Below are 72089 nucleotides of genomic sequence, written 5' to 3' on the forward strand. Positions count from 1 at the left end.
GGCAGAACTGCGTGTAGCACTTGTGGAGGAGTGGAACGCATTGCCTCAGAACAACATCATGAGGCTAGTGAGGAGCATGAGACGTCGCTGTCAAGCTGTCATTGCGGCAAATGATGGAACATTGTCAATTTTTGTTATTTGGGGCTATATGAAAATGGTGTTTCTTCTCATTCATTATTAGTAATATCAAAGGGAACTTTTACTTATTTCATTAAAATTCAGACCAAATAGGAAAAGTATGCTAGTGCATACTTTCCATTTCTGTTTCTAAGTAGTGCCCAAATTCTTTCCAAGAATGAGGGACTCGTGCAATAAATCTTCACTGTTTTATGTGAAAATGTTTAGCCACTGCATCTGACCATTAACAACATAATACAAGTCAAAGAATTGTCATGTATTGCTGTATTGAGTTGAATATACACAGAACATATGCAAAACCGTTACAATGTTATATCTCTATAAATGCTTAAAAAGCATACAAAATGTTGTGTGTTTCATTTCGGGTGCCCATATTTTATTTCACAAATAAATTGTCAAAAGAACCATATCAACAGAACAAAAGCCTTTTTAAAAAACTGCACTCATACTAACTCAGTTGAGAACACACACACACACACACACACACACACACACACACACAGTTGGATTTCTTTAGTTTTCTCTCAGTTCATCAACAGATAAGGCAGCATCCAACTGTGTTGCATATTTTAATACTGGTGGTTCTCTCAAAGCACCGTCTCCCTAAAGACTCCAATCAGACTGTGAGGCCGTTCAGGGTGATCTGGGCGGGATCCTGTCCTTGACCCTGCCCTTGATCCGACTTTTCTACTGCTTCCTTGATGTTCCAAAGATTCGAGTGCAGTGCAGGTGAAGGAGCTGAGGTCCCCACAGCTCCGTAGGTGCAGCAAACCAGGTCTTCTCCTGGGGGGTCGAGGGAAAGTCTGGGAGGAACTGCCTGCTGGCTGTTGCTGGGGAGGTTTTGGCTGACTGGGACCAACCACGGAGTCAGTGAACACCTGAAAGCAAACAGGAAACTATTGTTCATGAGACCTGAAATATAGACGTTGTATGGGACAACAACATCATGTATTAATTTGTACTGATTCATTATCTTGGAATTTACATTTGGCAGTTTATTATGTCCACCAGGCACCTGACAAAAATGTTCAGCGTTTCTGTTATTTCAGGCACCCAATTTACGTGTATAAAAGGTCATGGCCGGGACATTGGTTTGACTTTCACTTTGAACTGATCTTGGAACTACGACTGGATGTCTTGGTTGACTGTGTTCGGCCATGCCCAGAGATGGTGAATCAAATTTGCGTCCTGGAATCAAGTCACACATCAGTTGCACACTGCACACAGTCCTGACTTGGGAAGAAGATTAAAGACTCGAAGACTGCCTATTCTTTGTGGAGTTTTCACAATACCGAAATGTACCTTGAAAAATATTGATATCCAATACCACATCAGGAAAAATGGATGTATGGGGCACATCATTTACGATTTTTCTGAAGGTTAACTGTGTGTTAAACACAACAGCATCAAAGGTAACTTAATTCTTGAGTATGTTGGTGGGGGTATGTGGGCACAACAGTGGTGACACGCACCGCATAAAAATAATAACAAATAGCTGGTATTGATAATTGGAATATCAATACTGCAAAAAATGAAAACACGCTAATTCATAGTCAATGTGCTGCAGTTTATCAGGGATAGGGATAACTGGCCTGGGAGATTATTAATGGCAATATTAATAGATATTTTACAATTCACATCTCTGCAGCACTACAGTACTTCATTAAATTTCTGTTTTATTTTACCCTTGTTAAAAAATGTCAGCTTCTGAGATCTGGATTTTGCACATGGCCATGTTGGGCAGCCCTACTGTGGATGTATGAACTCCTACCTGTTCTATGTAACTGGCACAGCGCACAGCCTCCTCCATGTGCTCCTGATCTGACAGAAGCACATTACGTATGCTGTCCACCAGCTCCTGTACCTCTGGGGCCAGGCCCTGGGCTGCTGGCTGCTCCAGGATTTTCCTGACCAGCTGCTGTGTGTGGCGGTAGCTCTGGTAGTCCACCATTGAGGAGGGCCTGGGCCGGCGGGGCACCCTACTATTGTTGGCGCCTCGTCGCATTGTGACTTGGCCTTGGGTATGAGCAGCCAGTGTGGGCTGCGATGTCTGGGTGGAAGAATCTGTGGTCTGTGGAGAGGAAGCGAGGGAGGCGTCGCAGCTGCTCTGCACTACAGCAGACATCACAGTGGAAGAACATTGAAAATGACGACATTTTGTCATATACATATACATATTGTATATGAATCATTTGAGACCCTGAACGAACAGTGTGAAACAGAGCTGTAGTGAAAAAAAGTAAAAATTACGAAAAGAAAAGAATTAATTTGATTAAAATGTGCAGACCCACTTTTCAATAACAAAAAGGTTTGAACAGAAACATTATTTAATGTGGTTAAAGCAGGAATGTCTGCACTGATCTAAATTTTATGAGTGATTCTTACAGTATATGTTGTCCACAGCTGCTTTTTACAGTATGAAAAGTCTGACTGCAACAGGACACACATGCTAAAAAATCCAGCTGCTTCATTACACACAATGGTAGACTGACTTTAAATCACATGCAAATGACACCTGTCTGCTACATGAAACGGCTTCACCTGAATATATTTTTATCATTTGTTACGATATTCATTGCACTCAGCTGCAGATTAGATGCACATTTTAGCAGCAGATTTGCTGAAAACAGAAAGAGGATCTCCAAGTGAAGTACCCTCAATTTAGTCTTGTCATTGTGCCCTACTTCACTGTGATTGGCTCCGATGCTTCAGAGCCATGAGACCAGTGATGTGATTGGCTGATTGTCTTGATTGGCTGATAATTATGAACTAACCACTTTGGCACCTCATAGTTGTATGCCTCTGCGCACCAGTCAAGTTGCTATTGTTAAGTTGATATGCTTTCATTTGCTGGATAGCTTTAAGATCCTCTGTTGAATAAATCGGGAAGAATGACCACACAATGTGAATCGATCACTGTCACTGAGATTATTAATTGAGCCTGACCCATACTCAACAGGTGGTCTGCTTTTTACATCCAAACACTAGCACTTAACAGGCCATATAGCCCCAACACAGACAGCTGGGACATATCTCACTTATTTTAACACTACATTTATTTGTTTTATTGCTTTTATTTTCACTAACAGAACAAACTTAATGTCTAAAAGTCTGACCGAAACCAGACATCATCTCTTAAGTTATGTCTGAACCCAGCCTGTAGAGTTTGAGTCAGGTATCCATGCTCTGTGCTCTATCCATTCCACTGAATTAAAAGGCTTATTCATGTGCTGATTGTGTATGTAGTCTGGATTTGTGTGTCACAGTGGACTCATCTAACATTGGTGTTCCAATTTCCAAAGACTGCATGGCACCACATCAGGGGGAAAAAGCCAACCTTTAGCAGCGATGTCCATCAGAACTGGGTCACTGTTGGAGCGGTGGATCCTTGCTCTCCTCCAGGGAATCGGTGCTGGAGCATGCTGCTGCTGCTGAGGAGGGGGCTGCAGCTGTGGTTGGGGCTTGGCCTGTGGAAGGACGTCTGGTGATGCCGGTACGGTCTGAGGACTCATGCCTAAGTGTGAATATAGACATATGGACACACATGCTTTTAGAACTATTAGCTATTAGAAGCACACATTACCATGATTAATATTTTTTTGTACAACACAAATTTTCTAAAAAGCTTCACAGAGCAAAACCACCAGCATAAGGTACAATTTCACCATATGCTGCAACTCTGCGTTTGTGTTTAAATCTTAAACCTTTGCCCTGCGATGAGCTGGCGACTCATCCAGGGTGTACCCTGCCCTCGCCCATAGAGATAACTGGGTTTTGCATGCTTTAAACAGTAGCCCCCGCGACCCCTTGAAGGGGGATAAAAGCTCTAGTACATGTCTTTTAATAGAGTTTGTCTACTGCAACAGTTACTGAAACCAGAAGCACAGAGAGTCAGAGTTTGGTAGGTACATTTCTGTACAGAGTGAAGTTTTGTTTGACTGTGTGCGGCTATGTGGGACATGAAAGAAATTTGGGGGGCCGCAAACAACCCCATGACCCCTCTACATTCAGGCCTGCCATGCCCGGTGTTTGGACACGTTTCCTACCTCGCAGAGAAGCTCCTGGTGGAGACATAGTCTGGTTCATAGACACCTCTGTCAGAGCAATCTCAGAGTCCTGAAATAAATAGAGACCATTACACTAGTATTGTTATCTGAACTGGGGAAACAATCTGCATTGTTGGTAATTCTAGTGTATTGACAAATTAAGTTATCTATACACATTTTAATACTTGGATATCCACAATAAAAAAAACAAGATGTAGGTTAGCCATCACAGTGACCACTTAGTCACCTTATTATTATTATTTGTGTGCTTGTTTGCCTGCTTATGTCATGTGGTGATGCAGGTGTGTGGTTATGCATTCATGTTCTGTTTGCTGTAAAGCCCTGCACTGATGATCCACAAGAGACTAAAGTTAATTATTTAATGAAATAAATAGTTGGTCCTTGACCCCCATTGATTCCAGACTGATTAGTGACATAGTTTGAATGGAGAAAAGGTTCCATCATAACTCAGTTGTCTATTCTCATGTTATGATGTGTTGTAGCCCAGTTTCCTTGTAATGAGCTCTCTGGTTGGCAGAATCTTAAAAATGCATCCTGTAACTTAAAAATGTTTTAGGCCAATCTAAATTCAGTTTTCTTTTATCAAATCATCAAAAATCTTTATTGCAAGTATTCACATCAAAGACAAGATGCAAGAATATTTGAAGCTAAGTAGTGCAAATCCACAATTTTCAGCTGGGGACTGAAAGGCTCAACAATGTGTGTAAAAGATGAACCCTACTATGCTTTTGGCAGAATTTTATAACTCAATATCAGCCTCAAAAATCCATCAACAATGGGTCTATTAGCCAATGGAATGCTAATAGGAATTCTACCCGTGTGACTGCATTGGTGGAGCTTCCAGCAACAGCCTCATATGGAGGTGGGGGGTCTAATGGACAGAAGATCTCCACCCCTTTCATCCGAGCCCCGTAGATATGAGGGAGAGGAATCACACTGTCCCCGAGCATCCTGAAACACACATGTCGAACAAACTGGTGAGCCAGTCATCATGGTCATCAAGACAAAAAATGTGTGTGCGTGTGTGTGCGTGTGTGCGCGTGTGTTTGCGGCGCGGGGGGCTGTTACCGCCGGGCCAAGCGGGGTGTGTATGAGTAGAAAGTGGAGAAGTAGGAGGGGGGAGGGGCTGGAGCCACAAACTCGTCTGGGTCTGGGGCCTGAGCAGACTCCTCCCTCTCTTCCATTGTGGCCCTGGCCTCGTCCTATCACAGAGCAGGGACACATGACATCACACATCATGTTATTAAGTTATCATATGAGATGCATTTCAGTAGGCACATGCAGGGTAACTGTCTGGTTACAGGGCAAGTCGACATACGTACATAAGGTGTCGCTGAGGGACTAATAACATCTGCATGGTCTTTACAGCTAAGGGTTAAGGCTTTTCTCAGGTTTTACACAACTAGTGCTTAAAAAATGTAAATCTGGTGAGGCTGCCTTGTGCATTACAGGTCATTAAAGGAACAGTTCAACTTCTTGGAAAATGTGCTTATTTGTTTGTTTGTTTTTTCCAGAGAGTGAAACGAAAAGATCACAAGACATAACCCACTATAAACCACAACCGGCCATCTTTATATTTCTGTTTGTTCACAGATTATTAAGACCATGAAGGCTAGCATCCAGTGACCAAATTGAAATAAACAATGAACAGCCAACAATGAACAATACAATATGGTAATAAGTGAGCCTCAGGCCTTGTTCAGACCAAATCAGGCGTGCGACGATCAGTGCTAGTGCTGGGTCTTTGGGCGGTGTGGGGGGACACAACTAGGGGAGTACCAACGCTTGGCCGGTCAACTATACTGTCTTAGTGAGCAGTTTTCGGCTCCAGGGTTTACTTTCTCTGGCTTTTTGCCTCCATCACATGTAGCTGTGCAGCAGATGAATATATCAACAGCCAAACTGTTGATGGGAAATATGTCAAATAAATAGTTATAGACAGGATGTTAAATACCCATATATTATGTGACCTAAGTGATTTTGCCAAGACGAAGGGCACAGCACTATATTCAAAAGCTGTGCACTCCAGCAACTGCAGGCACTTTGGCTTGATAAAGGCTATGACAATTTACCTCCCTGTCTCCTGAGAAGAGGAAGAGGGACTGAGAAGCACTCCCTTTCACATTGCATAGTCCCTGGCTCTCTCGTCCACAAGAGGGCTCTCTCTCTCTCTCTTTCTCTCTTTCTCTCTACAAAGTATGGTTAAATTTTCTTTACTTAATTATCTGCTGACTGTAGTGTGATCCTACCATGCAGGGTGTTCTTGCAGTGAAGATCTGCAGGTATCTGAGAGCAGCTGCCATGAGACACACAGCTGTGGTCAGAGCATTCAGAGCACACAGTGCAAACAGCACTTTCTGTGAGAGTCAAACACACACAATCAGATCATTTAAAAAACTTAGCAGGCACACATCTACAGCCACAATCTGTTGTCAGTATTCAAAGCAGATTGTGAACTGACAGTAGACCTCACAGAGCTCTCATCTCACCTTTTTCTGGCTTCTTACAATATCTTAAAGCTGCCTCATAGTGTATAAAAAGCTACTCCTGCAGCCCCCTGAAGGCAGCATGACACGTTGATAAATCTGCCGGCTCTGATGTGAAAAGTGCTGTGTCAGAGCACAGTGTGATCACACATGGCTATCCACTGTGTTCACCTTGACTCAATCAATTGCAAAGGACACTGGCCTGCTACCAGCTCAGCAGACACACCTACATACATCGGACTCGTCAGTTATGCTGCAATATACTGCATTTTTATATGTGACTATCTAAACGTGCATTCCTACCTACAGCTCAATGTATATACCTGGCAGTGTTGTGTGTATGTGTGTGTGTGTGTAGAGGTGCACCTTGAGCAGGATCCTCATAGTGCCGCAAGAGTGAGCAGGGTGGAGCTCCAGCATCTTCTCCTCAGGACACTGGGTAGTGGGGGAGAGAGAGCAGCAGTAACACACATCTCCAGCCTCACTCTGATGCAAGACACACACACAAACACACACACACACACACACACACACACACACACACACACACACACACAAACACAAAGAGGGTTTATTTCAATATGATTAGAAACATTTCTTATTTCAAAATTCCCAAGACAGATGAGTATGAATCTTGTGGTGGATGTTTATCTTCCCCGTAAGGTTGCATCTTTTTCTGGAGACCCCTTGACCTTGACCTGGAGGCAAAATCAAATATCACAATATCTTACACCTTGATATCCATACTGAGACAATAATGTACAGATGACTATTAGTACTTTAACAAAATATAAACACAATGCGATTTTAGTTAAATAATGGTGGCTCAAAGTAGATAATAATGATAAATAATTATAATATAATAATATTATATAATTATATTATCAATAATTAATAGTGGATATAATGAGTGTGAATAAGTGGGTAAGCGCAAGTATTAAAACTAGGGCTGTCAAAGTTAATGTGATAATAACGCATTAAATCAAATTCCTTCTCCTTTTTTTTTTTACACATGATTAACACACGCACAGTATGACCCTCGGCTCGCCCCGTAGTTTGGGATAGCCATGCAGCACATTGTGGATGACATCAGAAACAAACCTCCTTGAGCAGAAATGGATAAAGAAAACAGTCTTTTGAATGGCAGGTTCAGCTTTAAAGACCAAAGAACACAAAGAACAAAGTTATTTGCATTTACTGTTGATGTGAACTCAGTTACCATCGGAGTACATCCAGTCTCAAATATCACCAAGCAAACAACTGATGCAGAGAGCCCTCCTCCCCCTCCCCAAAACAGGCCATGCTGATAGTTTGCAACAGAATCCCCTGGACAACTCTACATGAGACAAAATGCAACAGCGTTAGCAACTTTCAGGCCGAATAACATTTAGTAACCTTTACCAATGTGAAGTTGGACACTTCATTGCATTAGCATTACTAAGGAATGCTAAATGCTATTACGGGAGCGGTCTCCAATCTGCCTCTGATCTGGGGCTAAAATCCTGCATTGTGAATTTGGCATCAGCAGCACAACACGTCAGACATTACGTATTAAAGAGATCATATTCTGCTTTTTGGTTTTTGCCCTTCCTTTACTGTGTTATGAAGCATTTTTGTGCATGTGAAAGGTCTGCAAAGTGAAAAGGCCAAAGTCCATGCAAAGTGCATGAGCAACTTTCATCAAAGATTGAACAGAGGCAAGATCTCTCACTCAAAACACAGCATGTAAAGGGGTGCTGCAGCAATGCGCCCTATGAGAAAAAGAATGTGTTTTTTGAAACACAAACTACTATAGAAGTATGAACCTGAAAATTTGCTTAATATGACCCCTTTAAACAATAAATAATAACCACTGTACTCCTAGACAATGAAGAGAAAAACAAAGCAGTATGTAATTCAGAAGATATGTGTGTGATATATATATATATATATATATATATATATATGCTTTTTGGTAATACAAAATGAAATATATATATATATATATATATATATATATATATATATATATATATATATATTTTCATTTTGTATTACGTTTCTACAGCACTACAGATTCTTGTCATGTCAGGGATTTATCACTTCAAAAGGTAAGTAAGGCTATCCCCCATCCGACCAATTGAGAGCTTTGCATTCCATTTCACATTAAACTAGTATGGCACTCAGTAGAGTGCATACCTCCACCATCACATCCACATCACATTGTGCTCACTCACACTCACACCTGATTGTTTACATTATGATCCATCCATTATTCCCTGAGAAATTAACAAACATGTTGTAAAATGTCTCACATATCTCACAATGTGAAAGAAAGTGAGAGAACTGTACCAAAAGTTTAATGGGGTATATTCTGGGATGAGACCCATCCTCAATCCAAGTTTTGTAGAAATCCATGTAATCCTGCTGCCAAATCAGCCAAATAACAGACAGACAAAGGGACACAGGAGAAAACCTCCTTGGTAGAGATGGTTATATTAATAATAATAATAATAATAATAATAATAATAATAATAAAACTATGCCCCCAAAGTTATTTCTGTACATGCATTGAAATTTCAATTGCTGAAAAAATACTGTATCTGTTTACATATGACGCCAGATGAAAAAGCTACTTTGGGAGTACTGCACTTGATCTGCACCAGCATAAAAATAGGGCCCCAACACTCACACTAGCCACTATTTATAGAGCACAGTGCAAACCAATGCATAACCTAATCTATTCCTACACATTCAAACACCTTGACGGTACAGATGGACACCAACACAGTTGAAAAACAGAGCGAGACGAAAGACGCGTTGGATAGGAAACCCAGCTCAGAGAGGAAGGAAAGACAACACAACAGCCGGAAAGGTCAAAGGGTCACACAGAGGAGCTCTGGCTGCAACAAGACTCATCACATTTCCTGCAACCAAATCAGCCTTCTCTGGGTGACGCACCGAGTGAAGTCCTGTGGAGCTGTACAATGCCCCCATGACAGCCTGCAAACATATTAATACACACATCCAGTACAGTGTGTGTGATCAAATAATCATAATCATAATAACAACTAGGGTTTCATACACAGCAGGCCTATAATCATTATTATAATCATTATTATCGTTACTATCATCAATATCATTATTATTTTTATTACAGCAGTTCAGAGTGGAGCACGTGGATGTGGAGGTAGTGTTGATATTGATGTTAATGCTGAGGTAAATGCAGCTCAGAGTTTAGTTCAGATTTGCAGCAATTTAACAGTTCATCTATGGTCAGGTTCAAATCCAAGTTGGATGAGCTCAAAACAAAACATCATGCCAAAGATGTGTTTGTGTCACATATATAATATTAGTCATTTTTTTATACACAAGTCTACATTTTAATGCTTGTTTCTTTTCATGTTGTTTATACCTAGTCTTCAGAGGCAAAGAACTTTCCCAGCTAAATTGCAAAATATTAGTAAATCCAGCAGAATACATAACGGTCCTCTGTTCACATGTGTCTTGATTATTTTGCACAATTCTCCCTGAAGTATGGAGCCCTGGAGGTGACATGGATGTTTTGGGGTTTTTGTTATCTCGCGCACGTGTCTTACTATCTCGCATGCGCACCTTACTGTATCTCATGTGTGCGAGATTGTAATTCATGCGTGTAAGAGATAGTAATTTATGCGCCTTTTGACATAATTAAACAGTGCAGTCGGTTAAATGCAAGCTTATTAAAATGGATGAAGACCATCTTAGAATTGTTGAATTGATTGATTAATTGATTAATGAATTAATAGTTAAGTAAAAAGTGTTTCTAATTATTGTCATTGTGTAACGGTAACAGGTACATGTAATAGGTATTTTGATGATCCACGATGAGTGTCAAGGCTATTATGGTAGCCATGATGATGGAGGAGTTGTCAAGGTACTAGTAGTTTGGTTATAATTAATTTATGAAATGACGTTGCAGCAGTGACAGCAGTGACGTTGCATCAGTGACAAATAAACGATTAACAATGGATTCAGGTGCATATAGCATCATATTCATGTGAAAGTTGTGACAGAAAACCTTAACTTACTAAAATACCTTAAATTTTCCACGAAATTCTCACACAGACCACATTCTCTCGGCTTTCACAGTAACACTAAACAAATTTGTTGTATTCTGTGTAGGCAAATTATATCTCCCACACGCGAGAAAAAAAAAAAGACACGTAAGATGCAGTGGCACTCTGGCTCAAATGATTGAATGAAGTGAATGTTGTGGTGTTAACTTAAGCCGAGGTCCGCAATGAGCACTGAAGTGCTCAGATAACGTTAAAGCACACCCTCGAGGGTAAAATTGTGATTATACAACTAATACCAACAAAAATAAAATGTATAATTAAAATATATACATGTTGATGGACAATTTGCTCTCAAATTTTAAAGGTTTTTGCGAGTGTGCGTCGCGTTTCCATGGACACACATGGGGTCTGACTAATAACTGAAACAAAATCAGTCACGTCAGTAGACTCATATGTGTAATGGAACGTAGTTTACCACTCCAGCAAATAATCCAACCCTTAGTAACGACCTAGCAACAGAAAGGATGTTCTAGTCCCAGATGAGTGAACTCTGAGCTGACGTTAATGTTTTATCGCGGTCTCGGAATTTCCGAAATACTTAAATCAATACTGCACAGATAAACAGAAAATGCTTATTTTTATCGCCCAAGTTATAACAAAGATGTTGATTTTTTTTTCTTTTCTATTTTTTATAAAACGTATTCACCGCGGTCACAATAGTGTCTCTCACACCGAAGGGAAAATAAATAATACCCGGGGCGTTTATTTGGGACCAGGCGACATTTGGGACAGGCGTTTAATTCCTTCCTCTCAAAAATCCGGGATGAAAATGTCACAAACTTCTCCAGCTTCTCTGTGAATTCTCTGGCATCCTGCTGGGCAACAGTTGTCTTCTGAAAGTGAAGTTGTTGCGGCGGAGGAAATGATTCAGCCGACCAGCACTCGCTGCAAACTCCTCATCTCTGCTGTCACTCATGGTGGCGTACATTTGTTTCGCCATCGCCCACATCATTTTGCGGGACACTCTCTCGAGGCGTGCCCGTTTGCTGATAACTCACCCCCGCATGTTTATCTCAGGCTCCTCGCTAGTCTTCTTCCTCCCTCCACCAGGCAGCCTGGCCCTGTTGCTGTCCTCCTCGGACAGCTCTGTTTTATTTTATCGCCAATCTCTTACTCTCTTGGGGTCGACAGAGAAACGTGTAGCGGCTGCTTCTCCCGACTTTTCCTCTGCATGTTTTACGGCAGAAAGTTTGAATTTCAAGCCGTACTTTTTATTTTTTTTGCTCCAGCTCTGACAGTTACTATGTTGCCATAGAGACGGATACACTTGGCGGAGTAATATTTTGAGTAATGAGTCAGGCGTGCTGTCATGCTGATTTGAGCACAGTCTCAATCTCTTGTTGACCAATCAGATTGCTTGGTCGGAACTACTTGTTGTATAATCAACAATGATGGGACGCTGGAATCATGAACAAGTGCCGTTTACTTCAACAACTTATATTGTAACATTGTTCTCAGTAGCACCGTCATATCATACGTAGTCGGCATCTTGTTACACTCTGACCTCTCTACGTACAGTGCCCCCTTGTGGTATAAAGAGCAATAGTATTGTAGCGACCCTATAAATGTGATTTGCCATATGTGTTAAGTGTTCTATTAAAAGTTCTGAATGTTGATGCAGCTGGGTAGGAGCAGGAAGTGACATCAGGAGGTTGACGTGTTTTGGTTCCGGTTGAGAAGTGGAGCAGAGAAAAAACCGAGAGTGTTGTTGTACGGCATGGTTGCGGCCAACAGTGACCATTAAGGGTTGTTGCAATAAATGCACATTATAAGATAAACCAGCTTACGTGTTCATTGTTCGCACAGTGGTCCCAGACGGGACGCTACATTTGGTGTAGGTGTTCATCATCCTGTGCTAGCAGCTAGCTCCGGAGGCTAGTGGGCTGTGGAGTTTCGGCCTGTGCAACGCCCCAGCCACAGACTAATGGACAGGGTGCTGGCTTGCATTCCCTGCCAGGAATGTCTTCTTTACTTGGATGACATTTTGGCTCATGGGAGGTCCTTCCAGGCAGCCCTGGGAACACTTCGGCTGCTGAGAGTGTGGTGGCAGCAGGTCTGAAGATCCACCCCGACAAGTACCGCTTCATGAGAAAGGAGGTGGAGTTTTTGGGGCATAGACTGGGGGGAGAAGGCATCAGCAAGCTGGAAGATAAGGTGCATGCAGTGAGAGACTGGCCCACACTGACTGACCAGCGTCAGCTCAAAAGCTTCCTTGGCCTAGCCTCGTACTATAGGAGGTTTGTGTGCAGGTTCTCCTGCACAGCTGCCCCCCTGTACTGCCTGCTCCAGAAGGACAGTGACTTCATTTGGACGCCAGAGTGCCAGCAGGCCTTCGGCTCACTCCAGGGGGCATTGATGGAGACCCCCGTTCTCACTCCCCCCAGACCCCACCCTGCCATTTATCCTGGATACGGAGGCCAGCAATGTCGGCATGGGTGTGGTCCTGGCTCAGGCAGGGCCAGAAGGTGAGAAAGTGTTGGCATATTTCAGCAAGACGTTCAACAAGGCTGAACACCGCTACTGTGTCACACGCCGGGAGCTCCTAGCTGTGGTGATGGCGGTGAAGCACTTTAAATATTACCTCGGTGGGCTGCCCTTCACAGTCAGGACTAATCAGAGGACAGGTCGCACACTGGTTGGAAATGCTGCAGTCCTATGTTTTCACAGTGGTGCACAGGGCTGGGGCTCACCACATTAACGCTGATGCCCTGTCCAGACGCCCCTGCACGCCTGATGGATGCCGATACTGTGAGCGGAGAGAAGTCCATGAGAGAGAGCTCCGGGAGGCAGAGGAGACATGCCCCATGCCTGAGGGAAGTGGGCCAGTCTGCCAAGAGACGCAGGTAGTTGGCACAGCGGAGTGGAGGACTCAACAGGAGCAGGATGTGGATCTTCAATCAGTACTGCAGTGGGTTGAGGAGGGACAGAGACCACCATGGGACGAGGTAGCAGGAAGTTTGACCACAACTAAGGGGCTATGGTCGAAGTTTCAGGCCCTGCGGGTGAAAGACATGGTGCTACAGAGAGCGTGGAATGAGCCAGCGACAGGGGAGGAAAGGTAGAAGGTGGTAGTCCCCAGGACACTGAGGGAGGCAGTGCTCAAAACCCCTGGGGGAGGGCTCTTCGGAGTCTCCATAACCATGTGCTGTCTGCACCAGGGGTTCTACTTGGGGCGGGTAAGAAGAGATGTGAAGGACTTTTGTCGCCGCTGTGATCTCTGCACAGCTCATAAGGGCCCCCAAGAAGATGCACTGCTCCAACAGCTGGCGGTGGGAGCTCCTATGGAGAGAGTAGCAGTGGACGTCATGGGAGCGTTTCCCGCACAGACAGAGGCAACTGTTATGTCCTGGCTGCAATGGATTACTTCCCAAAGTGGCCAGAGGCTTATGCATTGCCAGACCAAGAGGTGGAGACTGTGGTGGATGCTTTGGTGGAGGGAATGTTCAGTAGGTTCGGGGCAGCAGAGACCATCCACAGTGATCAGGGAAGAAACTTTGAGTCACGTGTGTTTGCCACCATGTGCGAACGTCTGGGCATGCACAAGACGTGCATCACAACCCTGCACCCTCAAAGTAATGGTCTGGTAGAGAGGTTCAATATGACCCTGGCACAACAGCTGGGCATGCTCACCGCGGAGCACCAACGCGACTGGGATACACACCTTCCTCTTATCCTCATGGCCTACGGGGGGGGGGGGGGGGGGCAGTGTCGCAACCCTGTAAATGTATTTTGCCATATGTATTTAGTGTTCTATTAAAAGTTCTGAATGTTGATGCATTTGGGTAGGAGCAGAAAGTGACGTCAGGAGGTTGGCACATTTTGTTTTGGTTCCAGTTGAGAAGTGGAGCGGAGAAAAAAAACGAGTGTTGCTGTATGGTGTGGTTACGGCCAACAGTGACCATTAAGGGTTGTTGCAGTAAATGCACATCATAAGATAAACCAGCTCATGTGTTCATTGTTCGTCCTGGATGGGACGCTACAGTATATCTGTTGTATATAATAACAGAACACAACAAACGTGTTTAGTGTCACTGCGAAAGCTGAGAGAATGTGGTCTGTGTGAGAATGTCATGGAAAATTGAAGGTATTTTAGTAAATTTAGGTTTTCTGTCACAACTTTCACATGAATATGATACTATATGCACCTGCATCCACTGTTAATCGTGTGTCCTGATTGCCAGTTGTCACTGCTGCAACGTTATTTCATAAATTAATTATAACCAAACTACTTTTACCTTGACAACTCCTCAACCATCATGGCTAGCATATTAGCTATTAAAACAGCTATTATAATAGCTATTAAAACACCTGGACACTCATCGTGGATCATCAAAATACCCATTACATGTACCTCTTTCTCACAATAACAATAAGACACTTTATTAACTTTTATTAATTAATCAATTAAAATTCTGAAATGGTCTCGACCCACGATAATAAGCCTGCATTTAACCAACTGCACTGTTTAATTATGTCAAAATGCGCATGAATTAATATCTCGCACGTGCGAGATGCTAAGTACTAAGATACAGTAAGATGCGAGTGCGCGATAGTAACGGCCAATTTACACTGGATATCCCCACCAGGTCCGCTGCGCTGCATATCTGCTCCGTCCCAGCTCCGGCAGTCCGGAGCCCTCCGGAGCAGATAAGCAGGACTTCTATTTCTGGCGGATGCCGGAGCACGACACAGCGATTCAGCTGAATTTAGCACTGAGCAGACAGGAAGTCAAGCATGGAAACGACAATATAACATCTGGTTACTTTTCAAAATAAAACACTCCATGTTGACGCTAACACACAAATCTCAAAAAGGAGAAAAACACAAGTTCTTCTGCTAATCCTTCAGTCGGGAACACTTCGTGTTGTTGTTTTTATAACATAGACCTATAACTGCGGTCGCAAGTGATCATGTGATTATCGCGGGAACTCCTCGGCCTCGCGACGCCAGCTGTCTACCGTACTGCGCCGTGGTGGACTCAAAACGCAACCGGTGGGGATTACTGGACAGCGGATGGCAGAGCAAAACTTGACTGGAGCCGTAACGCAGCAGAAATTCGGGGTAAGTTGCACTCACAAGATAAAAAAACCAAAAACATCCATGTCACCACCAGGGCTCCGTAGTATATGAAATAACTCTCACACACAAACACTAGGTATATCACGGTAGATGTTGTTACCTGTGTTACAGTGTAACATACATATACATGTTACATTACTTGTAATGTCTTGCATTCGTCTTGCATTTTTATTGAAATAAATTCCATTAAGGTAATTTTTGTGTATCAGCACCAGACAGCAATCAATATAAATCAAATGCTACGACAGATAAAAGAAAACAATCCAATAACTGTGGCTGTTACTCACTACTAACTAATAGCTTGTCAGCGATGATAAACTTGTTATTGACTAACAATAGCCATGTTCGTCGTTTATGTTCAGTATCATTATATTAGATGTTTTCTTACATGTGAATGACACATGAGGTGGTTGTAAATGGTTAGTGATGACAACAGTGTGCTGCCAACTCACAATACACAGCCTCTGAGCCTGCTCTTTAGAAGCTTGCTAACTCAGTGACACAAAGCACACAGTCCCTAAACCTGGCTAACCTTAGTATAAAGCACATACATGAAGCAGTAAGGAGTACATTTAAATTTACATTACATTTAGGGCATTTAGTAGACACTTTTGTCCAAAGCAACTCACAGTAGTTTTTCACAAGAAAGAAACCACAACATAAAAAGAAAAAATAGAAACAATTATCAAGCCCTCATCTTAAGCGCATACATGCCATGATTAAAGTAGGGTGACCATTTTCTGAATCCCCAAAAAGAGGACACTACTATGTGGGGCGGAGTTGTGCACGTGCACGCAAAATTTTGAGGGTTTTTCGGGTCGGGTCAAGTGTTTTTTACGCACTTCTGAGTTAAACGCATTTTCTGAATTCCCATAAAGACACTTAACCAGGGCTCGTATTCACAAAGACTTTTATCTTAACGTTAGGAGTACTCCTAAATGGGACAAAAAAATTTTATGTAGGAGTTGTTTCTTAAGAGTAATTCACAAAGCCGCTGAGACCTACTTTTAGTTATGAAAGCAGTGAACTCCTAAACTAGAAGTAACTCTCTGTTGCTATGGATGACGTCATTTTATAAGGACGCACTTAGAAGCGGTGACAACGGTGATTGGTTGTTGAGTGACAGGGCAGCCCATTGAAAAGTCATTTAGGCATACGCAATGCATGAAGTGAAAATAAGGAAGTTGCCTACAAACCCATGACAATGCCTATGAAAGATATTAAATAAAGAAATGTATTTATGAGGAGAATTAAGTGCACCCCCCCCCCCCCCCCCCAAACAAAAACGCTTCCGACAAAAATGACAAATTAGAAGATTGTGATGAAAAACTTGAATTGCTCGAAAAGCTGCGTCAAACCACTCTCTATAAAAATTTGTGAATCGTGTGTTGATCCAGCCATTTCGCAACAATGTCCAGTATATTGTAACATGCGTCAAAGACAATTTGTGTATTGATGGAATGCAACTTTTTCCGATTGACAAAAGCCCTATTCGCACGGGACTAGTATATCCTGGGGACCTCCGGTAATTTGTAATAATTGCGGAGGTCGTCTGTGATCTTAATCCCGTGCGAATTTGCCATGTCCCGTAATTTGTAAAGTAGAAATTCCACCACAAATTACCTACCATATTTCGCCAAACACAGAGGTCATGTGATAATATTAGTCCTGTGCGAATCGGCATCTCTGTGATTTGGGGTGGTTTTTTGTATTTCTTAAGGTTTTTTATGTTTTCCACGCCTTTTTTCTGCCTTTTTCCTGGTCGAGAATTATGGAGGCTGCGTTGGGAATTATGAATGAAAGTTTTAACAGCATTTTGGGTGCAAATTCAGAAGGATCATCAGAAGAGCTTAATCTCGAAAGATGATTAGATGGATTGCATGCATGGCAGCCTGCGGTAAGGAACACTTTTCCATCTTTCAACAGGCTCACCAGTTATTATATTAAAAATATCCATATCTAACCGTTGTGCTGCTCCAGCAAGGGCTCCGGTGCGATTGACCCGGGGGATAATGTCAGTAAATTAGAGTTAAAACACAGACTTCGCGTATCCTGTGTGAATGCGCCGCACGAAACACGGACGTGGTGGGATAATTTCTAAATCACTGGAGGTCCCCAGGTAATACTAGTCGCGTGCGAAGAGCTGCATTTTCCCCGTAGCCAAATACCGGTGTGTTGCCAAACATTTTAACTCTGGCGTTATTGGATTGTTTCGGTTGGTTGAGGACGTTATTGCGTCCCTCACCAACTCAACCACAACTTCAATCCCTTCACGGTCCATCCGACATCGTTTTAATAATTCCCTGTCATTTAGCGTTTCCAAAACATTCGGCTGTGACCAGGTCATAACGAGTTAGGAGTCCTCTGGACTACTTCTAAGGTCTCCCAGACTTAGGTGCTACTTTTAGGCTTAAAATGTTTTGTGAATAACTCTTATTTTCAAAAATTAGGAGTCCTAAAGTTATGACTGTTAGCCTATTATTTTTAGGAGTTGCTCCTATATTCGCCTGTTAGGAGCTACATTTAGCCTTAAGATTCTTTGTGAATACTGGCCCAGGCCTCTTGGAGATACTGAAAAATACTCACACAAAGTTGCGTTTATAAACAATATATTCATTTATCTAAAGCATTTGTCTTTGCCACGGACACATACGTCCCAGCTTTGCAGACAGTACATTCTGCTTCCCATTTTTCATGACCCTGGCAAAAACACAGGTACTTTTTCCGCATCTCGTCTGTAAAAGTGCATTTGCGTTTCGGCATTTCTCCCTTTTCTTTCGCTCACCGGCAGACAGTGCATGCGTGCGTCACGTCAGTGGCTTTGCTTAGAACTGAGCGGAGGGGCAGAGCAGCAGAGAGCACTGATGCGCTGCACTGTTTTATAATGAATGAATACACGTTCCGGGGTTCGGCGTGGAACTCCGCCTCTCAGAGTGTGTTTCCAAATGAACCATTGAAGTACATGCTACACAAACTCAAAACCCCGGACATTCGAAGGATTTTATATACTCCCCCCGGACAGGCCGGACAGCCCCCCAAAAGAGGACATGTCCGGGTAAAAGAGGACGTATGGTCACCCTAGATTAAAGTGCTAAGGATAAGAACATATAAGTGCATATGCATTTATTTGTTGTTTTTTTTGGGGTGGCTAATGCCTTCTCATGAAGGCATTAGCTGGTGCTAATTTGTCAAAACCAAGGCTAACTTGGCTAAATCAAGTTAGTAGTGATGGTGGGTCAGGATTTTTTCATAACTGTACCCACCCAACCCATCATGAGAGCCAACTCATGCTGCCCAACCAAAAAAAGCAGTGTATGTGCTAAACAATGACCCATACCCAGTCTGACCCACAAAACAACTTAATACATTATAATGGTTAGGACTGAGGATAAGATAAAGGGTGAAACTGTACGCCACTGTGCACTCCAAGGTGCTGATCCGGTTGCTGGGGGTGAAGAAGTCTGATACGGAGCTCTCTGTCTTTTTTCCTTTTCCTCTTACTCCCCAACTTGCAGTAGTGGGAAGATCTAGGCTAAATACATTTAATGAAAACAAAATGGAATGAACAGCACCGCTGGAGCCAGTGGGGAGAGGAGATGGTATGTGTAACGCTGATCTCTCCAAAAGACAAACATACTTCTGGTGCTCATCGACAGGGGTTCTTTGGACTCTGAGGGTAACATTGCTTTGTAAGTCACTGCCTACCCGCACAGGTAATTACTTTCTCGTAAGCTGAACCAAACCTTCCCAATCCTTGGGGCAGTCGGAGGGTCCTGTGGATTATGGGTCAACCCGCACATTACTACAAGCCCGCCTTGACAAGGTTCTAATATTACATCAGTGTTACTTTACAGCTCGTCCGTATGTGTCAGCTACACTTGTTGTGGTCAAAGTGGGGGCTGATTTACAGACCTGGCAACTTGAATACGTCATCTAAGATCAAAATAAGCACTCTATAGACATTATTGATTATTTATTATTGACCAACATCTTGTAAAATGTGTTGTCACAGGTTCATTAACCAGCTGGAAAATGTCATCACTATGACACACACACACACATACACACAGACACACAGACACACACACACACACACTCGACCAGCACACATAAAAGCCCCTGATACTCATTGCATTTTTCCATCCAGTGTGACTATAAAGTCATGAAAAAGTTAGATTCTTTGAAAACATGATGCTCTCAAGTTGTCATTTCCAACTGACCTTTCACAGGGGGAATAGAGGGAAGCCACAAGAAAATCTAGTATCTAAAAATGAGACCAAAACCAGACAGACACCAACAGATAACAGCCTCACCAGTCGGCAGCTGGTCATACTGGAAACCAGCTGGGCTCCCTGGCAGCACAGGATGAATCCAGCGAGGTTAAGGAGCACACACACCACAGACAGCAGGACAAACACATTGACCTGAAGATGGAGGGATGGGGGTTGGGGGTGTATGACAGAAGGAGGGGAAGATGGATTATTGGGGTTTGAGTTGTGATTCACCCTGTAACAAATATGCATTATGCAGGATGAAATCAAATGGTGAGTGACAGTGACAAAACAGTTACAGTAAATTGAAATGTATCACAGAGATTAGATGAAAGACATTAGATTAGAATAAAGCCCATCTGAAATCACAAACGTTTTTTCCTTTTTTGGGATTTTTCTGATTTGTAATATTGTTATAATAATTCAGGATGTAAAGAGGAGCAGAATGTCTTTGAAAATACATCAGAGGTGTGTCTTTAGTCCCAAGGTGTGAAAGTATTTGGACAGTGACACAATTTTCATAATTTTGGCCCTGCATGCTACCACAATGGATTTGAAATGAAATAATCTAAATGAAATCGAAGTGCAGAATTTCAGCTTTAATTTGACGGTATTTACATCAAAATTGGAAGACTGGTTTAAGAATTGCGAAAATGTTCATACAAAGTCCCCTCATTTCAAGGGAAGTAATTGGACAAATGAATATAATCACAAATAATATGTTTATTTCTGATACTTTGTTGAGAATCCTTCGCAGACGATGACTGCCTGAAGTCCGTAACCCATGGAGATCACCAAATGTTGGGTTTCCTCCTTTGTGATGCTCTGCCAGGCCTTGACTGCAGCAGTCTTCAGTTGTCGTTTGTTTGCAGGTCTTTCTGCCTTCAGTTTTGTCTTAAGCAAGTGGAATACATGCTTGATCGGATTGAGATCCAGTGATCGACTCAGCCATTGCAGAATATTCCACTTCTTTGCGTTTAAAAACTCCTGGATTGCTTTCACAGTCTGTTTTGCATCACTGTGCATCTGTACTGAAAAGCGCCGTCCAATCAACTTTGCTGAATTTGGCTGAATGTGAGCAGACTGGCTGTTCCTATAGACTTCATGCGGCTGCTTCCATCTTCAGTCTTATCATCAATAAACACTAGTTACCCAGTGCCACTGGAAGACATGCATGCCCATGCCATCACACTGCCTCCACCATGTTTTGCAGATGATGTGGTGTGCCTCAGATAATGTTAAGCCTACTTCCTGGAGAGTCTTCTTCACTCTAGAAAAATGTGTTGTGATAGGTTGTGAGTAGATGTTGTGAAGGGGTTCCTCTTTACCGTAGAAAGGATCCTGTGATCATAAACCACTGTCGTCTTCCGTGGACACACCTAATGTTTTTGCCATCTCTCTGATGGAGTTTGTCTTTTTTCGCAGCCAAAGGATGGCCTGTTTCACTTGCATTGAGAGCTCCTTTGACCGCACAACTCGTGGCTGAGTTGCTGTCATTCCCAATCACTTCCGCTTTGTTATAATACCACTGACAGTTGACTGTGGAATATTTAGGAGCGAGGAAATTTCACAACTGGACTTGTTGCACAGGTGGCATCCTGTCACAGTACCACACTGGAATTCACTCAGCTCCTGAGAGCAACTCATTCTTTCACAAATGTTCGTAGAAACAGGCTCCATGCCTAGGTGCTTGCTTTTATACACCTGACGCCATGGGAAGATTGGAACAACTGATTTAAATTATTTGGATGGGTGAGTGAATACTTTTTCTTTGTTTTCTCTGTTGGTTCCGCCTCACTCGTCTCTCTGTCTTCTCTCCTCCTATCGCTCACTCGTCTTTCCATCTGTCACCCGCTTCCCACCTCTGTCTGTATTCAGGGTTGCAATGTTTATCACCTGGAATGCACAGATTTGATTGGCTGAGTAGCATCACGTGGGATGGCTTAACTTGCATGCAACTGGTCAGTGGATTTTTCCTTAGCCACTAAACCAGTACCGTAAAGTCTAGAAAAGTGGCGCCGGATGCCAGTATTGGCATCGGTGCATCCCTAGTTACATTCTCTGTATGAAGAGAAAGTGGCAGCAGATCATTATATTGTCAATATGTTGCTATGGCACCGTACTAGGTGGCAGCCTGTTGAAGCAGCTCCCGTGGGTTTCCAAGTTTTTTCTGTATTTCTGTTTTGATTTTCTTGTGAATTTCTCGAGAGACTGTGAGAAGATGGATACTTTCCTTTTTTAAACGTTTGCGGCACTTTTTATGATGTTTCTGCTATCCCTAGCAAAGGAGGGTCAGGAGCGCATCATTGAGCGCATTGTTTACACACACGACCAGCTGATTGCACTGTGTAAACCTGCACTGCTGGTGAACCTGCACTGCTGCCCAGAGAGAGGCCTGAGGTCCCGAAGGAGCTGCGGAGAAGACGCTGGGGCTGCAGAGCCGGAGCGAAACGGAGGGCGAAGAAGAGGAGACACAGACCGGCTGTACCGGCGATCGTTATGGGGAACGTGAGGTCTCTGGGGAATAAGACGGACGAGCTCGCCCCACTGATAAAGACTCAGAGGGAATATCGTGAGTGCAGTGTGTTGTGTTTCACGGAGACATGGCTTCACTCACAGATCCCGGACCACAGCGTGGCGGTACTGTCAGCACTGTTCGAGCGGACAGGGACGTTATAAGAAGCGGAAAGAGGAAAGGAGGAGGGATTGCACTGTGTGTGAGTGAGCGGTAGTGTAATCCCGGACATGTTCACGTGAAAGAACATCTCTGTAGCCCGGACATTTAACTGCTGACTGTGGGGATGCGGCCCTATTATTTGCCCCGGGAATTCACATCCGCTATCATTATCAGTGTGTACGTCCCTCCTTCAGCTTATGCAGCGGTGGCCTGTGACGTCATCCACTCTGCTGTTGCCCAGGTACAGACACAGCATCCCAGTGCCTTCATTGTCATCACTGGGGATTTTAATCACGTTTCACTGGACAAAACACTCCCAACATTTCACCAGTACGTTGACTGCCCCACCACAGACTATAACACACTTGATCTTTTGTATGCAAATGCTAAGGATGCATACAATCCCACAGCCCTCCCCCCCTTGGCAGATCTGATCACAACCTGGTCCTGCTGACCCCTAAGTATGTCCCTCTTGTTCAGCGGCAGCCTGTCCACACTAGGAGCATGAGGAGGTGGACTCAGGAGGCTGCGGACTCACTACAGGACTGCTTTGAGTCGACAGACTGGGATGTACTCGTTGAGTCACATGGGGAGGATCTCAACATGACTGACTGTATCACGGAATACATCAGGTTCTGTGAACACACCACCATGCCAACCCGGGCTGTACGCTGTTTCCCTAACAATAAGCTGTGGATTACCAATGATCTGAAAGCAACAAGAAGAAGAGGGCGTTCAGGTCTGGAGACAGAGAAGAACTGAGGTGAGTGCAGCATGAACTCAGGGATATGCTGAGGGCCTGTAAAGACACCTACAGGAGGAAGCTGGAGGCCAAACACCAGCAGAACAGTGTGAGGGATGTGTGGACTGGAATAAAGCAGATCACTGGGTGTAAGGTGAGCGGCAGACAGTCATCAGGCAGCCTGGAGAGGGCAAACAAGCTGAACAGTTTCTTCAATAGGTTCAGTTCACAGCCTTCTGTCGTCTCCATGACACCTCCAGACCACCACACACTCCCCCCTCACTCCCCTGCTGTGAGCTCTCCTGTGCAGCACTTCTCCTCCTCCTCCACCTCCTCCTTCACAAGCCCTTTTTACACAACGTCTCCGCATTATCTCCGGAGCGGTGGTTCGCCAATTCTCCAGCGATGGTGATTCACACAGAGCGAAGCATCTCCGCTGAACCGCCGTGCAACTTACACAGAAAGCCGGCGCTGCGGCTCCTAAAGAGGCGTGACGGTACACGTTATGTTGATGACGTCAGTGTTTCCCAGGTGTCCCCCTGTCAATCTAAACTCGCGGACAGTTTATGATCATATGGATGCTGTTATAATGTGTAGTGATTGAGATACTGACCCACCAAACATCCTGGAAAGTGACAAAGTTACTTTTTTCACACTAAATTACATAATTACATAATCACCATCAATAAACAGGACGCTGTCTGACTCCCTCACTGGCAGGGACGGTGGCTGTTTTCTGGGGGAAAGTTCCCTGAAGTCTCGGTCGGGAGGGCTGAAGGTCGCGGTGATTTATTTTCATCACAAACACTCGGTGAGTTAAAGTTTTTTGCCGGTGACAGACGCTGTTTTTTGGGCAGAAATGTGACGAAGAGTCGGTAGGACAGGCAGGAGGACAGACAGGAGGACGGACACTTCTCCATGTACAGCTGTGGTATTTGTTTTCGTCATATAAGTTGCCAAAGACAGTTACAGTTACTATGTTACTTTTTTTTGGTTCTGTAATGTTGCTTTGTGGGACATTTCTCTGTATTTAGTTGAGTGAAGGGCCTGTGCAGTTATCAGACTAGTCAAACCGACACACCCCCAACTCCACACCTCCGGATTATCCGTTCACACTGGGACGGCTCACCAATAATGCCGCGCCGATACTACCTACAGAGGCGGATCAACGCCGGAGTGAATTTTACCCCCTCTCCACATCTGAAACTTTCACACAGAGGAGGGTGCGGAGAATTGCCGCAGGCTCCCCGCATGCAAACGGCAGTGTGAATGGGGCTACTGAAGACACCAGCACCCTTCCCCGCATGACTGTGACTACAGGCCAGGTTAGGAGACAGCTGGAGAGGCTACACCAGCGGAAGTAGCAGGCCCTGACAGTAGCCCTTTTAAGATAGAAAAGGCGGCACATTTGCTCCAAGGTAAGGACGGCAATGTACCGGCCTGTCTTTCTAAAACCGAGTAGCAACCAGTCTTAGCTTGTCGACACAACAACAAGCTAACACAACCAAACAGCTACAGAGACCGAGGAGACGCTAGCATCTCCTGGATCTCAGCGGCTGTCCAGTTGCTCATCTTATTGTCCACGGATGAAATGATGGACTGACTGCTGTGATCAGCTGTTACTTGGTTTTAAAACTCCCCGGCTGTGGGTCGCACTACAGTGCAGGTCATTGACACCTCCGCCCACCTCATGCAGGGGCCGGCACATTGCCGCCTCGTTTTTAGATAGCAGGCAAGGCGGAAATAAGTGTACCCTCCGAGGCGGAAAATCGGCGGACCAAAACAGACCCCCAATTTGCCGCCTTCTGTCTAAAAGCACGGACCGAGCCGCCAAAAGGACGGACAAATTGGCAGCTTGGTGCCCTGTCTAAAAACAGCTAGTATCAGCCCCAGGATCCTGAAGACATGTGCCAGCCAGCTGTCTCCTGTCCTACAACACCTCTACAACCTGAGCCTGGGTCAGGAGAGAATAACGGTGGACTGGGCAGAATCACCTGCGGCTGAACATCAGCAAGACCAGAGAGATGGTGACAGATTTTAGGAAGGAAAGGAAGACGGCTCCCCAACCACTGTGCATTCTGGGAAGGGATGTGGAGGCGGTGGAGGATTACAAGTACCTTGGTGTTACCATCAACCACAGACTGGACTGGAGATCTAAAACTGATTACTGTTTACAAGAAGGGGTTGAGCAGACTTTACTTCCTGAGGAAGCTGAGATCCTTCAACATGTGCAGCAAGATGTTGGAGATCTTTTATCAGTCTGTGGGGGCCAGAAAAGCTGCATCGGAGCCAGCGACACCAACAGACTCAACAAACTCATCATGAAGGCTGGCCCTGTGATTGGCTGTAAACAGCACACTCTGGAGGCTGTGGTGGAGAGGAGGACACTGAAAAAATTGTTATCCATCATGGATAATCCTCTCCACCCTCTCCAACTCACACTGGTCAGACAGCGGAGCACCTTCTCCAAAAGGCAGATACAGGAAATCTTTTCTGCCAAAAGCCATCACTTTATATAATAACTCTCTCACCTCTGCCTGACAGAGAGAACTCTGATCTCTCTACTGTTTTGTTGTATCCATTATTATTGTTATATTGTTTAAAGTATGTTTTGCACTGTACATTTACACATTGTGTATTATGTACAGAGTGTTTTTTTGCAGACCCACTGCTACTGTGACAAAATAATTTCCCAGTCTGGGATCAATAAAGTCATTCTATTCTATTCTATTCTATTCTATTCTATTACACCCGCCACAAGCGCATACAGTCCACTTCTTCGAGGGGGCCAAGAGCGTAATCATATACTAACCACACCATTTTTACTTTTTAGAAAAGATAGCCTACTTTTGGTAAATGTACGGAGCTAATAGAGGCAGCCGCTGGATATGAGGGAAAGGTCAGCCAATGAGCAGGGCCATAGACAAATCTGGCGATGTCATCCACCATTAGAATTGGCTGTGTTTAAGAAATAGTTGGAGACCCTTTAGCTTAAAAGCAGGAGCGAAAAGAGAACTTGTTGACAGAGTTGGCAGAGTGGCTGTACCATCAAAATTATTTCAAAGCTGTATCAAGGTAAAACAGGTCACATGATTTTCCTTTAAGCTGTTCAATGTGCTACAGCTGATGAATTGCTTAGCTTTCTGCCTGCCAACTGTTTGTTTGACAGATTTTCTAGTGGAGTGCAGCGCTACACTTAGCTTTCCACCTTCCTATTAGCAGATGTTGTATTCCTGGTGGGTCAGCTTGTTTATTTTGGGCTGCTGATTTTCATCCAACTCACTAATTAAATCCATACTTATGTTACAAAAGCTCATGGCTTTAATAATGATTGCACTTAAAGACTGATTGTCAAGAAGATTTTTAAAAGAATCTGCAAATAAACATTCCCTCTTGCCTACTAAGTGCTACAGACTGCAATGAATAAGCTGCTGAATCTTTCCTCTTTTCTAAGGCAGTTTATTCAAGGCAGATAACGGATCCAAGAAGAAGAACTTCCATTACAACACCCCTCGGCGCTGCTGGGAGAGCATGGGACTCCATGTTATCAATAACCTAATCAGTCTCTCACACCTCCAGCTTTGACTTTGACATGATACACAATAACAGGCCAGCAAGCACTGTCTGGTAGCAGTGGGCTCTCATGGTCTTCTAAATATTTTATTACATCCTGTCTTAAATGCCAGAGGATCCACGAAGCTCAGTCCAGATTAAATTTTATCACTGTCCATAAACTGAACTCAATCTTCTTTGACTTTCAATCAAAGAACTGTCTTCTTGACAGAATTGTTTCCAAAAAGCAAATTGCACTAAATACTGAGATACTTTCAAGTTACTCAGTCTGTCAGTATGTCGTCAGATGGTCTAAAGCCCCTGGCACCCACACCTTTTAGGTTGCTGGAATTGGGGGACAGTGTTTGAAACTGGCAATCAGACTATCATGCCTACTGTGTGATTGGTTAGATGTGATGCGACAAGAAAATACATGGTGAGTACATGGTGCGCTTCATGAGTACAGCCGAGGACAAACACCGTTGAATGCCATTGAGGAAAGACTGTCTGAAGGTGTGCTGTATGATCTGTATGATTATCAATCTAGATCCTCCCTATGTCAACAGGTCATAACACATTCAAATTGGCCATTCAATGAATTTACATTTGGTAATTATCTTCAATTCAATTAAACTGAAAACACTTTATTTGTCCTTGGTAGGGATGGGAATCGAGAACCGGTTCTTCTTCAGAACCGATGCCCAGTGAGTCAATTCCTTGGAATCGTTAGCATGCCTGCTTAACAATTCCGGTTATCGATTCCGCGCGTTGCAAATGCGTCATGACGTCACACACGCGCTGCGTTATTTTGGTTCAGAGTGCAGCAAACATGGCGTTGAGGCAGAAGTGCTCTAAAGTTTGGTTGTATTTCACACGAAAAGACGACAATATGGTCACTTTACAAGTGTTGTAAAATTTCCATTTCATCAAAGGGGGGAACTACCTCCAGTATGCAGAAACATTTGGCCACACAGCAATTCAGCAGGACTGTCGCATGTTTATACACTACTACATAGCGACGCAAGTGATACAAGCAGCAGCAGAGCTAACGGGACGCCATCTGTTATTAACGCCGAAGGTAACTTTAAACTCTCCAGGCAGACTGGGCTCTGTCTACTTAGTTAATGTGAGCTCCATTTCATTGTGTCAACTTTTACTACACGAATAATCTCTATTGTCATTGTCATTTAGATGATGTTGACAGCCGGAGTCTGGCAGGCTCAGAGGCTGCAGCAGCTCTCGTACACCTCTAGCTACTCCGTTCACAGAGGCAGGGTTACTCAGGTAAGGCACTCTTGATCATCCGTCAAGGCACAAACTAGCGTAGAGTTTAGATGCTCTGCCCCACCCCACCCGAACCTCGGGCTGGTTTGTGTTTGTGTCGCTGTGTGGGGTACACGTGAGTTTTCCTCATGCTGAAAACGTGACTTGAGGCATACGTCACATCACTCCCCGAGACGTAAGAAGAAGAAAATATATATTTTTAGTACGGAAAATGACAAAAACAACAGTAACGCACAGTCACTTGAATAAGTAACTACAATCTGATCACTGTTTTGGAAATATTAACGCATTAGATTACTCGTTACTGAAAAAAGAGGTCAGATTAGTAACGCGGTACCAGCATTACTGATTGTGTAGCTTAAGTGCAACATGGAGCTTGAAGATGTAAAGAAAAAAATAAAAACAGGAGAATTAACTTTGAGCAAGTTTGGAGGAAAGTCTGAGGTATGGAACCATTTTAAACAAGTCGTGGGCAGTGACAACAACTCATAATTACAGTCAATGTGTCGGGCCAGCCGGGCTCGGACACAACGTGCACGGGCTCGGGTTGGCTTGATTTTTTGGGCCTGATCTAAGCTCTACACTAGCATGCCATGGCATACTGGTTGAGGAACACTGCCCTAAGCTATGAGTTCCTGCACTTTACTTTGAGAAGTAGCTAGCCTACTATTAGGCTTGTTCTGAGGTTGCTTCACATAATTTGTGTATACTCTGAGCTGCCTCTTCTGATCAGATATTAAAAGGGAGTTCATACAAACAAACACATTTATACTTATTGCCTCACCCAATGAAAATCGATAAGAGAATCAATAAGGAATCGGATCGATAAGCAATATCGATAATGGAATCGGAATCGTTAAATTCTTATCAATTCCCATCCCTATTCCTTGGGGTGCAGTTGTGTTTTTTTATTATAAATGCCAAGAGACTCCAAAAAGTCCTTTGGACTTAAACTGGATTTAAATTGGCTTCACATATACAACGTGCTGACAGGAAACAATGCACTGTGTAATTGGTTGTTACAGCTTGTTATCTGACCTGGTTGATCTCAGTCTCACTGTTCTACAGCCACATCAGAGCTCGATTTAGTTAATGCTAATACTACATTTATTCATTACTAAGGACAGTTGTGACAGAAGAAATCAGCAGAAATGTATCTAAAAAAGTGCAAAACCTGTAATTTTCTTTATTGGTCTGACATCAGGTCAGTTTCAAAATTACAAGTGGGAAAATTGCATTTGTCAACAGATACACTATATGCTCTAATGTTTGATTTCTGACAGAAGATGCTCAAGGAGTGTTTGCTGTAGGATTAATCTGTATTTGAAATGCAGATGGGTTTTTGCAACAGTCAGAACAATCCATCAATCCAAGTTCTAATTTTGCCATGTTTTCTGAAAGAATGCAGTTTTTCATTACGGTGACATAGATAGTTAAATGTCCATGGTTTGAAGAAGAGGACTGACTTCACCGAGACTTGATGTCTTTTCCTACATCTTCAACCACAGCAGGGATGTCTTTGACCAATCATGTGCCACAAAGAGCAGATTTCCATTGCAACTGAGGTACCAAAGGGGCCTCAGTAGGTGATTGTACTGGTAACTTCTTCCCTTGTACTGAAGTAGTGCTGATCAGAGAATGGAGTCCTGGTAACCTCCACACTGTTGGGCCCTTCATGAACATGGTTGAAACTACTAATTAGGTGATAGTTGAATCCATCTGTTCTTTTCCTATTGAATTTCAACAGCAACACAACAAACAACAATGTAATCCCTTCTTTGTGGAAGGAACCAAAGCTATGTCCCTTACCAGTAGTAACATTGGCCTTCTCCATGTTGTGAGGCCTACGATGCCAGACAGAATAACCTGGAAATGCATAGAGAAAAAAAATGTTGATGTGTTGCAACAATGTATGTAAAAGACTCAAAACAGTACCATACAAAAGGAGGCATATATGCATATCTAACAAAATGTAGCCTATCACAGTACTCGAGATAAAAATCTAGCATTATTAAAATTAGCATTCAATTACTACCAAGTAGCAGGGCTCTTGCAAGGACAGAGTTGGATTAGTACAGACAGAAGATGACAAACTCCTAGTGAAGGAGGAGTGAATCCATCTGGTGGTGTGAAGGAAGAATTAAGAGAGTCAGCCAGGCAAACAGCAACATGTGTAAGTATTGGGTTAAGTGAATGACAAGAATAGCTGGTTGTTGCTGGCAGTTATAGAAAAAGTTGACCCAGATAGGAGCCTGATGGGATTCCTGTTGTTAAGATGCACGGTTCAGACACAGTACTTTCCATGTAACCTGGTAGAAGGAAACTCATTCTTCCAAATTAAGACAGAGGAAAAGGAGTTTGCACTAGCAACATACCTAGTTACAGTCATTTTCAAATTAAGTTCCCACCTCCACACATAGTCAGATGTTGGTTTTAGTTCCAGGACCAAACACCAGCAGTAACTATACAGCTGCGTGCACAAACTTGGGCAGTCCTCAACAAAATTCCTTTTACAACCTTTCAATTGTTTTGTTGTCTTTCCTCTTTGGGCAGGTAAAATGGCTTGCAAATGTTTCCTGTAGCAAGCTTTGAGTCTTACAACTCTTGCTTTTGGAATTTTCACCATCCTTCCAGAGAACCCTATTATCTCAGAAATATTCTTCAATCTCTTTGAATTGCATGGCATGTTTGACATCTTCACCAATTCTCAATAGGTCTAGGGCCTGTGGTTCCCATTCTGAAACCTTAATCTGTCTTCCATGGTGGTTCCTCATGGTTTAAATTGCAGTATGCTTTGGTTCAATGTCTTGGTGAAATGCCCAACCTCTCTTCTATGGAATTAGATTTGTGCCAAAAGAAACAAACAAAAGTTCTTAAGTAAAAAAAAAAACAAGAATTTGAGAGAACATAAAACTCATTTCAAAAATAAAACTTAGAACTTGCAATCAAATAATTTGTCAAATAGTGTAAAATATTGGTCTTTTACTCTTCTAATAATGCATTATTTTGTTTACGGTTCCCTCTGCTGGTCTCTCTCCACTCAGACTTTTGCGCTGACTCTCAGCTTTGCGGTCTCTCTGCAGTTCTGTCTCGTTTGCGCTCCCTGACTTTTTGTTTGCAGTGTTGGCACAAACCTCTCGGGTAGGCGGGCCTTTTCAGCAGAGCGTCCCCATTGGCTAGGTAGATTTTGACGGACACAGCTCAGTACCTATGGGTAGGGAGCTAGCGCGCTAAACGACCCCAGCTTTAAAGCAAAGAGAAGAAGAAGATGAAGACGACAATGAAGACCAACAGTAACAACCCACAACGAGAAAAACAAGTGAAATGTAAGTAGTTATGACATACATATATTGTTCTTCAGTGTCGTTGTCGTCCTCGTCATCTCTTCTTCTCTCCGTTTTAAAGCCGGGGTCATTTAGCGCGCTAGCTATCTACACATAGGTACTGAGCTGTGTCAGTCAACAACTAATTAGCCAATGGGGACGCTCTGCTGAAAAGGCCCGCCCACCCGAGAGGTTTGTGCCAAAACTGCAAACAAAAAGTCAGGGAGCGCAAACGAGAAAGAGCTGCAGAGAGAGCGCAAAGCTGAGAGTCAGCGCAAAAGTCTGAGCGGAGAGAGACCAGCAGAGGGAACCGTAAACAAAATAATGCATTATTAGAAGAGTAAAAGACCAATATTTTACACTATTTGACAAATGATTTGATTGCAAGTTCTTAGTTTTATTTTTGAAATGAGTTTTATGTTCTCTCAAATTCCTGTTTTTGTTTGACATTTAATACGTTTTGTTTGTTTCTTTTGGCACAAATCTAATTCCATACTCTTCAACGTCATTAGCCCTTTTACACAGCGGCACTGCATTATCTCCGCAGTGTTGGTTTTCCAATTCTCCACCGATGGTGATTCCCACAGAGCGAAGTATCTCCGCCTTAAAGACGAACTGCTATGTAATTCACACTCATGTCCGGTGTCCCCCCTGTCAATCTAAACCTGCGGACAATTTATAATCATATGGATGCTGTTATGTGTTGTGATTGAGATCCTGACCTACCAAACATCCCGTAAAGTGACGAAGTTATGTTTTTTAAACTGGAAGCTGTTTTCCGGAGGAAAGTTCACTGAAATCTCGGTCTGGAGGGCTGATGGTCGCGGTGATTTACTTTAATCACAAACACTCGGTAAGTTAAAGTGTTCTGCCAGTGACAGACGCTGTTTTTCGGGCAGGAATGTGACGGAGAGTTGGTAGGACGGGCGGGAGGACAGACAGGAGGACAGGCACTTCTCCACCTACAGCTGTGGTATTTTTTTCCTCATATAAGTTGCCAAAGACAGTTACAACGTTACTTTTGTTTGGTCATGTAACGTTGCTTTGTGGGAAATTTCTCTTTATTAAGTTAAGTGAGGGACCTGTGTTGTTATCAGACTGTACGATTGACACGCCCCGCTCAGTGCTGCTGGCTTATCCATTCACACTGGTTCGGTTCGCCAACAACACGGCCATGATACTACCTCCAGAGGTGGATCAGCGCTGGAGCGAAATTTCACCCTCACTGACACTGGCCTCTAAAATGTCTTGATATTTGGGGGTGTTGGGAATCGAAGGTAGGGCAGGCGTGGTTATTAGAAATGATTTATTATTGATAATAATTATTAAAATTAAAATCAATAAAAATTCATACAAATTGTGATTTCATCATTAAAACGGGGTACCACCCTGGTATCAGGGACCAATAACAAGACCAAAATGGTCTCAAAGAAGAGTTCACTTTAAATGTATTTGTAAAATATTAACAATTAAAGGAACAGTGAAGTAAATGAATCCGAGCACTGACCATCACAACCAGAAATTATCACAATACATATGCACAAAAGAATCACAGAAAACTGCTATGTACAATATAATAGAATTAATTAACATAAGCACATTGATCCAATCAATAATACTTTCAATAAATAAAAGCCCTCACTTGACTAAAGCAGCTAACTATGAAACTAAACAACAAACAAACTCAAGCACAAATAAACAAGCATGTAGTGTGTGTGTGTGTGGAGAGCCAAAATAGCGGTCACGATCTCTTAGAAGGTGACGTCATGGTCAGTGTTCCATGAAAGGACTACAACAATGGCCAGACGTGACTTGAGGTCATGCGCCAACACAATATCAGTAAACTGATTAACACATTGGACAAGCGGTATGTGTCACCATCACGGCACCATATCAGCAGAATTGCGCTGCCTGCCCTTTATGACGAATGTCGCGGAAAAGTTGCAAGAGAAGTGTCAACAATATTGTATTTTGCCACCACAACAGACCTATGGTCTAGCCGCACCAAGATAGTGTTTATTTTTTATTTTTACATATTATTTTATTCATTTTATTGATATATTTTTCTCTTATTTGTTTGCATTTTTCTTGTTTTACAGGTCAAACTTAACGTGTTAAAAGAAATACCAAAGTTCAAAGTTCAATAAGTGCTTGTTCTCAAATCAATGAATAATCGGCTTTAATAATCGTGATTACAATATCAATCAAAATAATCATGAATATGATTTTTGCCATAATCGAGCAGCCCTAATATTAGCTTCTGTTTACTTGAATATTTATTTAATTTAATTCAAAAAAGGCATTATGATTCGGAGTGCCCTCCTTTATGACTATCCAGATGACTTCCAGGATGAAAATACCCCCTTGATATGGCTATTCTGGATGACCTACATTTTCTATTTGATAAGCATTTAATCATTAATCCAAAAAAAGTCAAACATTTGCTGTATCTAGCTTCTCTAATTTGGGTATTTTATGCTCTCATCTCTTTGGCTATATCTTTTTTTAAATTATGTAAGTTTCTGACTTTTCTGCAAAACAAGAAATATAAAACATCCCCTTGGCCTTGGTATCTTTCACTATTTTCTGACTAATTCTTGACAACTGGTGATTAAAAATAGCAAACAGTGCAACTCTGGTATTTGCATGCAATCGCGTTTGTCACCTCCTTATGAATGTAAGTCCAATATTCACTCTCGTTTTAGCTCTTGCTTTGGCTCCACCAACTCAGGAGAAATATATCTGGCTCTTTAGCTGCTAAATGCTTCACTATGTTCACCAGCTAGTCACTGTCTGTCCTCTATCTAATTGTGGGCAGCTAGTGTGCAATTAGTTTATCAGATTTTTCATGAGAAAATGCTGCCTGCTGCTGCGGGATAGGAGATTGGCCTGCTTCAGTTCAGATATAGTACATCAACATGCATGATTTGCTACTGCCAATTAATGCTGTCATACTAAAGCATGACACACAGACCTGTAACACATGTGTGTAACACACGAATGCTTCAGCTGAGATTGGAGAGCTGAGGTGGACAGTGATAGGCTTTATCCCCAATAGCTTTAAATAGATGAAAAAATATAATACCAGCAGGAGGTAAGGGATTTTAATCTTCCCCAAAGGCTGCAGGAGCAGCAAAATGAGATGTTGTGTCACAGTCATTTTTATTGGCAATAATCACTTAAAACACAAATTTCTCATTTATATGATTTAAATTTAGTGACACATTATTCAACTAGCGATTGAAACATGTTTTGAACTGTGAAAGGACGACAGCGAAAAAGCTGCCTTTGATGTTTTGCCTGTAAAGGAGTCCATCATTTGGAAATTAGTATTGTTTGTCACTATACCAAGAAGCAAGAGAAGAATCCTCGTCTAGCTCAATCAAAGGTGAATTGGTGCACATTTGGGGCACCCTTAGCTCAGTTGGCATAGCGAGTGTCCCATGTACAGGGGCCTTGTCCTTGCTGCAGTGGCCTGGGTTTGAGTCTGACCTGTGGCCCTTTGCTGCATGTCACCCCCTGCATGAGTGAGGCCACAAGTCTTCCAAATAACATGACAGTCAAGCTGCAGGTTTTTCACATCTCTGAATGGTGACTACTACGATGTGTCTGCATTTGAACAAGAGTTTTTAAGTATGCTGATCTCTGAAATGACATAACATTTGTTGTGTTAGTGTTAATGCTTTTTAACACACTCTAAGTGAGACCAAGTCCCTCAGACGTGTCTTCAGTTGGACAGTTAGAGGTGTGACCACTTTATGAAAAGTGTGTACACCCCTAGTGAATAATCCCTAAATGCACAGAGAAGCAGTGTGCACAAACTACTGTAAAAAGAAAAAAAAAGAAGAAAAGAAACAGTCGGTCAAAGTTGAATCAGGTCTGTAGACAGGGATGAATGGACAGTTGGGCTGATATGCTCTTTAACCACTCACCTTTGTTTTCTCTTCAAACTTACTTTTAGCAACATTGCCATCATCCAAATTCTCATCAGTTACTCTGGTGAGTACATTATTACAAGTGATAAACTGGTGGTGCGGAGTTGGGACATAAAACCCAAGTTATAAACACCTGTTTTCTTCGAGGTGTGCCATTTAACTATCAAGCCAGTATTTCTGACAGTAACTCCACAGCACTGCCAAGTTTCATATGGCAGACAGAGAGATAGCAAACCAGTCAAAGTACGCCTTCATACGCTTTTGTGATATACACCAGGTTTTCTGTCGTCATTTCTGTTTTAAAATTGGTAAACACCGTTATAAAATTCGCCGTTGTTTGCCTCACACCACTGCACTATATACTTCCAATGCAACTGTGACCTCCTGGAAGGGTTGTTATCTAAAGAACATGACCTGCATTTCCACACGGACGATGACAAAGCTCGAGCCTCGAACTTACCGACGAGCCTGCCCAGAAGGGACACGAGTTTCGGATGGGGGGCGAGTTGCTGAGGGACAGGGCTCCAAAGGACAGCGCCACCATGGAGCCGCCGAGCAGCAGCTGCAACAAGCCGAGCGACAGCAGCGGCCGTCCGGGCAGCAACAGCCGAGACCCACCGGCAGTGATCCGGGATGAGGCGGACAAGCCGCGGGGTCGGTTTCGGTAAGACGGCTCTGCGAGCTGCGAAGCAGCGGTAACCGGACAGCAAGACCCCGGCAGCACCACTGGGAGCGACATCTCGAAAAACAAACAGTCTCTCCGGAGCTAGAATTTGAGCAGAGAATGGTTGTTTTCACGGACTGAAGGGTGTATCCTGGCTGAGCTGAGTGGAGCTGTTCGGTAGTCCTGCCATGATGGTCCCCAGTTTTAAATAAGACGCTGCTGGGCACTGAGCAGGGAGGGAACAGTGAGGGCTGAGCAGAGAGGGAGCAGGGAGGGAACAGGGAGAGGTGAGGGAGGAGCAGAGAGGGAGCAGGGAGAGGTGAGGGAGGAGCAGAGAGGGAGCAGGGAGAGGGGAGGGAGGAGCAGAGAGGGAGCGGGGAGAGGGGAGGGAGGAGCAGAGAGGGAGCAGGGAGAGGGGAGGGAGGAGCAGAGAGGGAGCAGGGAGAGGTGAGGGAGCAGAGAGGAAGCAGTGGGGGAGCAGGGAGAGGTGAGGGAGCAGAGAGGGAGCAGTGAGCGAACAGTAGAAGGGAGGGAGCAGGAGTAGAGAGGAAGCAGGGAGCAGTGAGGGAGCAGTGAGGGAGCAGTGAGGGAGCAGGAGTAGAGAGGAAGCAGGGAGCAGTGAGGGAGCAGGAGTAGAGAGGGAGCAGGGAGCAGTGAGGGAGCAGGAGTAGAGAGGGAGCAGGAGTAGAGAGGGAGCAGGGAGCAGTGAGGGAGCAGGAGTAGAGAGGGAGCAGGGAGCAGTGAGGGAGCAGGAGTAGAGAGGGAGCAGTGAGGGAGCAGGAGTAGAGAGGAAGCAGGGAGCAGTGAGGGAGCAGGAGTAGAGAGGGAGCAGGGAGCAGTGAGGGAGCAGTGAGGGAGCAGGAGTAGAGAGGGAGCAGGGAGCAGTGAGGGAGCAGGAGTAGAGAGGGAGCAGGGAGCAGTGAGGGAGAACGGCCGGGATTGACTTTCACATTTTTTGGCAGTGGGGTGAGAGAAGTCAGAGTGGGGGAGGGGCAGAACAGCATGTGAACATGTAAACAGGACAGGAGCCTTACTGAAATCTGGGAAATATGATCCTGAAGTAAAATGTAGACTCCAGGGCAGGCCTTAAATAGTCCCCAACACATGAAGTAAATAGACTACATTAGATTACACTCTAATAAGCAGGCAGGCATGGCAGTTTTTTCTGCCACGCAGTGAAGAGTGATGGAGGCATATTTCCGTCTGATAAAGAAAGTGTATATATACACATACACACACACACACACATTCATATATACTTATATACATATGCATACATATATACATACATATATGGGCACTGAGCAGGGAGGGAACATATATATATATACATATATACATACATATACACATATATATATACATATATATATATATAGAGATAGAGAAGAGATTAGAGGGAATGATGAGAGAGGAGAGAGAGAGATATATAGAGCGAGATAAGATAGAGAGAGCGATATATGAGATAGATAGGTATAGATAGATAGATAGAGGAGAGACGAGAGAGAGAGATAGAGAGGAGATAGAGAGAGAGAGAGAGATGCGAGAAGAGAGAGAGGATACACATATACATATAGAGATAACACAGCTACAGGTAGAGATACAGATAAGACACAGAGAGACACCGGAAACAGAGAGAGAGAGACAGAGATGAGAAATGAGACAGAGATAGAGAGAGACAGACAGAGAGAGTAGAAAGATATATATATATATATATATATATGATCGATATAGTGAGATAGACACATACAGATATAATGATATATATATATATATATATATTTATATATACACATACATATATATATATATATATATAGGTATATATATATGTATAAATGTATATATATTATATTATATGAATTTATATGAAAAAGTTGTGTGAATCAAATGTTCTGTGTTTTATCTTAACTTCTTCTGAGTGATTCTGGTTGACAACAGCTGGTGACTTTTCTGGGCCCATTTTAATAGAACTGTTTGATACGACCATTAGACTCAGACACTACAATGGGCTGAGAGGCTGCTGAAGCTCTTACTCCAGATGCTTAAGCTTGCTGCTGATCACATGGACAGACAAAAAACCTTTGGGAGGAAAAATCTGTGGTCACATGAAACAAAACTTCAAAAGTTGTTGGCCACAATGAGCAGAAATGTGTGTCTAGGAGAGGACGTGATTTTCATTTTCAGAAGACCTATAATAAATTAATATTTAAACCAAAATGAATGTTTTATTGATTTAGTGAAGTAGTTTTCGTTCCACTCATTCATCACAGAAATATGAGAGCTGTAGAAATCACTGGAACTGAAGACTGACATGATCTACATGTTCTTTAAAAGTGAATATAAACTTTTTACCACGACTGTATAGCTACCTGGGTATGAATCATGTGTAATCTTCACATTGTTCCTGGACTGTACCAGCAGCAGTGATTCATCTTCTATAATCTATGTTTCTCTTGAAGGTAATGTTGAAATAGTGTTGACATGGCTGTGTCCTGCAAGCTTTAAACTGACAGTTTACTTGCAAACACTCAATCTCCTCATTGGTGCTATTCTTTTCATTTTCATCTTGTCATTTTTCCTTATCGTCTTCCTAACAACTACTATCACAGGACAGGCAAGCCACACTTTATCACACGGTGATTCCTGAGGCAGTTCCATCTACTCTTCTGTGATGGTGGTGTAGCACTCCATGTTTTTGTTATTAATGGTTATGACATACAAACTCAAAACATATACAAAGTAATAAACTAACATATGATATACTGAAATCTGATATTAACCCCAAACACTGTATGACATGGACATTTTTTCAAATAGCTCCAACATTGTCAAGTGTCCCAGTGAATTAAACAGGTTTGATCGACTGATTAATTACAGTGTAGGAAATTATGGATATTATGGACATTGGTTGAACTTCTCGATCATATACTTTATACATAATCTTCTCTATATAAATTGGACTCTGTACTAGCTTTAAGCATTGTTTCCTCCAATGTAAAAAAGTAATATTTTAAGCCGAGCTAGTTTTGTTTTTGCATATCCAGGTTTTCAGATATCTGTTTCAGAGATTTCTGCCTTTACCCCAGAACAACTGAGGTGAACAGAATATAGTTTGCATTGCTCATAGTACTGAAGAAAAGAAGAAAAGAACACTATTTAGGAAATTAAACAGCCACTCCCCTGTCTGTGAAGCATCCTTCCTAAATGCAACCTTTACTCTAGATAATCCACACAGTACACTGACAATGGTTTCCAGGAATATTTCTTTAGTAAAAAACAGATCCTGGGAAAACCGTTTAGTGAGTAGCCATTACTGATGATTTTTATGAATGTAAGGACAAGTCATACCTACATATATTCATGGAGAGATGCCAATTAAACTAAGTTTATATTAGTTGTAACATGGCTAAACTGACCTCAAAAAGGCCTGTATGAATACCTGTCCTCCACTGACTGATGTGGACCAACTAACAGCACATCTAGAATAAGTCACCTTTGTGCAGTGAGAAAAAAATCCTGATTCTCCCAAAGTTTTACAAGTTTGAAATGGCACATGGTCATACTATTTGTCAAAATGAAAATATTTGTAATGGTTTGTTGTTGTCAATGTGATCTATGATTTTCTGCACCTTTATAACCATTAGTTTGTCTAACAGTTTTACTAATTATTCTGTAAATTCAGAGCCTGCCATTCCCTTCCTCTTCAGGGGATGTCCTCTGTGTGCTCGGACCTTCCCTCATAACATTACCTCCACCCTACTAGCATAGATGCTCTCAAGCACATATGTATACCAGCCTTTTAACCATACTAGTCTGTCACACATTGAAACCTGTTTCAACTAAATGTATGAAGATTGGTGGGCATGTGTAGCATCTTCAGACGTACTAAAGTGTTTCTTTCTATTCTACGGTGAACAGGAAGTCTGACATTTAGAATTTTGTCTGAAATTTGGTGAAGTTCTTACATGCTTGTACTTTAATTAACTCTTCCTAGGGGCTCAATCTGACCCTATTCAAAATTGGTGCTTAATTTAAATGCTTTGCCATGATACGGGAAGTTGCTGTGACTCATGTTTACAATGTTCAATCCGCGATATTGGATTAGAGTCCTGGCCGAAGGACATACAGTGCCTTGCAAAAGTATTTACCCCCCTTGAACTTTTCCACATTTTGTCACTTTTTAACCACATATGTAAATGTATTTTATTGGGATTTTATTTGATAGACCAACATAAAGTGGTGCATAATTGTGAAGTGGAAGGAAAATATTACATGGTTTTAATTTTTTTTTACAAATAAAAAACTGAAAAGTGTGGTGTGCAAAAGTATTCATCCCCCTTTACTCTCATACTCTTAAATAAAATCCAGTGCAACCAGTTGCCTTCAGAAGTCACCTAATTAGTAAATGGGGTCCACCTGTGTGTGATCTAATCTCAGTGTAAATACAGCTGTTTTGTGAAAGCCTCAGAGGTTTGTTAGAGAATATTAGTGAACAAACAGCATCATGAAGCCCAAGGAACACACCAGACAGGTCAGGGGGAAAGTTGTGGAGAAGTTTAAAGCATGGTCAGGATATGAAAAAATATCCCAAGCTTTGAACATCTCACAGAACACTGTTCAATCCATCACCTGGAAATGGAAAGAGTATGGCACAACTGCAAACCTACTAAGACATGGCCGTCCACCTAAGGAGGAGCTGCAGAGATCCACAGCTCAGGTGGGAGAATCTATCCACAGGACAACTATTAGTCATGCTCTACACAAATAGGGCCTTTATGGGAGAGTGGCGAGAAGTGAGCCATTGTTGAAACAAAGCCATGCAGTTTACCACAAGCCATGTAGGGGGGCACAACAAACATGTTGAGGAAGGTGCTCTGGTCATATGAGACCAAAATTGAAGTTTTTGGCCTAAATACAAAACGCTATGTGTGGCAGTAAACTAACACTGCACATCACCCTGACCACACCATCCCCATCCTGAAACATGGTGGTGGCAGCATCATGCTGTGGGGATGCTTTTCTTCAGCAGGGACAGGGAAGCTGGTCAGAGTTGATGGGAAGATGGATGGAGCCAAATACAGGACAATCTTTAAAGAAAACCTGTTAAGAGTCTGCGAAAGACTTGAGACTGGGGCGGAGCTTCACCTTCCAGCAGGACAACGAGCCTAAACATACAGTCAGAGCTACAATGGAATGGTTTAGATCAAAACATATTCATGTGTTAGAATGGCCCAGTCAAAGTCCAGATCTAAATCAACTTGAGAATCTCTGGCAAGACTTGAAAATTGATGTTCAGACACTCTCCATCCAATCAGACTAAGCTTGAGCTATTTTGCAAGGAAGAATGGGCAAATATTTCAGTCTCTATATGTGCGTCACTGGTAGAGACCTACCCCAACAGACTTGCAGCCTTCATTGCAGCTAAAAGTGGTTCTATAAAGTATTGACTCAAGGTGGTGAATACTTTTGCACACCACACTTTTCTGTTTTCATTTGTAAAACAAATTTAAAACCATGTATCAATTTCCTTCCACTTCACAATTATGCACCACTTTGTGTTGGTCCATCACATAAAATCCCAATAAAATACATTTACATTTGTAGTCTAAATGTGACAAAATGTGGAAAAATTCAAGGAAGGTGAATACTTTTGCAAGGCACTGTACATTCGGATATGAAGTTGTAGCCTAGATTATGGACTTTGTTGCTAGTCTGTTCCTTTTACAAACCCAATAAGCATCACTTTTACCTAACCTGATTTGCCTGAGCTGGATTAGTTCAAGGTTGACAGACAAGCCAGTTGGTGATACACTCAAACAATAGGCCAAAACACATCAACATTATGTCCTGTTCTTATGGATCTATTCTAGTCTCTAACTCGGAGGCTGCACTATCTTTATATTGTTCTTTTCTTTTTTCCTCAGCACTATCAGTGGATCTGTATCCAGTATCTGTATCTGCTGTATCTGCAAATCTCAGCCTGTCCATATTGATTTTCCAGGATCATCCACTGTCAATACCTTCCTGCAGATCACACTGGAACAAAAACTCAATTATAATTATTCCTTGCAATTAAAGTTTCTCGCTATCTCACTGCACGTAACTACAAGAGATTTTGACTGATTTCACTCAATTAGTTGAATTTCTTTTTGAAAAGTACCTTGTCTTTATACTGTCAGGTAACAACAGAAAAGTGTTTATACACCTAATGACAGTTGTTAAAGATGCCTTGCCCAAAGCAATGACCCCTTCATAAACCCACACAACTGAAATGTATACTCTCTACAGACTGCATTTTGACTTCTAAACCAGGTGAACTGTCTACTGATTCAACACAGGATGATTACATTTAAATGGGTAAACCAGGCAGAAAGTAAGATTGTAGACTTTCAGCACGAGTAAGGAGAAGAAATGTTAGTGTAAAGGTACTGCTGGTGATGCCAGGCATAGCAGACATACAGTTGTGTGTTCACGTGGTGACGTAGGGAGGAAGGAGGGGAATACTAACTACGGAATGGACATGAAGTTAGCCAATGGTGAAGAAGCTTAGACCAGCTTTATTATGAGGCTCCAGTTGTATGGCTTAGATCAATTAATTGGGTATGAATTCTGTCAAATAATCACAGTACATACACTACACGTGTGGTTAGGACTTTTTGTTTTATTTGCTGTTCTAAAGTGAAAACGTAAGGGAAAAAACTCAGCAGGCACCGTCCAGTCATTCCTCTCATTCTCTCTGTCTCATTTGGAATATAACTCTCTGCCGTGACACAGTACACAATACTCAGTGAGTTCAATGCCTGTCCATGTGATGGACGTCACACATCAGCACTTACTGACTGTAAGCACTTTGTAAATCTTGTGTGGAGGTAAAGAGTGAACTTGCATACACAATCAAGCATATTTGAAACATGTGGGACATCTTTCATTTACACTGATGATGGAGCCCAGACCGAAGACGGACCAGTGCTTCTATCACAGAGAGCGAGACCGTAGCAGAACATAGACTCCCACTTGATGCTGGGAGCCCATTTCTATCAGTTAGCAAATGTGCCCTCAGAAGTTGACTTATCGATCACAAGATTCCTTTTGGGTGTATAAATGTGTTAATTTGTTTCGTTCCACTCTGCAGATGGCTGACAGAACACAAAAATTATTGAGCCAGCTCACTGTGTGGGGAAGTGTCTACTAGCTTACAGGGAGTCACATGTCTAATGATCGCTTGAGATAACAATAAAAATGTTGCGTCTCAATTCAGAGCCTTCCTCCTTGGTAGGACACAGCACACAAACGTGTCTCTTTCACACGAGGCTGGATTACTATCTTGACTAATTCCCTCAGGGCCCTGAAAGTTTACTGTTACAAAATGGTTTACAAGGTATGCATGACATGATAAAGGCCTTCAGGTGAGTCCTGCTTTATTCATCTCAAGGTCTTGAAGAGTTCTGTGTTAAAATCTGGGCACAATATCCTAGCCAGTTCATCTCCAATACAAGGTATGGCCACAATGCACCTGTATTCAGTCTTCAGAGGAAACTGTTCTGAAATGGGACACAGCTTTAACAAGATAAGGGCGGTGTTATTCTATATTTTAAATTCCACATAAAGACCTAAACCAACAGTGTTATTGTGTATGTTGAAACTTCCTGGTTTCTGCTGAAAGCATGAATATTTTAAGTTCAGAAAAATTCATAAAGTTTTTTTGGAAATCCTAAAATGTCTGGATGCTTTGACAGTCCAGTTCATTATCAAACATTACTAAAACAGAAGGAAAAGGTACATTTGTTGGGGACTATTCTCAACAGTGTATTAATAAACATTTGTTATTCTAGTGAATATTCTACGTAGTTTTTGGACAATTGGCTTTGTGGCATTGAGGAATTAAATACATCAGGCTTTAGATCAACACATAATACTTGTCAGAGGAATACATTAATTGTTGGTTTGTATCTGATCATTGAATTTGATGACAAGAGAAATATAGAATATTACCAACCATTTATCGTGGTTGTCAGCATAGGCAGTGTAATTCATCATGACTATACAGACAGAAGAGGTTTACACCTGCAGAAACTCAATCAATCAATCAATCAACAAAACATTCCAAGGCAAAACAAGTCATTCTACTGGCCACACAGTTAAGACTCACTTAAATAAGACTTAAATCACTTCTGGCTGGCGGTTACAGTGCAAAAACAGGGCAGCAATGAATGTTGAGCACCATAGATGGCAAAATCAAGAAAAAGGAATCTTAAGGCCCAGTCACACCAGATACCGGCACAGCAAAATTCGTTGGATGTCCTTGTAAAATAGGTTGTGCTACAAGCATGGCGACGCAGTGACTACCCATAGGAATAATTAGTGAGCTGGCAACAGAGTGGCCAGTCAGCGGTCATGCCACTTTGCAACAGATTGGTTGATAGTTTTAATGACTTGCTTTATTGTCTGCCTTATTGTGATTGGACTGTTTCTGAGAATGTTGCTGCATTCAGATATATTTGTAAGCTAGCGAGTGTAGTCAGTGAAAGTCCAATAGCTATACTAATTTACAGTCGGTCAACATCCCATGTTAAAGTTCACCAGACTTGCAGTGATGTGAAAGATTTGCACATACTTACTTTACCTCCTCTGAGCTTGTCCACTGTTGTGGCGGTTTCATTAAAATTAATTCTCTGCTTACAAATCTGGCTGTTTCTATGCTGGAGTGACGGGGCCTTTGTCTAATTTTCTTAATCTAAAATTTTAAACTGTTGTTAGACTGAAAATGTTCCTGACTGAAGTCTTGAGATCATTCCTTGTTGCTCTTTCTCACACATGGCAAATAGGATTCGAAGTGCAGGTTGTGTACTGGGATTGTGTTAGTATGTTTTGTCACTGGAGGTGACAATAGACAGTACAGTGTATGGGGATAGCATTAAGGTCTTGGTGTCACTGGTTCCCTGGTTTCCCTTTAAGCTTGACTGCAGCAGAGGTTTTAGTACGGCTGGGTGGCTGAGGGGCAGAGAAAAGACAACCCAAACCTCATGGGACTAAGAAAGTAAAAGGCACTTTAAAAAACTGTAATCAATTCCAGAGAGAGAGAGTATGTATGTACGTATGTATGTATGTATGTATGTATGTGTGTGTATATACACTACTCACAATGAGTTAGGGATATTGTGAGAGACTCAGTGTGCTACTACAGTGTGCCTTACATATTGGGGCCAATACCAAAAAACTAAAAGACAACCCTTTTCAATGTGGCATCAATTTCAACATTCTGTGGGTATAAAAAGCTGGTATTGTCAGTAAGTCATTCCAAGTTCATCATTCAAACAGCCATGAACACACGACATCACTTAACGGACGAGCAGCGCCACCTGGCCATAGCGCGCCTTCGGGTCGATGGCAGGCAGTCAGATGTTGCTCGTGAACTTGGTGTGTCTCAAAGTGTCATCAGCAGACTTGCATCAAGACACAGAACTACTGGCAGAGTTGCTGACAGACCCAGGAGTGGAGCCCCACGAGTGACAGACCGCAACGATGACCAGTACCTAAGGACCTATGCACTCAGACATCGTTATGCAACTGCCACACAGCTGCAGGCCCAGTTACGAGATGTGAGGGGTACTAGGGTTTCCAGACAAACCATTCGAAACCGACTCCACCGCTTTGGCTTGAATGCCAGACGACCGTTGCAGGTGACTCCACTGACACCAAGACACCGCCGTGAACGTTTGCAGTGGGCACAAGACCATGTGACCTGGACAATGCAGCAGTGGTCTACCGTCCTGTTCACTGATGAGTGTCGGGTCACCTTGCAGAGAAATGATGGTTGTCAGCGTTGCTGGAGAAGGCGAGGCGAGCGATACGCCGAGGTCAACATGGTCTCCAGGGTTCCCTTTGGTGGAGGAGGTGCAACAGTCTGGGCAGGCATCACCAGTCAGCGCAAAACAGATTTGGTAATTGTAGATGGCTCAGTCACTGCACATTCTTACCTCAGAGACATCATAGAACCCATCATCATCCCCCAATTCCGCCAGCACACCCCCAACTTTCTGTTCATGGATGATAATGCTCCACCACATCGTGCCAGAATTCTCACAGCTCGACTTCAGGAAGTCGGAGTGCCTCATATGGTATGGCCAGCAATGTCCCCTGACCTGAACCCCATAGAGCACGTCTGGGACCAGCTGAAGCAGAGACTGGATGATCGTACCTCACCCCCACGTGACCTGGCAGAACTGCGTGTAGCACTTGTTGAGGAGTGGAACGCATTGCCTCAGAACAACATCATGAGGCTAGTGAGGAGCATGAGACGTCGCTGTCAAGCTGTCATTGTGGCAAATGGTGGAAACACCCGCTACTGACATTGTCAATTTTTGTTATTTGGGACTATCCTTGTTATTGTCTAAATTTTTAAATAAATATTAAACTAATGAAAATGATGTTTCTTCTCATTCATTATTAGTAATATCAAAGGGAACTTTTACTTATTTCATTAAAATTCAGACCAAATAGGAAAAGCACTCATGTAAATAACAATATCCCTAACTTATTGTGAGTAGTGTATATATATACATATATATATATATATGTGTGTGTATGTATATATACGTGTGTATGTATATAAATATAGAGAGGGAGAGGGAGAGAGTGTATACACAGGCATTTTCATATAGGAAGGAATGCAAAGACAGAGTATAAACACTTTACTTTAGATATATACGCTGTATGTAATAATATATACGTAATCTTTGTTGATCATAGCTGGAAATAATAGCAGCTTTAAAAACCAGGGGATGGATATAATAAAGCGCATTGTGTGGTTTTGGGTTTATTGAGGTTTTTGTGAGGGCAGAACTCGTGGCAATAGGTTTCAGTTGCTGCGCACAAACTGAAGAGTTGCATAGGCAAGAAAACAAGTGGTGTCTAGTCTCAGTTTTGACCATTAAAAGTGGTATGTAAGAAAGAAACAATAAAATAAAACAGAAAAATTAAAGCGAAGACAGTGTGTTCCTATCCAAAATGGATAGTACCGATTGTTTTAACTTCCTTGAAGCAAAAAAAGGCAATTTTTCCCCCCTCATTATTAAAGAAGCGAGAGTCAGTTCAAAGTCAGTGGCTTACTTTTTGTGCAGGACATGATGGAATGGTACGTGTGTAAATAGACTGTATATGCAGTGCATGTGTACATGTATGTTCAGGAGGTGAGGGCCGGCACAGCTGCTGTGTGCTGGCCCTACAGTTCAGTGTCCTGGTACTGATAGGAGTTGGCGTTATAGTATCCTGGCTCTGCCTCCAACTCTGCCTCCTCTTCAGCATGGTAGAAGGGACCTTCCTCCTTGGAGGATGAGAGAATCTGGGGTTCAGGACAAGAGCTGGAGCTGGAAGGACACAGAAAATACAAGCTCCTCAGATTCTTGCTCTGCTTCCAGCCTAGCTTGTGCATTACCAGCCATGACATGATATGTATATGCTGACTGACAGTTTGGCAAAGTAAGTTCACCACCTTTCATCCAGACTAGCGAAGTCAGTTTTAGTTAACTTTGTTTTAGATAGCCTGACACCCTTTAATCTGGATCACACAGTTAATTATTAAGAGAGCAAAAAAAAAACACAACGTGAAATACAAAAGGTGCCTTCCTTTTAGTCCAGCTCTCAATTGACTGGAAGCACTAGTGATCAAGATCCTTTGAGGAGATTTTATTGACTTTGTGGTTCTTTTTCCTCTTGCAACTCTCTTAAAATCCTTAAATGTGTCTTCAAACTGCGTTTGTTGATGGAATTCTGCTTAGTAATACAAGTCTCTCAGGCTGTGCTATCAGTGACTTCTTATAAACTGTGAGGTTAGCAAACACTGCAGAGACACAAACACACTCACAGCAGAGCCTGGAAACAGTCATATGGCAGTAGTGAGCCTACCCGATAGGCTGTGGGCGACTGTGATCCAGCTTGGCTGTCTTCAGAGGAACAGCATAAATGTCTGGGTGCTTCCTAGAAATTTCCAACTGCAAACACAGAATAGTAGATTAAAGTCTGCTATGACCTATTATCCAATTAACCAGGTTCTGTTACTGTCCTTGCTGCAAATACAAAAATGCAATTCACCATAAGGACATATAAAAATGAAGCAAGTAACTAGAGGAGACTTCACAAAATACATCTGTATGTTGGCTTTGTTAAGTATAATACACTTACAGAAAGAAACATTTGTTATACATCTCTGACTGACAAACTGGACACAGTAATATATTTTGCAACATTCACAGTGAACATTTTTGTGTGACAGTTTAACTGTATCTTATTGTCAGTCCCATCACTCATAATTACACAAAGAAAACATAACATCACCAGGTTTTCAAGATCACCAGAGGACATTGGTGCATACATGACTAAATAAGTAATTAGATATTATATACGTGAGTGGTCTTGTTTTAACTAAATCTTTATCACATGGATATTGCCAGTGAAGAATTGGACTGATGATGTGTCCTTGGTCTCATTCAAAGCTCAGAATAACATTTAACTTATCAGTTTTCTTATTAATGGCTGCATGTTTCTCTTTTTAAAAACATACCATGTTATAATGAGAAAAGTTTCTTGTTTAATGATTTGCTGATTGAAAACATTTTTTAAAATAACAACTGAAAATGATACCTGATATGTCTCTCAGTAAAATGTCAGTATTACTTAAAAATCTTTTCATAAAGTTATAAGGATCTTGCTAATATTAGAAACTCTTTGTTTACTTGAGACAATAATTTGTCATACATATCTTTAGAAATATAAACTCAGCTTTGAAGGTCATATTTGGCTTTAGGTGCAAATATTCTATGTGAGGTTTGTCAGTCAAACATTGTTGGCATCAGCTGACCACTTCATAGGTCTGCACTTTGCTCCCACTTTGGTGAGCTATTTCCATCAAGCCACATTAACTGTATCAGCCACAAATATCATGATTAGCCAAGAGAATAGCATTTTATCACACCACACTACTGTTATTTATATTTCACTTTACCCCCCAAAAAGTTCTACAAAACTGAAATAATTCGCTGATTCTAATGTATGTATATGCATCACGAATTTGCAGATAATTAATGGTAGTATGGAGTTCTGCCCACCCTGGCATTCTGTGCCTCCTGCACTTCCAGGATCCTTTGGGCTCGGGCAAAGTGATCCATCTTCTCGAAGGCCTTGATCTTCCCCAGGAAGGTCCGCATGGACGGATCGTCCACGGGGCTGTCCTCTGCTGCCTCCCCCTGCTGCCTACAGGCAACCATGGCTGCACTTGGTAGAGCCACATGGTGAACTGCTGCCTCTGCTGTGCTCCCGAAGCTACTTGGCTTGGGGGGAGGAGGGGGTTGGGGCACTGCCAGGGGCCGTAGTTTGCTGCAGGAGTTGAAATGATGAGCCGGAGGAGAGGGCATTTGGCAGAGGGAGGCAGCTGAACGGGAGATGGGTGGTGGAGGGTCATTGTTACTGCTAGCAGGGCTGCTGCTGGATGGAGATTCGTAACTTCGGCTGGAGCTCGGGGGTGGAGGGTGGTGTTGACGGTGGCGATGGTGTGGGTTGGAGGAGCCTGATACGAGGACCGGACTGTCCCTCAACGACAGCTTCACCTAACAAAGGAGGGAAAGTGTTAGATGATATGTAGAAAATTCCAACATGGCTTTTATGATACATAAAGCCATGTCACCCATATCCTCTGACATTCAGACATCTACTATCAACAAACAAAAGTGTTTTCCAATTGTTCAACAATAAGCAGATACTCCTATGATACAGTGTCCAGTGTGTCACACCACTTCAGTTTTGAATGGGTCCATGAAGCTAAAAGGCTTGGGATTCAGCCAGATGCCATAAATTGTGTTTGCAGTTGTGATATGATGTCACATTTGCTTAATCAGTCACAACCAACAGCACTGCAACTAACCTCTGGTCATTACATTACATTCATTTGGTAGACACTTTTGTCTAAAAGGACTCATTAAGTGCATTCAAACCAGGTGGAAGCAAGAGCTTGATATCATCTGAAACTGCACGCATAATATCCTTTTAAACAACTTAAAGCATGTTCATAGCTGCAGTACAATTGTTAGCACTGTAGAAGATTGGCAGCAGCTTCACCTAACTACAGTGGGGAGCTTCTCAACCACTGTGAGGCCAGAACAGACAGGTCTGATAGAGATAAGCAGCCACAGGGTCCTTTGAATGATGGACACGTTGGGTTAACTCTGTTAAATGTGCAGAGGAGCACAGTGGTTGAGCTGTGGTGTAGAACCATGGACCATGGCTAAGAGGTAGGAAGAAGCAGTTCCTTTCACTGCCCTGTAGGTTAGCACCAGAGTTTTGAACTGGATGATATCAGAAAGCAGGATATAGAATTAGAACTGGAATTGGAACAGAGAGAAAAAGAAGATGACGATGACGACAATGAAGAACAACAATAACAATCCACAACAAGAAAAACAAATGAAATGTTAGTAATTATTACATACATATATTGTTCTTCATTGCCATCGTCGCCTTCTTCTTCTCTCCGTTTGAAAGCCAGGGTCGTTTAGCGCGCCAGCTACCTACACATAACTTCCGGGGCACTGAGCCTACTGAGCTGTGTCTGTCAAAAACTAATTAGCCAATGGGGACGCACTGCTGAAAAAGCCCTCCCATCTGAGAGGTTTGTGCCAAAACTGCAAACAAAAAGTCCAAACGAGAGTGAGTTGCAAAGAGACCGCAAAGCTGAGTCAGCGCAAAAGTCTGAGTGGAGAGAGAGAAGCAGAGGGAACTGTAAACAAAATAATGCATTATTAGTAGAGTAAAAGACCAATACTTTACACTATTTGACAAATTATTTGATTGCAAGTTATGAGTTTTATTTTTTAAATTAGTTTTATGTTCTCTCAAATTCCTTTTCTTGTTTGACATTTAAGAAGTTTTGTTTGTTTCTTTTGGCACAAATCTAATTCCATAGCAGGAGCCGGTACAGCAACCCAATCACCAGAACAAATGTTGGCAATGTATGCTTCTGCAAAACCATGTGAGGTTGACACCTCAAATTTTTATAAGATGCAAGTTTACATTTCTTTAGGTATATTTTTTATTTTTATCTTGTAACAGTATTATAGTCTGCTTAGATTACGCACAAAAAAACACGTTGGTAGGGTACCTAGGGTAAAAATACCTGATTGTGTGGCCACAAACGTGACTGGTGTCCTGACTGGTTCCTGAGTTCTAATAAGAAATATATGGTTTTGCCCTTAGAATTGTTGAAACACAGTCTTGAACGGCAGTCACTGGCTTAGCAGCCTTCTTGTCTGGCCCTCCAAACATGTTGATATGACATGTATGACACATAGAGGAACCACCTGTGCTTCAACTTGAGATACAGGCAACACAGGATAACAACTAAGAGCTTATGCCTGGGTTCCAGCGTGAAAGGACACAGGGCCACAATGATCCTTGAGAGAGCTCAAAACTAGCTACTCAGTGAAATAGTGTGAAAGATTAATTTTACAATTGATGTACTCACTACTAAGATCTGATCAGACATTTGATTAACTAACATCACTACGACCAAGCAATATCCTGGAAAATGTCTCCAACCTTGTTGAGAAGGCACAAGCATCACATCTAACTAAGGGTAAGGAACAGCTGACATGCAAATCCCAAACTTTACAGGCACTTCAAAGGAACTTGCACAGAACAGAAGTTCTCACCTGGAGAAATAAGGACATCAACAACACAGCACATACAAGAGAAGTGGGTGAAAAACTTGTCCAACATAGAGCTCACCCAACCACAGAATGATGCCCTTGCCAAAGGACTGAACCTTGCAGTCCCTCCAGAGGAGATACTAGTGGTGGATCTCATAACAGCAACAGAGTCAGCCATCAGAAACAAGCTGGCAGATACAGAGGCAGAAAAACTACGGTTGAAGGTAACAGCCGCTCTTGCAAATGCAAATGGATCCCCATCAAACCTTACTGCTGAGGAAAGGAAGGCCCTGGCATCACTTAAAAAAGACTGGAACATCACCATCTTGCTGGCAGACACAGGCAGACTCTGAGGCAAGATCCTACCAATAGCTACAAAGAGAAGGTTATAGAGATTCTGCAAAAACTGGAAAAGGACAAAGCCATTGACAGACCACTATATTACAAACTGTACCCCGGGGAAGCCATCCTATGTATCTATGGACTCCCCATGATACACATGCAAGAAGCACAACTAAGACCTATCATCAGCAGCATTAACTCAGCTACTTATAACATATCCAAGAACATAGCCAGTATCCTACCTCCTTTGGTCGACAACACTCAACACCACATCAAAAACTCACAGGATTTTGCCAACAAGATGAGAGAGATAACACTGGACCCAGACAAAACAGTGGTTTAATGTGATGTCACATCACTTTTTACTTGCATTCCAACTCAAGAAGCTGTTAGGATGGTGAAGAAACGCCCGCTAGAGGTTGATAATGGATACATATTATGTTGCATGTAATTAAGTTTTGGAAGTGGAAATGGTTATTCCATTTATTTTTTCCTGGACTGATAACATTTCAACACTTTTATAATGTTATATTTTCACAATCTACTAACTACTACATAGAGTACTAGTATACATTTAGGCTAGTGGGTTCAAATCTGATCAGCAAAGTAAACATTGTGGGATTAATCAGATAGGGTGTCTAAAAAACACGCAAGTCAAACAACACTGATCCAGACACAAAGCTACTCTGAAAACTGACTTTGAGAGAGGAAAGCTCAAGCGCTGGTTACGGAGAGGAAGTTGAACAGTTCTCCTTACAACCAAACAGCAGCTGCTCAACAATGTTCACTGTTTACCTTGATTAGAAAAGAAGTCTCATCATTTATCTCAGCTGCTGTGTGTTGGAATGAAAACCTGAACAAACCTTTACACAAGCCCACCAAGGATGCACTAACAACTGAGGGTAATTCTGGGTACCCATCTGCTCCAATGAGCTGCTTTTGGAGGAATCGGAACTGCAATGAGATTGGTTTCTCCGTAACAGGCCATTCCTCAGACAGAAGGACAGCCTTTGGATGGAGGGAAAGAGCTGCCAGGGTGGATGTGGAGATTAGATTTACTGAAGTGTTACTGTAGGTTGTCTTATCTATTGTTTGCTACTTAGAAATAACATCATCTTTGATTAAAACATGACAAAACATTTGTTTTTTCTTATATGCTGAAATAGAAGAGTTGAGGATGTCTACTTTGTTAGAAGTAAAGTTTCACTCATAGGCAAACATAAGAATGACAGTACTGCAACGGTCTCAAACCACAAGTAAACATGGGAGTTGACATTATTACAAAATATTCTGATTTAGTAATTTAAGTTCCTACACAGATTTGTTGGGACTGGATTAGGTTTAGCTAGAGTTGTAAAAAGATCATCTGATATATCATCGTCTTATAAAGTTGGCATTGCAAATGTCTTAGCAAATGCGCAACATGCATGTTTATACATCCAGCTGCATACAATGGAAAGTGTTACATTACAGCTGTAATGTATACAATTCATTCTAAGTCACATTTGTGTCCACCTGATTAATGTAAAACCAATATTCAAGCTCTTTTCTTTCTGTTTTGATCTCAACCAGCTCATGATAAAAAAAATCTGGCTCTCCTTTTGTTTTTTCTTTGTGGACTGGAAACTGACACTATGAGGTAAAACAAAGTGAAAGAGCCCTGAGTTGGGAAGAACTGCAGAGATGTTGATCATTCTCTATGAGTTCACATGTGTGGTGGTCTTCACATGACAGTGTCTGCAGAGGTGGGTGGATTAATACTGTGAATATATACTGTATAGATCCCTCACCTTGTTGTCTGATAAGAAGACAGGTGGAGGGCTGGACCTGTTCAGGACTTCCCGATTGCTGATTTTCCTCATGCGACTCCTGATGTCTGGACTGTACCTGCGCAAGATCTACACACACACACACACACACGCAAGTGTACAGAATAGAGTACAGGATAACTTTTAACTTTCTCTTAACAACTCTTCTGGTGAATTAAAGTGCATTATAGAACAAATACAATAAATTGTAAATACAAGCTTAAAATTGGCTTAATGTTCTAAAAAACTATACAGCTGTACGGATTAGATTTTCCAGTCATGTAGCTGTAATCCCCTGTGTGCACTACAGATGGCAGCACCATCCTGAGAGTGAAATGAGGAAAAAACTGAGGAAGAACTGAAGTGTTTATGAGAGTGGCCCAGTTCCAAACTAGTATACACACTCCCCCTACCCAACTAACCCCATCTGCATCATTGTGAGGAGTGACTGCCAGACTGAGTGTTGTTCCAAACCAATTTGCATTAAGGGGAAGAGGGTTATAAAGCCCTAAAACACTGAGTAACCATCAGTGCAGGCAGATCATTACTTAACTGTCTGACTTCAAACAGACATTTGATAGACTATTTTTGTGCGCACATAATGGACATGTTGATTTGATTTGATTTGATTGCCAGTGTTGGGTTGTTGCACTGAATGTGGAAAAAAACAAGGACCTTACCAGTTTAAAAATGACAAACAGTAAAATGTGACATAATAAGGGTAGGAATGAGTTTTTATTTATTCAATTTATACTTTTTGTCTCAGAAATAGGCTATACTATTGATCCAAGGAGAGAAACTGGGTCATGTTACAGCTGCTTCGTACAGGAACAATGCAACAGCATATAAATTATATGGAAGAAAATATAAATAACAAATAGCGTCTATTCAGTAATAAGATTAATAAGAATATAATCAAAATAAAATGAATGTAACAGAGTTTGTGTTTTAGAGTATAACGATATATACATAAAGAAAAAGAAAATTAAATGCGTAAAATTTTGTGCATTGTATGTTCCTAGTTCCGTCGGATTAGAATTTAGACCTTCCCCCTTAATTAAGGGACACTCCACAGCTGCAAGTGTGACTTGTTACACTCCCTCTAGATTGGGAGTGTGTACGGATTGTTGGTAATTTGGCCAGTGTGTCTGACATGTCCCTCAGCAAGTACATATTATCATACAACACTTACCACTTAGAGGTAAAAAGTAGAAATATATGACATTGATTATCATTGCATTTGCCTTGACAGCGAGTCCATCCACTAGAGAACTGTCATCTATGTCAGTGCTCACCTTGAATCCTTGATGCTGGATGTACTAATAGACTGCGGCTGAGTGAGAATGACAGAATCAGCCTAAACAGTGAATCACACAGCTGCAGCTGATTGAGAACAATGCAGCTAAAGTCCTCACTTTGACCAACAAAGTGGACAACCCCAGTCCACTGTGTGTGTCAAAGGATTTATTGTAAAATATACAGCTATTGTTTTTTCAAACCATGGTCTGGGTGAATACTCAATTCAGATTGGCTGCAAGGTGTTAAGGACACCTGTGGAACTACTCAGCCTGTGTGTGTGTGTGTGTGTGTGTGTGTGTGTGTGTGTGTTCATGTGTGTGTGTGTGTGCGCATATGTGCGTGTGTGTGCGCGCGCGTTTGTGTATCTGACTCTGACCTCCTCAGCTGTGACAGGTTCAGATGAGCGGCTGATGGCTGAGATGTGCATCATCTCCACATCTGCATCATTGTCGGTGTATGCCCCGCCCTCATCAGCCGTGTCATCCATGTCGGATGTCAGCCGGCTGTCCATGCTGAGGTAGTCGGCGGACAGGAAAGACAGACGCTCCATGTCCTGGCAGTCCAGATCACTCTCTACTCCCTCCAGCTAGAAGAGACACATGGTGGATCTTGGGTGTACAGGCAGGAAGGATGGACAGACGGATAGCACGAGAACAAGAGACAAGAAAGAAAGACAAACAGAGCCGAGCTGTAGAGCACTACTGGCAGAAAGTAGGAAGACACACAGTGAGCAAGCTTAGAGCACACACACAAGTGGCTTCTATGAAGATGACAGGGAGATAGAGGGTCTGTTAGTCTACAGACTAATGAACCTGAATAAGCCCAAACTAGGTCCACATAGCTCAAACTAATGCTGTCTCATACAACAGACCTCTTAGTGCTATAAATCCTTCCTACATGAAGGTTTAAATGATGAGTCTGTGTGGAAACTGTTTTACAGAGGTGCTGACTCTTCTGATCTTCATGATAATCAGGGCAGACAAGTTTCACCAAAAGTTTGGAGTGAGACTTTGGAGGAAGGGACCGTCTGAAGACAGATTAAGAGTCATATCTTATTTTAAATCAACATAAGGATTAGACTGTTGTGATGTCATTATTTAGTCTTAACTCTTAAAGTGTTCTCACACACCACCATGAATATACCAGTCAACATGCAAGAAATATTATCAGTAAATTTGTGACTAGAAAAGTGTTCATAAACATTATTCAGGCAGCCCCTCCCCCCCACCCAGTTATTGCATCTTAAAAACAGTTTCCTGCAATTTTACAGATTGTTCATAATGGACCAGCATCATTAGACATGAAAATAGTTGTAAAATGTGATAAAGCAAGACAAATTCAAATTATCACTGCCCAGAATGAAAGCATGTCCTTCTGCTATAGTAAACGTATTATTATATATTTTGTATTTATTTTCTGTCTCTTTAGTTCTCTGTCTGGTGAGATCTTGGTATAGTGTATTGTTCTACCTGCAGGCGTTTTGTATCCCCTGGTGATCCATAAAAACTGCCAGATGGTCACTGATATCCGTGATTAATAGTTGGCACAACATTGTATTGTTTTCTATGTCATTAGTGAATATGATATCTATTAAAGTGGCACAGTGGATGTTACTCGACTGGGTCTCGTCATTTTTGGAAGTAGGCTCATGCTGTACATTGTGTTGATTAATTCTTCAGTCATCTTTTGTTTATTTGAATTCAACAGGTCAATATTGAAACCCTCACAAATGAAAAGTACTTTCTGACTTATAGTGAAAACATTTCCTCCATCCAGTCACTGAAAGACTCAGTACTACTTAGTAATACTTTTAAAAATGTTTTCTCTATGCAGATATCAATTATTATATTCTCTAATGGGTTGTCCACCACAGTTGTTGTACAGTCTAACACTTTATAATGTAGGTGTTTCTCCACATTCATAGCCACTCCTCCTCCACTTTTTTCTGTTTATATAATTGATTTCATATCTGTGCGATTCAAAGTTTGTTTCTCTATCAGGGTTCATCCAAGTTTCAGATATGACAATCATACTGATTGTGTGTGTAAACTGACTTCAGTATTCCTAAATGTTTGCATTCAGGCTTCTGCAGCTGAAGTGGATTATTATTATTATTATTATTATTATTATTAGCTTTCATCTGTCTTAATAGTTCAATTCACTGTTCCTCTGTGAAGTTCCAGCTATTATAATTTTTGTTACAGAGGAAATAATTATTGTCGGGATCAATATCATTTCCCATGGTCTGTAAATTGTGGTGACTATCTAAGAATGCATTTTATCAATCTAGAAAGATAACATAATTATTATAAAAAATGAATTGGTTACCCTCCGCTTCAGTTGAAAGATTCTTTTTGAATGTTTGTAGTCTGTTGCGCTGTTTTCTTCTCCTGAGATGTGACAGCATTACCTATTGCTACTGACTGCTCTTTGCCCTTTGTTGGGTTGCTTAGATCTAGGCATAAGGATTGATGATTGGTTAGGGTGAATATCTGGGTAAGCCAATCAGAGGCAAAATAGGACCCCAAGTACGACAAGCAGCAAGTGAAGAAATATATTAGAGAGGAAAAAATTTAAAAGGGTGAATTTATGACTGTCACCCATGTTATAGGTCCATGTGCTCACTGTGTGACATATGAGGATTAGCATGTGACTGTGTGAAGATGCTCAAATGTGTGAGTCTCCCAGTCAATGCGTGAGACTTGCTTGAGGCGAATATAGTTTGTCTTGCTCTTGAATTGTATTGCATTGCACTATACAGTAGGGCTGCCATTATTTAGCCTATGCTCATAGATATAAATAGAGTGGACAAAATAACAGAAACACCCATCAGTACAATTTAAAAGATGCTCTGCTCTACATATCATAGAGAGTTATTTTCCTGGTCTCACAGACAGAGAAACATGGGGGAAGCTTGTGCAATCAATGTGTGTCTGTATGTTTGTTAGTGTTATAGAGCTCGAGATCGGTCCGGAGCCCTCGTTCATATCTCAGAATTCGCCACATTGTTGGTCGCCGAGAGAGATATAGTGAACATTAGCTTTTAAAAATGTGCTAGCTTTTGTTTCATGGTGCTAGTTTTAGCCTAGCCTTGCCAGACCCAGCGATGACAACTGTATGACACATACCCCACCAAAAACCAATCACGTGCGTTATCACAGCCAAAGTGGAAAAGTGGAGCTGATGCTCATCGTGTCATTGCACTGATGCCAACGCAAAGTTGAGTTTCAAGATACTTTCAACTGATTTGGTGTTGCTGTAGATGGATTTCTAGTAGGTATGAAAAAAAAATCACACTAATGTACGCAATACTTCATACTACAGAGAATATTTAATTGACACCACTTCCTATAATCACCAAAATTGACCATTCATGTTGCTGTATGTATATTTTTGATGCAGCAGATTTGGTCACATTGTCAGAAGACCTAGAATAAATTAATTATTGAACCAAACTACATGATTTATGGTTTTGTGACAGAGTAGTTTGTGTAATTTGAATAGCAAATCATTGAAACTCAAGAATGCTGTGATGTACACATTCTTTACAAGTGTATGTAAACTTATATTTTTGACCACAGCTGTAGTTAATGCAGGGTTAACTTTGTGAGGGACTGACTCTCCAAACTGTGGCTTTTCAGAGACATACTTCAAAATGATGGTTATGGAAACTCTCTGTTGTTTCAATGTATTGTCATGGACTGGGTGGTTATGTTATGTGTAGGTCACTGTGTGATACTGTGGTTAACCAAAGGTTAAACGTTAATGTTAGGGCAGTTACTGAGTTTTCCCTAATATCAGTGAACGCATACCAAGTGAGTGTGTGAGTTAGCTTGTCTGTGATTGGCTGAGACTGGGGGAGAGGTCCGGATTGTTAGAGAGGTCTGCAGGGGAATGCATGAAAGAGAGATGCTAGTTGTTTGTGTGCATTTTGGAGTCAACCGTTTTTATCATTTTGGCATTGGCTACGGCCCACAGTAGCCTGTGTTCAAGTGATAAATAACGGAAGAGAAAACCCAGCCGAACTCCTCGTAACTCCTCACTTAGAGACGCTACAGTATTATGGTCCTTTTCTTTAGCTTAAAAAAAAAAAAATAGTTTCCTGATGTCCTGGTAGCCAACTAGCTAGCTAACATTAAATTGCTGGTGCTGATTTGTGCATGACATGACATATTTCAAGTTTGCCCGAGTAATTGCTGTCCATGCTGCTGCCTCATCAGAACTCCACCACGCACGTAGGTGAGACGTGACAGTGGAGCGACTTGAACCTTTGTGAGTTATAAATCCATTAACATAACTTCCTTGTGGGGGCTAAACAAGTCGTCTTCCACTTATTCAACGTGCTTAAATATGAGTCATATTTCAGAAAAGCCCCATTTGTGCTTGTTAAGCAAACTGCTTGTTAATGAGAGTTAAGAATAATCTGACAGCTGTCTCTGTTGGCTGTTTATCTTGCCACAAATCTTAAACTTCTTCCAGATATTGAGTTCACTGTGACTTTGCTGTTGTATACATTGCTGTTCCTAGTAACATCCACAGTAGCAGTCACAGTAGTCATTTCTTGGTTTTGTAACATGTTTAGATGTAGCCTGTATTTCTAGTTTGCACTTGGCCTCCAATAAATAGCCTCATAATAAACCAGTGTTTGATTGCTTTTTAAGAATTGCAGCTGAATTGCATGTCTTCCAAACCTCAGTATTATGATAATGTTAATAAACTCATTGACAATAATTTGTTGACACAAAAGAAATGGCAATTGCATATCACTAACAGCTACACAGGATAAACAGCTAAGTAGTTAGCTTTCTATAAGTACTTTGTTTATTAATTTTACATTAATTAATGTACATATTGTGTTATTAAGGCCTGAAAAAAAAATTTGCACGCGCTGTACTGCCCTTTTCTGACTTTGAGCCCCTGCCCCTCTATAATCATCCCTGCACGTCCCTGTGTCTGTGTGTGTGTGTGTGTGTGTGTGTGTGTGTGTTTACCTTGCCATCAGAAACCCAGACAGCCTGCATCTGCTGCTCTCTGATGGAGTCTTTGACGCCGCCGTACCAGGCGTCATTGGCCGAGTTCAGATCAATGGTGGCTGGATGAGAAAACCAACCAACCTTACCAACCACACTCAATAACTACAGATATACAGCTGAAGCTACAACAGTACTGCTGTGCATTAGACCCGACTGAATCTCTGTGTGTCTGTGTGCTGACTGTACCAGTGAATAAGTGAGAGCAGGTCTTCCTCAGTTTGACGGCCTGCTCATAAAGTTTGTGGGCACTGCGGTTGGAGTTGGGGGCGATCCTCTGTCTCAAGGCCTTAATGCCGTGCTTGCTGTCGGGATTGAAGAAGATGACAATGGGGTACCACTGAGTGTAGTTCAGAGTGTCCACTGCCTTGGGTGTCACATCCAGCAGGGCATGCTTATCCTGTGAGATGTGAAGTAATGGTGAACACTGTTAATGGAGATCTAAATGTCTCAACAGACTAACTTTCATTAAATTTTTACAAACAGTTATGGTAATTTAAATAACAATGTTGTGCCTGTTTTAGAGACCCTTTAACAAACATACAAGCCCAGCTTGTAATGACCCACGTAATTCCAGTGAATAATTTACAGTGAGAAAAATGCTATCTTTACTGAGAGACCGTTTTTACAGAGAAGTGCAGAGGACCAGTAAGTTTACATCACATTGTACAATGACAATCACCTGAAGCTCAATATCAGTAAAACCAATGAGTTTGTGGTGATGGCAGTGCTTCAAATATGAATGCTTGGTCCGCTGCTGTTCACTGTGCTGACCCCTTGTTTAGCCTAATCCAGCTCAAACCATATTATAAGTTTGGCCGATGACGCACAATGTGGGTCTGATCAACAACTATGGCATAATATGCCTGTGGACTTCCTGAAGTCCATCTTGCAAATGAGGTCTTGATCTCAAAGTGATGACAGAAGTGCCTCACTAATTACCTACTCATTTTACCTCAGTAACCCACTTTACACAGAGGCAGCTCTAACTGACATGCCCCCAGCGTTTCACAGCAGAGAGAATGTGTTTGTTTTTCCACGAGTTTGAGACCTAATTTCATATACTTAGCAATTTTTTTAATCTTTCAAATTTGGCTCAGTGGCCGATGACACATGTTTCTGTGGTGTGACAAACTCATAACATAAATTTATTGCTGCTTTACACGGACTTTAACCTCAAATTGAATACAGATCAGGGGTTGGTTGTGCTACAGGGATGCAGATCACTAAACTATAACAGTTCTTTCCCAAAATGAATGTATTTGAAACAACATAGATTGGTAGTGTGTGTGTTTGTGTGTGTGAGTGTGCATGTACCTGCTCGATGATTTGTCTGATGGTGTTTAATCTAACCACTCCTGAAGATTTCTCAGAGCCGGCGTCCTTCGGCTCGGTTTCTAACATAAAATCACAGAACCAATGGAAAGGATACTTAGAGGCAATGCTAGGACATCTATTCACCTAGGAGAAGACTCTGACACACAAACACATACTAGAAAGAGACTGGCAGAGACTCACTGGCGATAACAAACAGGTCGGGCATCTCTGCGGCCAGTTTCTCGTTAGCAGCATCAGCGATACAGCCGAACAGCACCACAGGACGCCGGAAACCAGCTGCAACGATACGACCACACTTTATAAAATTTACATGATATGCATATTATTAGCTAAATCTGGATGCATAATATGTATATACTACATAACTTTCAATTAAATTTAAATTTTTCAAGAAAATCCATGACATAAACTGGAAAAGTTTGTAATTTTAGGTGATTTTAGGTATATAAAAACAGTAATGAACATGAGGTTTTAGGTTTACCTCATTGACAAATCATGTATACTGTTGTTTCACAGTATTTTCCTAAACAGAGGTACAGACAATCAATCTGAAGCATGTGCTCCACCCACCTTCTCGAAGCACCACTCGTTCGTACGCTGGGAAGCGGGTGGCCAGGGTCTGGCTGCTCAGGTTTTCTTTGCTCTTCCTCAGGTCTTTCCTCTTCAGAGATCGATGGCCTCGCAACCTCCAGAATTCAGCACGATCGCCTGCGACAGCTTTATGGGAGCTCTGGACACTGGCCATTTGCTCCGCTCTGACAAGACAATTACACCTGTCACTAATCTATTCATCAATCATATACCTTATCACTGAGAACTCTGTAGTGCATCAAACTAATCATGGAGAGACACTTTCCTTAATTCCTTTTTCACATATCTGATGTGTCTAAATATCTGAATGCGACAGTCTCATCTGGGATGTTTCTTTTTAACCCCGGCACATTTTAAATAGTACTTTAAATAGATTTATCACTGCTCTATGGGCATAGAATACTGCCATAAATCGCGCGCGCGCAATAAAACATCCACGGTGCAAATCAAACATCCGCGCGCACAAATCAAATACCCGTGAGCGCATTTTTTCCCCCGAGCGCTTTTCCAAGCACTGGCAAGCTATTTTTCATCCTGCATCTCTGCCCCCTGGAGCAATATTGTGGCCTGCGAGGAGAAAAACAGCTCGAGCGTGCGCAGAGTCCGCTCGCAAAACTTTCCCCTGCTCACGCGCGCGCAGACTGCTTGCTCGCCCAACACTCCTCTCCTCGCTCGGGAAAACTTTCACACTGCTCGCGCGCAAGTGAATTTTTTTAATGGGCATTTTTGTCAGTAAGGGGGCGGGCCTTGGGGGCATGCCAATCACCATTGTATCCCCGAATAATTGGTTGAGCGTATTGGCCAATCGGATAGCAGGGTACGGCAACACCAGGACGAACGGGACAAACCACACAGCCCTGAATGCCCGAATGATAAGTATTGCGATTTGTTGTCCTGACTTGAATGTTTGCAAAATGTCACACAGAGCAATGAACTTCAGTATGTTTGTCCGAGTGCTGTCTTTTCTTTCCTCCATCGTTGACATTAATCTGATAAAATGCTGATCATTTTTTGTAACTTGGAACCTGTTGCACACAGACATTTTTTATTTTGGCTAAAACTGTATTGTTCATATTCTCGATCTAGGCTACTTCTGTCTCCCTGAAAATTATAAACGTAATATTAAAAAAATTATTTTCCAGCTTTAGCCACCAGTAAGAGTTGGGCTCTTAAAACATTCGATCCTTCTTGTCTGGTACGGGTCAGCTTCCTCTTAACTATGCATCATAGTTTGTAGTTCAGACTCTCCATTTAAAAACCCTGATGACATCACTATGACGCACAATGACATCATCAGGACTATTATCAGACTTAAGACATACAACAGAAACACAAACAGAAGTCGTTATAAGTATACTGTCCCTTAAACTACATCTATTATTTTAATGTAACCTATCTTTTTGTTGTGGCAGCCCTCATTAGATTTGCCATGTATTCATCACACAGGAGGTGTAGTTTTATTGTGAAGGGGGGTGACCGGAAGTGTGGTTGTTGTTGCCGAGCGAGGAAGTTGACAACTGAGGAGAAATAAAGTACGGCACTGTTGCCGCTGAAGACGGCCATTCGTGTCCTTTTATTATTTTATTATTCACTCAGTATAGGCGCCCTAAATCCTCGGTTACATTGGTGGCAGCGGTGGGATTTTTCCCTACGTGGATAGCAAGCGTTAACGACCGCCGAAACAGTTCGCCGAAGTTTAGCTAAGTGGCTAGCTACCGCTAGCATCGTTAGCTTAGCTGTTCAAGTGTAATTAGCATAACGTGTATGCCGTGTCGTCAGACCTGCACTTCGCGGTTAGTCATTAGCTCGGGTCGAAGAAACAAAACGACTGAAGCTGCAAATATGTGGAAGTTTGACCAGGACCCACTGCGTGACAGAGAGCGACGCGGTGAGAGGCCATTAGCCAGCGGAGTGAGGATCGAACTCCCGCCGCCCTTCACCGGAGAAGACAAGCAAAGTTTCCCCTGCTGGGCCAGACAGTACGAAGTGGCTGTGAGAGCACTCGTGGGAGGCACCAGCGATGACTATGACTTTGAACTGGTGAGAATTTTGCCAACACGGCTGACCAAGGCTGCTTTTCTCCTGTGGGACAGCCTGCCAGCGGCCGTTCAGGCTGATTATCCTGCAGTTAAAGAGAAGCTGCTTGAGGCTTTTGGACAGAGACATTTTCTAGATTGTTTCAGAGCTAACCTCTCGGCTCGCCCCCGCGCTCCAGGGGAGAGCTTGGACGTTTATGCAGCGGACATAAGCCAGCTAGTGCAAGAAGCCTTCCCAGGTTATGGTGACATAGCCCAAAAAGAGGAGAAATTTCGGAGGTTCCTGGCGGGGCTCGACCCAACTCTGCGAGCTAAATGTCACGAGCAGGGGGCTACTGACTTGGAGGAGGCCCTGATCATCGCTGCCCGATGTGAAATGGCCAGAGAGACTTTGAAACTGGACTATGTCAAATTCCAAGCACACCACGCTTCCCCTGGGGGGAGTGCAACTGCCATGGTGCACTCCATTTCGGAGGGAGGAGGTGCGTACAAAGCTATAGAGAAACTTTCTGAGGACATGAGAGAAATGAGGCTGGAAATGAGACGTATGACGGAAGAAAACAAGCGCCTGAGAGTCAATAGCTGGAGGGATGAGTGGAGAACCTCTTCCCCAGGTTGTCAGTGTGTGTGTGGGGAACAGGGCTGCCAGTCACGTCGCCCTCGGGTCGAACCGAGAGGGCGGTCACCGGACCGTCGCTGGCCTGAGCAGAGAGCAGAGGGGGGCCCCGGGGACAGACCGCCTCCCCGTGTGACCTATGATGACAGAGCGCCCTCTCCAACCTGGCGTGGTCCTCGACCTCCCAGGGGCCCCTTTAATGATGACACATAGAGACGCCGAGGAGTACGGTTCCTCTCACCCAGAAGGGAAGACACCTCCAATCAGCCGGGAAAAGAGGTGTAGCTGGTGTTGCGGCCCAGACATCAGCTACGTGCTTCGGGGGTCCACACAGACAGCACTACTGGGCCTGGACTTTCTGGTTCCAAACCGTGCCCTTCTGGACTATGCTCATGGCACACTGCAGCTATGGGACACGATCGTCCCGCTCCTGTGTGGAAAAGACTTGATTCCAGAGTGTTGCAACGTTTCTATAACCACTGCCACGACACTGCCTCCCCTCAGTGAAATGCTGGTGCCGGTCTGTGTGACACTGACCAGGCCCGTGGACCAGTCTCCTGATTTTGTGGGCTATTTAAAGCCCAACATCCAGAACAAATGTGAGTGTGTGGTGGCTCATGCGGTGACCTCCGTGAAGAAAGGGGTTACACTGGCCCGTGTGTTAAATCCCACACATCAGGACATTACACTGAGAGAGGGGACACATCTGGGGGAGTTTTTCTCTGTGGACGAATCAGAGATTGTGCCACTCACACATGCTCCGGTCAAGACAGTCTCTGCTATTTCGTCCACTGAACTGCCCTTGGTGTCCCTGCAAGAGTCTCCTGCCAGCCAGCAGCAAAAAGAAAAAATAGCTGCTCTGCTGGCAGAGCACCAGGAGATATTCAACATGACTAAAGGAGTGGCTGGTAAATGCACCCTCATCAAGCATAGCATCAAGACAGGCGACCATCCTCCTATAAGACAACGGGCCTATCGTGCCTCTCCAGATAAGAAGGAGGAAATTGATAGGCAGGTGGAGGCCCTATTAGAGGATGGGGTGATAGAGGGAAGCTTCAGCCCCTGGGCCTCACCTGTCATTCTTGTTAAGAAGAAGAACGGTGAGTGGAGATTTTGCATTGACTATCGCCGCTTGAACAGTATAACTGTGAAAGACTGTCATCCTCTCCCCAGAGTGGATGACACGTTAGATGCACTGGCCGGCTCCCTCTGGTTTAGCACCTTGGATTTCTCGAACGTCTATTGGCAAGTGGAGGTCGCAGAAGAGGACCGCGAGAAGACAGCCTTTACCACCGGCCGGGGTCTCTACCAGTGGCGGTCGATGCCGATGGGCCTCACCAACTCACCTGCCACGTTTCAGCATATGATGGAGCTGGTGCTGAGGGGACTTCCCTGGCAGGTGTGTATGGTGTATCTCGACGATGTCTTGATATACAGCCCTACGTTTGAGGACCATCTCTGCAGCCTCCGCAAGGTTTTCTCCAGGATTCAGGCAGCTGGCCTCAGACTTAACCCTAAAAAGTGCCACCTCGCTAGAGACCATGTAGTGTTCCTGGGACATGTGGTGTCCCGCCATGGCCTGCAGCCTGACCCCCGAAACACAGACAAAGTGAGGAGTTGGCCCACTCCCAAGAATCCAACTGAGGTGAGGGCCTTTGTGGGACTCTGTTCATATTACCGCCGTTTTGTCAGAGACTTTGCACAGCGTGCCGCACCCCTGCACCGCTTAACTTGTAAAGATGTGCCTTTCCAGTGGACGACAGAATGTGATGCAGCCTTTGAGTACTTGAAAGGGGTGCTCTCCGCTGCCCCTGTAGTCACTATGCCGGACTTCAACATCCCCTTTAAAGTGTACACGGATGCCTCCATGGAAGCGGTGGGGGCTGTGTTAGCTCAGGATAAAGATGGACTTGAACGAGTGGTGGTGTATGCCAGTCAGTCCCTGTCAGCCACTGAGAAACGTTGGTCAACATTTGATAGAGAGCTGTGGGCTGTAGTGTGGGCTGTGCGCCAGTTCAGGCATTACATTGGTGCTGCAGCCTTCACCATTGTAACAGACCATAAGCCTCTGTTGGGCCTGCGTGGCATGTCCATTGACAAAGATCCTACAGGAAGAAGAGCAAGATGGATATTGGAACTGGACCCTTTCAACTGGGTCATGAAACACAAACATGGACATCAGCATGCTAATGCTGACGCTCTTTCGCGGAGACCCCCTGAGTATGAGGCTGAGGCCACAGATAGCCGTCAACAGGAAATGGCGGCTCATGTGAACACCATAGACTCAGAACAGGAGGCACCTGCTCCCCCCTCACACCCCCCTGGGCCGCACCTACCAGCCGGCGGTCTCCAGGCCGCCGATGCCGCCACTAGAGGGCAGTATAGGGACATGAACAGGGAGCCAGATGACTTGTCTTTCTTGTCTTCACTCTCACAGGATGGAGCTGGCGTTGCGGAGCTGCAGCTGGCTGATCCTGACACTAGCAGAGTACTGGACTGGATTGGAAGTAATGGTTCTCGGTCTCCTCGGGACCAGATGAGAGGTCAGCCTCGGCGGCTGCGTAAATTGTGGACTGAATTTCCTCGTCTCTCTGTTGTGAATGGTCTTCTCTGTCGGACGGTGAACTCCCCCACCACGGGGGGTGCAATTTGTCAGGTGGTTGTGCCCTCCTCGCTTGTCCCAGAGGTGTTGCAGCATCTGCATGGAGGTCCCATTGCGGCACATTTCTCAGCAGACAGATTATGGTAGAGAGCGAGACAGACTTATTTCTGGCCCTTCATGTTTGGAGATATTCAGCAGTGGTGTGAGCAGTGTGTCCCCTGTCAAACCCGCAGGGCCCCGGTGCCCCGGCACAGAGCACCGATGGGGGGGGTTCAAGCTAGCCGACCATTTCAGAGAGTGGCCACAGACATTCTAGAACTGCCAATGACTTCTAAAGGTAGCAGATATGTGTTAGTAGTCGAAGACTACTTCACCAAGTTTGTAAATCTGTATGCCCTCCCTAACCAGACAGCTCAGTCAGTAGCACAGTGTTTGTTTGACGACTATGTGCTGCTACATGGCATCCCAGAGGCGCTTCACAGCGACCAGGGCCGGCAATTTGAGTCGGAGATTGTGCAGAGACTATGTCAACTTTTGGGGATCACTAAGACCCGCACAGCCCCTTACAATCCCAAATCAGATGGCATGGTTGAACGTTTTAATCGGACTCTTATTAGTCAGCTGGCGAAGGCGTTGCTTGCCACTGGTGGAGAATGGGATGATTACCTGAAATCTGTGGGTTTTGCCTACAACACATCTGTTCATGCCAGCACCGGTTACACCCCATTCTATCTGGTTCATGGACGCGAAGCCAGGGTCCCAGTGGATGTTTTGGTGCCATCACAGCGGGGCCGCTGGGGGGTCTTTTCATCTCAAGGGGACTACGTGACCTCGTTGGTGGAGAAACTGGAGAATGCCTTCGGTGCTGCCAGACGGTCCAGCACCTGTGCCCGGGAGAAACAGAAACTGTATCATGATGGAACAGCCCGTCACAGGCCCTATGCTGTGGGGGATCTGGTCTGGCTCCGTAATCCTACGGAGGACCGGATGAAACTCGCGCCTCACTGGAAGGGCCCGTTCAGGATCCTGGCTGTGTTGGGCTCGCAGGAAGACGCTGGTCTGACCTATCGCATTGGCTGTCCTTTGGACTCTGACGGACATGAGCAGATCGTTCACTACGATCGGCTGAAGCCATACACACTGCCTCTGCCTCCCGGTTCCCTCAGCAGTTCTTCCCCTCCTTCGGTCCTCTCACGGCTGGAAGATGGACTGTTTCATGTGGCTGAGGAACCACTCATCGCGGGTGGTGTAGGGTCAGAGTCTGCTACGGGTTCGAGTGAGCCCCCACCACGGCTGTCTCGGTTTGGGAGAGCTGTGAGGCAGCCTGTTCATTTCAAGGACTTTGTGACTGTTCAGTGAATGTCATGCTTTGAATGTATGCATAATGTGTGACGCAGTGTTGTGTTTCTTGGGGGGGGGTTCTTATCTGTATTTGCAGTTTGATTGATGCCTGTAGGGATCTATGTTTTGTTTTTTTGTTTTTTGTTTTTTTTTTGTTGTTTTTTTATTATGCAGGCTCAAGACAGTACTGTTATGAGGAAGGATGTGCTGCTCTTTACTGTTACTCCTTAAGGGTTTGAAGGTGTATGTGTCTTACATTTGACCTGTTAATTGATGCTGGTCATGTGTGAAACGAGGACGTTTCTTTTTGGAGGGAGGGAGGTATGTAACCTATCTTTTTGTTGTGGCAGCCCTCATTAGATTTGCCATGTATTCATCACACAGGAGGTGTAGTTTTATTGTGAAGGGGGGTGACCGGAAGTGTGGTTGTTGTTGCCGAGTGCAGAAGTTGACAATTGAGGAGAAATAAAGTACGGCACTGTTGCCGCTGAAGACGGCCATTCGTGTCCTTTTATTATTTTATTATTCACTCAGTATAGGCGCCCTAAATCCTTGGTTACATTAATAAGATTATTTTTATTCATAAGCTTGCTGTATTTGAAAATACAGCTGGATAATGTGGATCTTTATCCTGGTTAAACTGAACCATTGTATTTATCCTCCTTCTGTTGTTCTAAGTCAATTATATTAGCTGTTTATTCATCATTTTAGAGGCTTTGATATTAATGTAGTTACATTAAGTTTCTCCCTTTCTGTCCTTCAAGTTTTTGAAATCAGCTGCTCTGTGAGCAGAGCAGATATAAAGGCCTGCAGAGAGTCGCTTGTGACATAACGGTTAACAGTGGTTAAACACTGTATAAGTCTAATTTTCTTCATTAAGCAGCGATAAGACAAATAGTGTTAAAAAAGACAGTGACACTTGAAGTTAGTAAAACAGTCAGCCGTTCTTCTTAGTCTCTTTACTTGTTCATACAGTCGCTGCCAGCCAGTGTTGTGCCTGAACGCGTTCAATGAACGATCGTTCATGAACTCGTTCATATTTTGGGCGAACGTGAACTGAACGTACTGTATTTCTGCTTGATGAACGTTATTGTGAACGCGTTCATTCTGGCGTTTGTGAACGGCGCGTTCTTACAGTTTAACTTCGTTCAAGACAGTGCCAGATTTCCATCGAGCCTTCCAGGCAAAAACCCGCTAAAACACACTGTGAACAGTAATATGTAGCAGAAAAACACCCGATCTGGCTGTTGTGTATAAAAAGGACGCTGGACGAGAGGTTTGTGTAACTCGTTTTACTTTCGATCAAAACGAAACTTAACTATTTCAGACAGAAACAGCTGCATATCAAACATGCAGTGAGGCATTACCAAACGAACACAGATGAATTCGTCCTGAATGGACAGAACACTGGCAGCACCAGCCACCACAGAGTCGCACCGCGCATGCGTCCACAATGTGCTAAGCATGGAGGCAAAAACAAATGAAGGCTTCACATCTGTTTTTTTTATTGTGATATATCTAAAAAGTTTTGGAGTGATGTTGAATCTCATTTTTTTAATGCTGCTCTCTGTCCATTCTCTTACCCTTAAACATGTTATTTGCTGTTAACCCAGAAGATAATGCTCTTGAACACATAATGAACTTTGTTATCCTATGCAAAATGTTTTATTCACAAACAAAAATTTGCAAAATCACTACCTAAATTGGCTCCTTTTCTCCTGGAACTGAGCTCTTTGCTTAAATCTCTGATTTAAAAAAAAGTAATACCTTACCGAGTCATTATGAAAAGTTTTTCCCTGAAGCCACTGTCTGAACTATCTATTTATTTATTATTTTATTTTTCCCTTTCTTCTTCTTCTTTTTTAAAAATTATTTATTTATTTACTTATTTATGTATTTTATTTTTAATTTGAACTCTAAAGCACCCGGCTAGCATTTCAAGGTATGTGCAAGTGAATAAAAAATCAAAAGACACGGCAACGGCGAGCCAAAATAGATCCTCTACCACTCAAATCACATTAACGGCGTACAGTAGCGTCTCCGCTGTCTTCATCTCCCAGCTGCAGCTAGACAACCTGGTTTTGCAGAATATTGTCGAAGAGCTGCAGTTTCAGTGTTAAAACTGATAGAATAATAGCCGTCTGTGGTTCTAAATGGGCTGTGGCAATCATTTTGAAAAATAATAGCTCGCATCAACATATTGAAAAAAAAAAAAGAACTATGAACTAGTTCATTTTTGGAACTGTGAACTTAGTTCAAATTTTTGAATTATGAACTATGAACTGAACTAGTTCATTTTAAAATTTGTGAACTGAACTTTGAACTAGTTCATGTAGAAAGTGAACTTTCCCAACACTGCTGCCAGCTTTCTTTCTGTAGCTGTTTGACAGTAGATATTATCAATCATGTACTGTCCATTCACACAGACAGCTGACATGTAGGATGTTCAAAGACTCTCACATGGGAAAAGCTCAAAAGATATTGTGAAGCCAGAACAACTTTTGGTTAGAAATGCTAAATCAAATGACATCAACCAGTGATAATAATAACAACTGCATATTATTTTTGTCTGGTGAAGATTTTGTGTACGTTTTTGTGTAGTCATTAAAAGGCAAGGCAATTTCATTTGTACAGCCCATTTTTACAAGCAGTTTATCTCAAATGTATTAAAGTATCTGTATTGTCTGTCAATCAAAATAAATGATACCGCAAGCTATGCTTTTCTAGATACGAAATTAACGTTACCTCCTTGCAGTCGGCCACGGTTACTGAAGGAACACGAACAATTGTCAGGTGCATACCGCCACCTGCACGACAGTCTCATCATTTTACATTATTTCTTATTCTGCACATCAATCTTGTGTCTCTTAAAAAGAGTGTCCATGGCCATCTTTGCCTAACTCGTCTTTTGTTCTGTAGACCTGTAGTAGGCTAATCGTTGCCCTATTTACTGCATGAACTGTATGGGGCTAAACAACAGCTTATATGAAATCTCAGTGCCTGGTCCTGTTTTAATGCATGAACGAGTAGTTTATTTGCCGTCACTTCTCCCATCCTCTTTAATGCCAAGACA

The 72089-nt window shown here is 42.8% G+C and overlaps 2 protein-coding genes across 12 annotated transcripts in view; both read right to left on the reverse strand.

Moving 5' to 3' along the window:
- Positions 1-313: 313 nt before the first annotated feature.
- fam189a2 (family with sequence similarity 189 member A2) lies at positions 314-36638 on the reverse strand. 3 transcript variants are annotated; one of them, XM_030417622.1, is made up of 11 exons: positions 36112-36638; positions 30203-30259; positions 20181-20291; positions 7058-7177; positions 6455-6562; positions 5274-5407; positions 5021-5156; positions 4185-4254; positions 3476-3652; positions 1910-2250; positions 314-1016 (listed from the first exon to the last, which is right to left on the reverse strand). In XM_030417622.1, exons 1-11 carry the CDS (start codon positions 36388-36390, stop codon positions 726-728), a joined length of 1824 nt encoding a protein of 607 aa, XP_030273482.1. In that variant the 5' UTR covers positions 36391-36638; the 3' UTR covers positions 314-725. The 3 variants fall into 3 exon arrangements, with proteins under 3 accessions (XP_030273482.1, XP_030273483.1, XP_030273484.1); XM_030417623.1 differs by lacking the exon at positions 6455-6562; XM_030417624.1 differs by lacking the exon at positions 20181-20291 and having other exon boundaries at positions 36112-36637.
- Positions 36639-47108: 10470 nt separating this feature from the next.
- The window catches only part of tjp2b (tight junction protein 2b (zona occludens 2)), a 266330-nt gene continuing 241349 nt past the window's right edge, over positions 47109-72089 (reverse strand). For 8 of the 9 annotated variants that reach the window (XM_030417306.1, XM_030417303.1, XM_030417300.1 and 5 more), the window contains 10 exons: positions 62401-62585; positions 62011-62106; positions 61810-61889; positions 60682-60892; positions 60454-60554; positions 55839-56048; positions 54146-54253; positions 49422-49919; positions 48223-48308; positions 47109-47684 (listed from right to left, as the gene is read on the reverse strand). In XM_030417306.1, coding sequence (XP_030273166.1) covers positions 47540-47684; positions 48223-48308; positions 49422-49919; positions 54146-54253; positions 55839-56048; positions 60454-60554; positions 60682-60892; positions 61810-61889; positions 62011-62106; positions 62401-62585 — 1720 coding nt within the window. In that variant the 3' untranslated portion in view covers positions 47109-47539. Of the gene's footprint in view, positions 47685-48181; positions 48309-49421; positions 49920-54145; positions 54254-55838; positions 56049-60453; positions 60555-60681; positions 60893-61809; positions 61890-62010; positions 62107-62400; positions 62586-72089 lie in introns of all 9 variants that reach the window. The other variant, XM_030417302.1, reaches the window with a different exon arrangement.

The sequence above is a fragment of the Sparus aurata genome, chromosome 5 (assembly GCF_900880675.1).
Source record: "Sparus aurata chromosome 5, fSpaAur1.1, whole genome shotgun sequence".
Taxonomy (NCBI): Eukaryota; Metazoa; Chordata; class Actinopteri; order Spariformes; family Sparidae; genus Sparus; species Sparus aurata.

Excerpts from the sequence above, each read along its gene's own strand:
- fam189a2 (XM_030417622.1), bottom strand. The coding sequence starts at position 36,390 with ATGTCGCTCCCAGTGGTGCTGCCGGGGTCTTGCTGTCCGGTTACCGCT. Across the intron at positions 5,157-5,273 it reads ACACCCCGCTTGGCCCGGCG|GATGCTCGGGGACAGTGTGA; the intron begins GTAACAGCCCCC and ends TGTGTGTTTCAG. Across the intron at positions 3,653-4,184 it reads ACCAGGAGCTTCTCTGCGAG|GCATGAGTCCTCAGACCGTA; the intron begins GTAGGAAACGTG and ends ATTCACACTTAG.